Here is a 72,089-nt window from a genome sequence, read left to right as displayed (position 1 = left end):
AGAAATATATAGGAAAAATCTTTGAAAATCTTCTAAATAACCACTGGACCAGAAAAGCTGAAACTTATTTGAAAGCATTCTTGGGTAGCGTAGATTCTAAATTGCACAAATCATGACCCCCGGGGATTGGGCGGGGCCACAATGGGGAATCAAAGTTTTACATAGAAATATATAGGAAAAATCTTTTAAAATCTTCTTCTCAAGAACCACTGGGCCAGAAAAGCTGAAACTTATGTGAAAGCATCCTTGGGTATTGTATATTCTAAATTGTACAAATCATGACCCCTGGGAGTTGGGAGGGGCCACAATAGGAAATAAAAGTTTTACATAGGAATATATATGGGAAAAATCTTTGAAAATCTTATTCTTAATAACCACTAGGCCAGAACAGCTGAAACTTATGTGAAAGCATCCTTGGGTAGTGTAGATTCTAAATTATTAAAATCATGACCACCGGGGATTGGGCGGGGCCACAATGGGGAATCAAAGTTTTACATAGAAATATATAGGAAAAATCTTTGAAAATCTTCTAAACAACCACTGGGCAAAAAAAACTGAAACTTATGTGAAAGCATTCTTGGGTAGTGTAGATTCTAAATTGTTCAAATCATGACCTCCGGGGGAAGGGCGGGGCCACAATGGGGAATCAAAGTTTTACTTAGAAATATATAGGAAAAATCTTTGAAAATCTTCTTCTCAAGAACCACTGGGCCAAAAAAACTTATGTGAAAGCATTCTTGGGTAGTGTAGATTCTAAATTGTTCAAATCATAACCCCCGTTGATTGGGCGAGGCCACAATGGGGAATCAAAGTTTTACATAGAAATATATAGGAAAAATCTTTAAAGAACCACTGGGCCAGAAAAGCTGAAACTTATGTGGAAGCATCCTGGGGTAGTGTAATTGCAAATTGTCTTAATTATGATCAGTGGGGTAGGGTGGGGTCACAATATGTATTACAAGGGGAAATCTAGTAAAGAACAGAATGGTCAAAGCTTCTCAGGTGAGCGATGTGGCCCATGGGCCTCTTGTTTGAATGTGGTGTTATAAATGTTTATTGGAACTGATTATCAGGAAAAAGGATGGACAAATTATGATTTATTTTTTATCTTTCAGGTATAAAAGAAAACTACAGGAAATGCTGGATGAAGATGAGGAAATTCAGACTAAGAAGAGAAAGAAAATAAGTGAAGTAAGCTATGAAAGTTTTGTATAATTGAGGATTTCTAGTTTAATTTCTCTAGAATGGCTCAACGAACTTAATTTCACTTGAGATGTTTCCAATTATCTACTATAATTGTAAAGATTAATTATAAGATAAAATCTCTGTGTTTGGCTTAGATTCAGATATTTACTATAAAATAGGCAATATAAGAGGCCTGCGTGGTAATATTTTTGTTTTCAAAATCTTTTCAAAAGCAAGAATCCAACATGTACCGATCATTTGATATGTGAAAATTCAAATATACAAGTATACATTTGGTAAAAATTGGACAGAGATTGTGGTTATAGAATTCACTTTCATTTTTAGCACACCTGAGCCGAAGGCTCAAGTGAGCTTTTCTGATCACATTGTCTCCGTCGTCCGTCCGTCCGTCCGTCTGTCCGTCCGTAAACTTTTCACATTTTCGACTTCTTCTCAAGAACCATTGGGCCAATTTTGACCAAACTTGGTACAAAGCATCCTTGGGTAAATGGGAATTTAAATTGTTAAAATGAAGGGACATATCCCCTCGCAAGGGGAGATAATCAAGAAAAGACAAAAATAGGGTTGGGTCTTTAAAAAATCTTCTTCTGAAGAACCACTGGGCCAGAAAAGCTGAAACTTATGTGGAAGCATCCTGGGGGTAATGTAGATTCTAAATTGTTCAAATCATAACCCCCGGGGATTGGGCGGGGCCACAATGGGGAATCAAAGTTTTACATAGAAATATATAGGAAAAATCTTTGAAAATCTTCTTCTCAAGAACCACTGGGCCAGAAAAGCTGAAACTTATGTGGAAGCATCCTGGGGTAGTGTAGATTCTAAATTGTTCAAATCATAACCCCCGGGGATTGGGCGGGGCCACAATGGGGAATCAAAGTTTTACATAGAAATATATAGGAAAAATCTTTGAAAATCTTCTTCTCAAGAACCACTGGGCCAGAAAAGCTGAAACTTATGTGGAAGCATCTTTGGATAGTGTAGATTCTAAATTGTTCAAATTATAACCCCCGGGGATTGGGCGGGGCCACAATGGGGAATCAAAGTTTTACATAGAAATATATAGGAAAAATCTTTGAAAATCTTCTTCTCAAGAACCCCTGGGCCAGAAAAGCTGAAACTTATGTGGAAGCATCTTTGGATCGTGTAGATTCTAAATTGTTCAAATCATGACCCCCGAGGATTGGGCGGGGCCACAATGGGGAATCAAAGTTTTACATAGAAATATATAGGAACCATCTTTGAAAATCTTCTTCTCAAGAACCACTGGGCCAAAAAAGCTGAAACTTATGTGGAAGCATCTTTGGATAGTGTAGATTCTAAATTGTTCAAATCATGACCCCCGGGGATTGGGCGGGGCCACAATGGGGAATCAAAGTTTTACAAAGAAATATATAGGAGACATCTTTGAAAATCTTCTTCTCAAGAACCACTGGGCCAGAAAAGCTGAAACTTATGTGGAAGCATCCTGGGATAGTGAAGATTTTAAATTATACAAATCATAACCCCCGGGGATTGGGCAGGGCCACAATGGGGAATCAAAGTTTTACATAGAAATATATATACAAACAATCTTTGAAAATCTTCTTCTCAAGAACCACTGGGCCAGAAAAGCTGAAACTTATGTGGAAGCATCTTTGGATCGTGTAGATTCTAAATTGTTCAAATCATGACCCCCGGGGATTGGGCGGGGCCACAATGGGGAATCAAAGTTTTACATAGAAATATATAGGAAAAATCTTTGAAAATCTTCTTCTTAATAGCAACTGGGCCAGAAAAGCTGAAACTTATATTGAAGCATCCTGGGGTAGTGTAGATTTCAAATTGTCTAAATTATGATCAGTGGGGTAGGGTGGGGTCACAATATGTATTACAAGGGGTAAATCTAGTAAAGGACAGAATTGTCAAAGCTTCTCAGGTGAGCGATATGGCCCATGGGCCTCTTGTTTATTTTTGTCCTGTTTTATTTAAGGAACAGAGAAAGAGAGATGAAGAACTACTGTCATGATATACTGCTCCTACATTGGAAGCTGTGTGAATTTATTTTTAGCAATGAGCCCTGCAGTACATCAGTGTTCAAATCTGTGCAAACACACGAATCTCAGTTTCTGAGGGAGATGCATTTTTAAGGTTCAAAGAAGAATATGTGTTTTGTTTTAGTGAGAAAAGTGTTAAAAGTGTACCTTTGTTTTGACATATATGTGCATTGTATAAAGAAATTGTTAAATGATATTAAAAATTGCTTTAAAAGCAATGATCCTAGACATCCTGATGCAATTTCATATCAGATTGTTCAGTAGAATAAGAAAGTTTATTGAATGAAAGGAGAAGCAAGAGCACTTACATGTACAGCCTTTACAGAATAAGTTTTCTCAATGCATAATGAGTGATCCATTCACTGAAGATACAAATATTGGCTTTCATTTAATTGCCTAACATATTAGTCAATCATACAGAAGTAATGATTAGAAAGGGGGACCTTCATTCTTACGACTTTCACAGTATATTGATCTGGATAGCATTTCTATAAAAAGTGCTCTTGCATAATTTGATTGCATTATAAAGGTTTAATGATTTGGAATACTTTGCAGAATTTTGTTTTATTGAATAAACCAAGGAATTTTGGCTGAATTCAGTAAAAGTTTGACTTTGCTAAGAATTGTGAAACCATGGTACTTTTGCAATTAAAAAAAAATAGAACAATGTGCATACGATTGATTAGCCTCAATTAACGGAGAATGCTTTTGATTACAAGGAAATAAATTCCTGATCCATGCAGGTTAATCGCTCGGACATAGATAACGGATTTCCTATTTAATAAAAAAAACATCAAGGTTGCATAGGGAGATCTCCGGGTTGTATTTCTTTTACCCTTTGGCCTCATATTAAAGTAGCTACAATAATGTAGCACACTCCCTCTTTTTTTTTGGGGGGGGGGGTGGCGTGGGGCTAGCCCTCTCTCAAAAATATCAGATTTAAAAAAAAATGGAGAGGGCTGCATTATTGCAGTTAGGAATAAAGTAAATCCTCGTACATCCTTGGTCAATTGAACACGGATAATTTAAAGTTCAAACCCTCCTGGGTATGATTAAATGTAGTTTTAATTGTGAATGATCGTATTTTTATATTTTAGTGTTACTTACACAAAATGTCATGTGCCTTAAAATAGACTACACCGTATAAACTAACCAGAATGTGAAAAATAAAACAGGGAATTTTAAAAGCTATTTATAGGTTGAACGAGACTATCTCTTTTGCAGAAAACGAAACTAGATCCGTAAAATTTGCGAGTAAGTAGATGTTTTCGTGAATACATTAACCTAAATCCTCTCTCACTGGCCTTCCGATGAAAATTATTGAAAAAAAAAAAATAAATGTGATATCTATGGTTAGTAGCGAGTGAGAAATATGTATAGATTCCCTGTGTATAACGTTCTTAATTGTCCGGAGAATCTGACATCTATAGAAGAATCGGCTTCGAAAATAAACTGTACAAACACGAACTTTTACTACTGCATTCCTAACTACCAGAAGTCGTCCCATGTAGAGTTCTGCTATGATCGGGAACCTTCGCTTTTCGAAAGTGGTAAGTTCTATGTTCACTTCTAATCTTAAATCCAGTAGCACATTGGAAAGGTCTTTCAGTATTAGCATCAAGAAATTCGTTGTATATTGAAACAGGTTTGGAACCTCTTGTAAGAAGAAGAGACATAGCCAAACTTTTAACAATGTTTAAAATCCACAACAACCTAGCTCCTGATTACCTAAAAACATTGTACCGAATTAAGACACAATTGTATTTTAAATAATGATCTGTATAGATGTAAAATCATAAGTAATCCAAATTGTTCTTGTGGTATGAAAGAGGATAGTCATCATTTTTTCTTTGTTTGTAGAAAAAATTTTGAACCTAGACGCCTAATGATGAATACTTGTAACTCAAAATGTAAAAAATGATTAATGTGCATTAATTGCTATGGGGAGATGATTCCTTATCTTCACAGGAAAATGAAAAAAAAATGGTATTGTTCAAAGATTTATTGCAGGAATTTTGGAACTTGTGTCCAATCCCTTTGACATTTCGTCAATAAAATATGTTCAAAAAAAAAAAAAACAAAACAAAACAAAACATTGGACATACATATGTATACATATACCGGTAATAGAAAATAATTTTTATTAAAAAAGTAGCATTTTGGATCCATGTTTTCATTAAAACCAATTGCTGTTTATATATACTGGTAAAAACAAGTGGTAGCGATACTAATCAGATAGAGTTTGTCGACATTGATATAATGTAATCATTTTATGCAACAGAAAAAGGAAAACATCTGAAATACACCCTAAAAATTAACGTACATAGATGGAAAATACAAGATTCCAATATTACAAAAACTTTCGGTTGAGACCGGAAAATCTTTTTATAACTTTTGTTTGGAGCTTTAAATGTTTTGCAGAGGATAATATTTCAATTAATAATATTTACATCCATTGAATATTATTAAGAAAACCCTGGCGTTTATCAATCAGTTGTAAACGCCACTAAAATACCACATGCATAGAATGAATTTAGACCAGTGGCTCTACTTTCAAAGGTACAAGGATATTTATATTTTATAGTACGATTTTTTTTCTTCTTGATTACTAGTATTTATTTATTTAATGCGTTCTTTGATTGTTTAATTGGGAATTAATTAGTTACATTCTTTTTGATACCTTTGACAGCTGATTTTCCAATAAAAATGGAACTCTCTTTACTTACCTTGGCATCGGTCTTTTGCAAAATCATTTTGTTAAAACGTTCTGATGAATTGAATTGAATTGAACATATTTTATTGACAAAGTCAAAAGGATCGGACACAAGTTCAGAAACTTAGATAGTCCTCTCCTAATATAACATTTTGTGAAATTGCCAAAGTAAAACAAACATATATACATATGGTCTACTACATACACTGTATACATTGTAGCAATAGAAAGGAATAAATTCTTTAAATATACAAAAATAATTTGAGATGGTGAGAAAAAAACTTATTTGGAAAAACGACCACATTCATTTAAGAAAGTTTGAATAGTCTTAAAAAGTTCAGCATTTTGTTCGAAAGTTAAAGAATCATCACCCCATAGTATTAAATGTACATCTATAATATGTAAGTAATTTAATGACAATAGCTTATTCATTAAGGAATTTCTTGCTTTTACATAATGTTTACAAACAAAAAACAGATAATATGTATCTTCTAGTAGTCCACAAGAACAATTAGGACTGGTTATTAGGTTACAGCGATATAAATCAGACTTTGAAATACAATTGTGTCTTAATCTTGTATGAATTATGTTCAAAAACCTTTTTCCATAAGAAAAATATTTCTGAGGTTTTACATTACTATTTTGAAGATAGTTTTTGAAAATTTTAATAGAAGTTGCCTCCCTTGTTTTTAGACTAAGGGAATTCCACTTTCTAACAGTATCGGGTATAAATGATTTATTGTAGAGTTCTAATCTGTATTTTTGCAAACAATAATTTAAAGAATTCCGGGTAGTGTATCCTGAAATATTGCCTCTTGTATCAGGTACTAAGTTTTGCAAGTAAATAGGGACTAAATTATTGTGCATTTTATACATTGTTATTAGTTTTGCCCTATTTCTTCTATATTCCAGTGGTTCCCAGCCTGTTTCCAAATATAATGAATTTCTTGAAGCAATAATTGTAAGCCCAGTAACTATTCTTGCAGCATATAATTGTACTTTTTCAAGATTCTCAATGTCTGTTTTTGTGCATCCAGACCAAACTTCAACAGCATATTCAAGTTGTGGTCTAATAAAAGATATATACATTTGGGACAGAATATCTTTTGACACAGTGAATTTTAATTTTTTAAGAAGCCTTAATTTTTTTGTATGCTTTCTTTATAATGGTATCAATATGATCAGACCATCCTAAGTTAGACGACAGAAGTATCCCAAGATGTTTGTGTTCCGTAATATATTCCAATTGGCAATTGTCAAAAAATAATTTAGGAAAATGCTGTATATTTTTCAAACTAAAAAATACTGCTTTGGTTTTCTGTGGATTGAATTTCAATAACCATTTCTTTGACCAGTCATCTAGTATTCTAAGATCGTGGTTAAGATTTTGTTCAATATGATTAATATTATCTGAACATTGTTGTAAAGAATTATCATCAGCAAATAGTCTACAAAGAGATATCATATTTTCAGCCACATCATTTACATACAATAAAAATAATAGGGGACCAAGTACTGAGCCCTGAGGAACTCCAGCTTTTACTTGTCCTACTGAGGAAAAATGATTTCTATACATGACTTGTTGGGTTCTTTTGCTTAAATAACTATCAAAACAATCTATCACCATTAATTCCATACATTTTTAATTTGTAAATTAAGCCTTTATGCCAGACCCTATCAAATGCCTTTGATAAATCACAAAACACCAAACAACAGAATTTACCTTCATCAGCACTTTTTACTATAGAATGGTATGTTTCTAAGAGTTGATATACTGTGGAATGACCTGGTAAAAAACCTGCCTGGTATTTATAAAATATATTATGTGAATGCAAGAAATTGTAAACATGCTTAAAAATTATTCTTTCAAAGATTTTGCTTATACAACTCAGCAAAGAAACTGGTCTATAGTTTGAAGTGATGGAAGGGTCATCTTTCTTAAAAAGTGGAAGAACATGTGCTAGTTTCCAGCAGTCTGGAAATGTTTTTAGTGATAGGGATTTGTTGAATAGCATACACAAAGGTTTTGAGATAGTTTCTTTGCAAGATTTTAACATTTTATGGCTGATGCAATCATGACCAACGGCTTTATTGACAGGAATAATAGAAATTATATCAATGATTTCTTGCTCTTGTATTTCAATGTGTGGAAAATTATCCGTACATCTTGACACTATATTTGGGAGCTCTTGATTACTGTCATCTAACTCTGTAATTGATGTGAAATATTTATTTAATAGTTCTATTTTTTTCTATGTCTGAAAATGCAAAACTTTCAGTGCCATTGTTGTCTGTAAACTGAATAGGTGGAATTTCATTTGTTGGTTTAATGTGAAAAGTATCTTTCAGTAACTTCCAGTATAGTTTTTGATTGTTCAGACTAGCATCCTTAAGATGAGAATCTATGTTGTCATAATAGTTTTTAATAGCATATTTTTTCATATTATTAAACTTATTCCTTTCTTTGCGAAAGTTTTCCTTATCAGATTCTCTTTTTGTTTTTTGTGCTATTTTTCTTAGTCTATTGCGAATACGCAAGGTTTTCTTTAGAAGAGAGTCCATCCATGGTTTATCATTTGGCCTTATAGTAACAGTTTTTTCAGGTATGCATTGATGAATAATAGAGTTAAATTTTTCTGTGAAGTTTGTTGTAGCAGTATTAATGTTTTCTGTATCATCAATAAGGCTATTCCAGTCGCATTTTACAATAGAATCATTAAGGAGTTCTAAATCTGCTTGTTTATAGTTCCAAATTTTACGTTTATATGCCACATTTACATTTGTATTCTGGTGAATATATAAGTTGCTTTATGATCACTAACTGTATTACTAACTTGTAATGTTCCAGAATCATGTACATGTATATTGTCACTAATAATGATAGGATCTATAAGTGTTTCTGTATCGCAAGTTATTCTTGTAGGTTCGTGTATAATATTTGTTAACCTACAGCTATTCATAATTGTATGAATCTCATGTGAGTTGTTAACTTTTAAAAAATCAACGTTAAGATCACCAAGTACAACAATATTGTTAGAGATATCACAAGCCTTTTCAAATGACCAAGATATTTTTTGCCAAAAGACACCATTAGTGTGTGGTGGACGATAAATACAACATATAAGTAGTTTTCCCTTTACTTGTGGTATTTCTATCCAAATGTGATCTGTATCAACGGGTTCTAAATCTTCTCTTCGACTAGCCTTAATTAAATTTGAAACATAAATCATTACACCACCACCAATTCTGATTGTACCAACAACTACTCTGAATTTGACACCAAAAAGATGCTTTAGTTTCTGATTAACAATATCTATGTGGTTTTTGGAGACCAGGTATTCCAACAATCTTATGGAATTCCAATGGGTGCCATGTGCCTCATTATTAGCAGATTTTTTTTTGTATTCATATGAAGCAGAATTTGTGCAAAATCTTGTGAGTGAAAAGAAGAAAACACTTGCTGTGGCCTTCAACTTGACATTTAATTATATCCATGACGTATTGTCAATTAACAATGGTTATTTCCATTCTTATGTCGATACGATATATCCTGATGAGCTTGAGAAAAAAAAGGTACAAACGAGTCTGAAACATTTCTTTAATATTTGGATATTTTACTTGAAAAAAAAAACCCGTTAATGTTAATCTTACAACCAAGCTCTATGATAAACGTGATAACTTTAACTACCTTCAACTTCCCTTGCATATGTAGCAACATACATTTTCCATCTGGATACGGAGTTTATATATCTCAACTGATATGATGCACAAGAGCATACGTATGCACAATTTCTAAAAACGAGGTAAATTATTGACAAGCAAGTTAGTTGATAAAACAAGAATATCAGCAGTTTCGTGTATTATAATGCCATTATTTTGTAAGTTCTAGGTATGATACACTTGTACAATGACCTGTCTAGCAAATACAAATTACCAAAGAGTCAAATGCTGACTGAAGTTTTTCAAACTTATGTTTCTCCATTATATTTATACTCTGAATTAACGACGGATTTTCCCGTTATTTCCTGATCATGTCAAGGAGCAAACGGCGGGCAGGGGATGTTCACTCTTTCATGGCACTTAATCACACCTGTGTTATGGGGTTTGCTCGGCTCCTATTTAGTATTGCTGTATGGACTTTTGATCTTTAAAACGGTTCATTATCTCCATATGTTTCATTACAGCTAATGCATATTTCCTTAATAAGTAATATGGATATTCAATAAGTAAAAAAATGAACATTTCTTTATCTCGAACTGAATGGAACCCCATATAAATGTTGCAAATACTAAGAAACAAAATGCACCTATCTTCAACTCGAAATAAAACAGGCCCACACCAATTCAACTTATAGGATAACGTCATGCACAACTACCAATAAAATTGCAAAATACCCCATTTCTGATTTCTAAACTCATGAAAGAAGTTACACAGGTAAAAATAATCAAATACTCATAAAATCAACAATGTATTGATTTTTTGTTGTCTAGGAAATTGTTTGCAGTTGGCAGGAGCTGGATATTTGAATCAAGACAGCTGCACACTGTTCACTTCCGGATGCCCAACTGAGCATTTTCCCGGAAATTCAATATACAAGTGTACGTAAACTATACACTTAGAGAAATCATTTTGAATTTTAATAGAGCAAACTAGTTATACAATATACTCAGCGAAATATAAAATATAAGACAACAAGAACAACTCAGCACGTGTTGGCGTATAATATGAGTATGAGTATCGTTCACCTCTACGAAACGAAATCTCATGTGTAGCTAAAGCTTATCATTGAAGTAAATACTAAGAATGCATTAGAGAAAGTGGATTAATCGTTATTTGAACTTTTTTTCAGTTGAAGAATGCCAAAATATCGATACCATACATCGTTGTTACCGTGCAGATCCAAACTGTACAGAATCAACGAGGTATACAGTGTCCTTTTTTCCTCAATATTCCTGGGTTCATGTATTTAATTATTTTTTTGTACGAGTATTTATAAGAGTTGCATACGTCCTTTTAATTAATCCTTTATATCTTCTCTTTTACACAAAGTACATTTTAGATGTCCTCCTTTTATATCTACATATATTTTTTTCTTTCTTCTTTTCTTTTCTTGTTTTATTGCATTAACAGATTTTTTGATCAAAGAAATGAAGTCTTCATTTCATATTTCAGTTTGACGACGATACAGCCGTCATTTGTCACGCAAGGTGTTTCAACGTCACATTCCGTATCAACATATCACTATGACGTAAATTCCACGTACACAACTGACGACTTGACGAAGAACACAGAGGCCGATCTCTACGTAATCATAGTCGTAGTTTTTATATTTCTAGTCATGGCTGTTGGCGGTTTTGCGTTTTTTATAAGGCGCCGGAGAAGAAAACAAACTGCGAAAATAACTCAGGGCACTGCCTTCGAACTACCGTTGCTGCATTCACATGTGAATAGTAGTGTAACAACAAAAGGACCCAGTAGCAGCCAATTAGGTGAGATTTTTTTTTACACAAAAAAGATTGATTTCAACTCAGGAAAAGTAGAGCATAGACTTGCCTATCTTAGATTTTTATAGTCACAATGGATTCATATATTACTGCATAAAAAATATAAACTTGGAAGACAGACAAAATTAATGTCTATATTTTCTGAAGCAAATTGCACTAGAAAATTGATAAAAATTTGCATTAAGCATAAAAATTAGAAATTTGACATGTGACCTTCTATAACCTATATGTACTACATAACACTACATCAATGCACATAATTTGCAAAAAGAATGATAATGACGAATTATCACGTCGTTCTGAGAGATATCATAAACAGAGACAAATAAGTAGCTTAATTAGCCCCCATTGTCTTTTTTTGACATGTTGGCTGAGGACGGAGGTTATATGAATGGAGTATATCAAATAACAAAAGTGTAATTCTGTGAATTAGAATTTTAATTTTTACTGTTTTTGTTTATAGAGCTGGAGACATAAGGCTAGATTTAGAATTTTTTTAAGGACTGACATTTTTTTTTATCAATGTGCTACTCTTTTGTTACTTCATCTTTGATAACACAAGATTGTTTCTTTTCTTTTACATTTATTTAGTCATCGCAATTAGGCAATGTATGAATGGACTGTATATATTCATACCATGGAACTCGAATTTATCAAATATTATGTGGACCAAAAATGAATCAGCCATTGATATATCTAACGGAGAGAAATATAAAACTGGAAAAGACAGCACGCCCATGCTGATTATCAATGGTGCGACCTCGGAGGATAGTGGAAAATACTCATGTATGGGAACGTCGTTAGGACATTCTGTCGTGAGCAGGCCTATTCATATAGGTAAGTTACATGTACTAGAATACTGCATGTATTTCATAAAATGTCTAAATTTGAAACTGATATGGTAGATAATTGCATTTATGATAAGATTATAATTATATATTTCCGTGAGGAAATGTATGATTTAAATACAGGTGACTTATAGGCCCAAAGAGCCGGGTGTAATGTTTCAATCTTTATATTTGAGATATATTATAATATTTTGTTGTATTACACAAGTCACTATAATAAATATATTATTATTATAATTAAAAATGCTTAGCTATTTAACCGCGCGTACATCCTTTCTTTTCGAGAACTTTATTTTTCGAGAGTTACAGTGGCGGATCCAGAGGGGGGGTTACGGGGGTTGCACCCCCCCCCTTTGGATTTGCAAAAGAGAAATAAGAAAGTTCCAATTTTTTTGTTGTGTTTCTATTATAGAAAATGTAAGGTGAAAGGCTAATGTTGTAATATATAAAGAAATGCAGTTGTAAAAACAAAATAAAACCCCATAGGATTTTCAGGTTCGGGAATTTATTTTCCTTTCTTCAAAAACTTTCTGGTAATGTATAAAAGTACTTTTTCCCAGATTGATCAACGTCCCACTTTCAAAAACTATACTCCACCCTGTATCGATATTCTATTGAGTTATTTAACTATATGTATATGTACAACGTACGTTTAAGTGTTTTCGCCTTCAACCCCCCTTTTGAAAAATACTTCAACCCCCCCCCCCTTTGAAAAATTTCTGGATCCGCGCCTGAGTTACCTGTGTCTGTCTGCTCTCGAAAATGTCATTAACGCGTATATTTGTACTTCTAAGAATTATATGCAACAAAAGCTATGGCTTGTTAAAAGCTTGTCTCATTAATAAGTATCAAATAGCTATCTCTCAAAAATTTACAGGTTTCCGGAAAATAAAATGATTTACAGCAGTTTGACAAAACGTCACTGACTTTAACTGGAGTAATATCTTCTTGTCTTTGAAATGTTTAGAGAGGGAAGTATGGCAAAGGAGAAAGTAAAAGGTCTTTCTGATCAGATTTAATCAACTGTCAAATTTGTAAACGAAAACTCCCAATCTATTTTTTTTTTCATTTCAGACTTAATAAAAGAGTTACCATCAAATTAAATTGTCATCAAAATTTAAATATATTTTTGTTGTTTAGGAATAACTCCTGTACGCCTCAAAAGTCCTTCAGCCGTTAATGTTGGGGAACCTTTATCAAACCATTGGGATTGGCTGTATTTGAAACCAGACACAACTTCTGAATCTGCGACTAGTGACCTTGACCTCTACACCGTCATGATCCCAGAACCCCATGTACAGGATCAAGATTGTACTCACCTTAAGGGACAAGAAGAACGACAAGAATATGGTTAACTTTTACAAATAGTCAAATATATAGCAAAAAATAAAACATGTCTACAAAAATTTGTCCTATGCATTAACAAAAAGATATTTGGCTACTGACTAAACACTTACTAGTTAGTTGAAAACGACAATAACGAATTGTAATAAATAAGAAATTGTAGTATGTCTAAAAATTGTCTTACAGATTTGTTTAGCAGGATAGGTTTCAACTCAATCAAAAGGTACCTCCATTTCTGGCTTCTCTTCTGCGAAGGAGGCTGCGTGGATCTGGAAAACAAGGATCACTCGGAGATCCTGAAGGACTTGTACGCCTTCACCAAAGGTCCAGATGCAGAACCTATCCCAGATAATATAAAATCTGACTGCTCCACATATGATAGCATGATTTGTACGGGGACCCAGTTGTCATTTACCTCTGATGAAGTTGAGAGACAGAGTCTCTGGGCTTATATTCAACACGGTTATCTTGTTCAGAAAAACATTCATTTCCTTCTGGATAAGGCACCAGTTGACCTGATCGCAAAGTACTGCAGGACATCTGGGTATCTTGGTTCTCAAGAAGAATGGTGTATTTGTCTCTCTAGCATTTTTACCGAGAAACTCATTGTAAAACTAGACTTGGGTATAATCACACATCCCACTATTACAGATACCAATATCCATCCATTAGTGAGCCGAATATGTAAGTACATTTAGCGGATAGAACCTATGGAAAAAAAATTGGTAAAAATCACATAAAATTTTCTAGGAACAAAGTTGTTTTGGAATGAAAATGTGATGATTTGAGATCAATTTCTGTTCGTTTTCTCCACCTTCTTTCCTTCAATCCAAATATAGTTAGCATTGATTGTTCGTTTTAAGTGAAAATCCCCGAGGAAATTCTTAGATGGGAATATAACCAGCGCCTGAAGTTCTTGGAAAGCATACGTGAAGAAAGCATTGAAATGTTCAGGGGAAGAGCGATGATAGTTGGGTGTGTGGGGGCAGGTAAAACGACCTTCCTAAGAAGGCTTCAATCCAAATGGACTTTAGAGGACCTATACACCACTGAGTCAACTGTAGGGCTCGAAGTTCATCATAATATGTTCCAAATTGAGGATAATGAAGACCACAAATGGCTAAAAGGTTGACATATACTTCAATCTATCAACATTTCACTTAAAACTCTTAATGGTTTACCATTGTCTCCAAATGATGCTAATTTTCCTTTGTATTGTATATTCCGTTTTATGCTATCACTGTTTTAAGACATTTTTTACATGTTTTACATTAACTCTGTTTTTTTTATCATGTTACTACTTACTAGTATCATATACTTCATCGACACAAATTGCTGTGTAGGCATGTATTGTAAAGAAAGTATCAGGGTTAATTATTTTTACAGAAGTACCACAGGGAATGTCTGGCGATGTTGAAAGACACATAAAGAAAAGAGAGAAACTGATCAGTGTAACTGACTTTGGCGGTCAGTGTTCATATTATGCCTGTCATCAAGTCTACCTTACAAGACGTGCATTCTATATTCTTGTAATAGACATGTCAAAACGTTTGGAAGAAAAGGTTGACTCCACTCGATTGGACGCAAATGGGTCCATATATGAAGATTGGACATACAAAGGTTAAGACTATTTTCTATTCATAAAAATACGTTGTATTTATATTGTGACATTGGATGAAGGAAACCAAAATATAATTAAGTGCCATTTATTTCATTCATGAGGCATATTTCTTATAAATTTCATAAAGATATAGTTGTAATAAAAGATTATAGAAACTTATAACTGTGTAGATAAACATACAGGGCTAACAAATTTTGAGTGGGAGTTTTTGTCTTGTGTAGGTTTTCTAAAAGCAAACAGAAATATTAAAAACGCAGAATTATTTTTAGAATACTTCCTCTACTGGATGCAGTCTATCAACACTTACTGTGATGATATAACGCCTGTAATATTGGTTGCAACGCACAAAGATAAAGTCAGTAAAGAAGTAAGAACAAGAAATATAATGAGATCAATCATCTACATCAAACATGCCACTAGTGTATTTTCCCTTTCAATAAACCACTTTAAAGTACTCTAATATTTAAATACTACATCGTACGTTTTAAATCTTCTGCAATTAAAATTTATTGAGTGATGTAAAATCAGATCGAACATTGACATTTTCACATAATTAATGGGTAATGTAAGGTTTATGAACGGAATCAAATAGTTCGATCGACTAGGAACACTTGTTACATGTAATAAAAAAAAATGAAAATATGTTGTTCGTAACCTTACTTCTGTTTGCAGAAGTCTGTGTTCGCTCTGATCAATATTTTTATTGTTTGATTGGGTAGCATGATAATTGTGTGTTTTTTCTTACTTCATCGCTCTTTTCAGGGCAAGACAGAATGTTTTTATGACAAATTAATGGAATGCTTACCAAGAGACTCCGAATTAAAACGACACCTCTCACAGAAACGATACTTTGAGATTCAACTTCCACCTCTAGAAGAAAATGAAACAAAAGTTATAGGAAACGCCATTGTAGAAGTCGCTACCCAACAAACTCACTGGGGAGAAAGAGTTCCTGCCAAGTGGGCTATGTTTGAAATATCCCTGTCAGAATTGAAAACAGAAAAAAAGATAATGAGCATTGAAGAACTTAAACAAAACATTAGAATCGAACTTCCTGAAAAAGATGAAGACTTGCGCATCATGCTGTCTTTCTTTCACGAGATTGGAACAATTCTGTTTTTCAACGAGGAAGGGTTAAATAAAATGGTTATTCTGGATGTTCAGTGGTTTGTTGATGCTTTTAAGAACATAATAACCGACCCAACACAAGTTAAAGACGCATCTCCAACCGTCGGCGACTGGATGCTCTTCAACCAGACAGGCCAATTGGGGGATCGGCTTCTGGATGAAATGTGGTCAAACCACAAATACAAATGCTTTGCTGAACACAAAAGTACAATTCTACTATTTATGCAAAGGCTAGGTCTAATAGTGATGGGGAAAGAAGAACGCAAGGAACTAATATACCAACCGCCTTTCTGCGTAAAACAAGAGGAGACAGGAGACAAACCAAGACAAATATACCACTATGTACCTTGTATGAACAAGGAGAGTAGATCGGATGCCTATGACAAGATACTTAGCAATTGCACAAACAAAACGTCCACTTTGGTTTTCCGATTCAAGACATTCTTGCCTCATTTCTTTTTCTACCGACTTGTTGTCCATTGTATGACAAGATGGCAGACTCTGGTTCAAGATGATGTACCTTTAGTTTGCAAAGATGCAGTTTTTCTTAAAAACGAAGATGAAGATCATGTTCTCGTTCTTGGTGTTTGTAAGCCATCCATCCAGCTTCAGGTTGTTTGCCGTGAGGGTAACCTTGATGGTAATATTACCCTAAAAATACGCCAAGACATTGAAAGCATGATGAAATCTCTCACGACGACATTTCACAAACAAGTGGAATATACTATTGGTTATTTCTGTCAAGAAAAAGAATTCTGCGCAGATGTTGAACATTTCTTCATATCTGAACATGAGCTTCTTCAACTAAAAAAGGACACAGTCTGTTGTAGTAAACACGCTAAAGAAAATCACAAGATTCACAGAAAAGAACTTCTCAAGTTTTGGAGAAAGGTTTGTAATTTTTCGTTAGAAAGAAAATGTTCGTATCGAAATCTGTTCCATGAAATGATTCATTCTTGACACTTGCAAAGCTTTTCCTGCTGTGTGAAGTGCATGTCTATAATGACCATGTATTAAGGTATAATGTCAAAAAGAAATTGATATTGAAAACAATTAACAATGGATGTCTGTTGTTTTTGTAGTCGGCTTTGAAAGAAATCGGTTGCACGTGTTTTCCAAAACGTAAAGATGTTAACAAGGTAATTTTTTTAGATTAAAAGCCTTAAATCACATATATAGGGTAAATAAAGTATGTTTTATTGTAAACGATAAAGATATTATTTAAAGCACATGTTTCCTGAATATGAAAATGAATTGTGATAGTCTAAAAATATTTATGTTTTCAAAAAGCCTAATCTTTGTTTGTGTTTAATTCACTGTAGACCCGCTTTTGGTATTTTTAATACAAATTACAATTTTTAGCTTACCTGTGCTGAACGTTGAATGAGCTTTTCTGATCGAAGATCGTTCATTGACGTCGTCGTCGTTGCGAGTTTTTCACATCGTCATTCTTTCCAGACCCAATGTGCCAATTCCAAGCAGAATTTGCCCAGGGTGTCCTGGGTTAACGGAATTCAGGGTTTATTGTTAAAAAAACATATTGTTGCAGGCAAGAATTCATTTTTATTTTCACAGGGATATATTGGGGAAAATCGGCCGACAAGTTAATCAAACGAGCTTTGTGACCCATGGTTAGTTTTCCTTTTTCAGACACCTATTTTACACCAGGAAGTGTCCAAAATACAAACAACAACCTCAGAAATGGACGCAGAAAGGAGACGTTTAATTTGAAGAAACTTGAAAGGTTAAACACAGTATTTTAACGAACACTTCAGAGCCCCCCCCCCCCCCCTCGTCCTTTTTCCTTTAATGAATTTAGAATTGAAACTGTATTAGATTTACAGTATAAGAGAACTTGAATCAGAGTGTCTCAAATGTGTGCTTAAGGGGGGCGGCTGGAGTTTATTGTTTGAAAACTACAAAAGGGAAACTCTTAATTTTTATACCATATATAACTTACGTTGACTTTAGTGTACATGCCAAGTTTGGGGAAAATCTACCTTCCTGATATTTTAAGAGACCGTCTTAAAATACAGGTACATAGATGATTATATAGGAAAATGCCAATTCTGGCACTTTAAATCAAATTATACTAATACTTCCATAGACTTTTTTTAAAATCTTTTATATTTGATGAAGAATACTATATTGTACATTATATTTTTAAGAAATACAAAATTTTACCATCATGCTTCCATACGGGGCATCTCAAAATGCCAAGAATTAACGAATTTTCTTCTTTTCTTTTTTAGAGTACTGCTTGATATGATGGACACAGAGGATTTATTGCAAAACATAATAAAAATAATAGAAACATTCTCAAATTTTTATGATTTAAGTTTCAAGAGCGTATGTTTATTACTTTTCCTTAATAACATTTTTATAACCCCTTTCTTTGAGAGTTTCAGTTTATTATAATGTCAAAAAAAAAAACTCTGTTACGTCGCAACCTACCTATCAATAGCAAAATCGGTTAAAAATAGTTATATAAAATTGTAATTATATTTTAGACCTTTTATTTCTTAACTTTGTTTAATTTTGTTAATTAAGCGAAAAAATTTTGCTTGAAAACCGTAAAAGTGCTTTATTTTTGCTCTAAAGCGCGAACTATTGCGAAATAAAAAACACAATCGGCCCGCTTTAATTTACGATGTTTAACAAAATCAACAGATCATAAATAATGTATACTAGGGTTGTCGAAAAAAAATCATAATTGGGTAAATGCCTAATTTTCTTGGTAACATCCGCGATTACAAACGTGTACAATAATATCTCGTGGACCATGATAAAGTAAATATATATGTATATAAAAAATAAGATTGGGCCATGCACATTATCGTCGAAAATATATGACTGCGATTTTAATAAATGTATTAATTTCAAACTATAAAACCCAAACTTTTCTAACTTTGATTTTTATACCTTATATTTTGGGTTATAACTAGTATAATAAAAACGATTCCTTTTGACAAGAATGGTATTGTTTATGAACTTTTTGGAAAACCCTTCCATCATTACTTTAATTATAAGAAAATCATGAATTTGTTTTCTTTGTTCACTTGTATTTTATATACTTTAGAATCTTTGCTTTAAACATGATATTTTGCTCAACTTTAAGTGCGTTTTGCTATTATGTCGGCGTTGACTTGCTTTTGATTTCTTCTCTTTGATTTTACGTATTTTTTCATAAGATGTTTTATTCATAATCATTTACAATATATTTGATGTTGATCTCTTAGGTTTTTTTATGTTGTTTAAAGATATTTCTGAAGAGTACACTGTTTTGTTATATTTATAGATATTATTGGGATTTTTAAAAATATATTTGACCCCTTGGTTTTTGTCATTTGATACTGTTTATAAATATTATTTTTCATAAGTAGACAGTGCTATTGGTTTAGTTGTTTTACTAAATACTAGTGGTTATTTAAATAAACTTTATTGATAAAAAGTAAATTCTATTTGCTGACAAAAGTCCGGAAATCCATCCTTACTCACATTATCAATTAATGCCTGAGGTCGATAATTTGAATAGAACATTTTTGTAATATAGCGGCCCATGGTGACCCATGGCCAATATCGTCCTTTTACCCATACTCGTAGGGATTGTTACTCTTCAAAAGAACCTGATCCGATTCTGTTGTCAGATGTGAAACGAAATTTAGGCTTATTTTCTTATGAGAACGAGGTGGTTGGGGGTCGGGGATGTTATCGCAGTAGTAAAAACGATATTTAGGTTCATTGAAACGAGTCTTCTTTGTTTTCAACAAATATTTTAGCTAACTAGCAGTTATCTGACAAGACAAGAACATTAACATAAGAGTTATGAAAAATTTACATCTTGAAGCGAAAAGTTGTGTTAAAAGCGGAAGTGCTATAGATAAAACATACTTGTTGATAAAATAAACGATTATCTAATGGGTACTGTCCACGTGCATCAGGCATACAAAATAAATAAATAATTGAAGCGTGTGCTCCTAGCTTGTCACGATCGGGAATTAACAGAAAAATCCGTCGTCAATTCAATGTATAAATAATGGACTAACAATTAGTATGAAAAACGTCAGTCAGCATTTGGCTCCATAATAAATTGTATTTGATGACAAGGTCATTGTACAAATGTATCGACTATAGAACTTACAAAATGATGGCTTTAAACGAGACCGCTGATATTCTTGTTTCATCAACTTGTGAGTCAATAATTTACCTCGTCTAAGAAATTGTTCATGTATAGTGCATGCTCTTGCGTATCGAATCATCTGAGATATATAAAATCTATATGCAAATGATGAAGGTATGATACTGCATGTTAAGTAAGAAAATGTTACACAGGTAAAAGTGGGTCGCATGAAATTCATATGAAATTCGCATGAATATCATGCGAATTCTTCGCACGAAAAGGAGACGAAAAGGACCACGCATGATATTCGCATGAAAATATCATGCGATTTTGACATGAAATTCGCACGAATATCATACTGTTATGGGTCAGAATAACCCTAAATGCCAGCAAAGATCAATCACACAGTTTAAACTTAACAATAATTTATTTACAGTAATATACAAATCATTAAGTACAAACTTAGCAAAAATCTAAAAATACATACATCAGAGTGTCCGTTGCTGCACACAATGTCCCAGTGAAATTATATCCCAGTAATACCTCAGTGATGCTTGTACGACAATTGTATCTATGCATCGAATTGACAGGATATTTATACAGTAATATAAATCTAGAATATTCTAGAAGTTGTAAGTACATGATATTACTGGAAAGTTCTGGACATACACAAAGTTCAAGAATGTTCTAGAAAAAATGACTAAACATATGGACCACTCTGGAATGTTCAAGAAACTTAATGTTACTAATAATATACATGATGAAATAATACAAATACAACACACCTCACAACACCTCCCCCCTTAAAAGTTTGATTGTCAATGAAAACTTACATTGTTAAAATGAGATATATGTACATTAATACAAAATCATATATGTTCACGATACTCTGGACAAGGCATCTGCAATAACATTGTCTTTGCCTTTGATATGCTTAATTGTTATGTTGTATTCTTGTAACAACAAACTCCATCTAGTCAGTCTTTGATTCTTGTTTGACAATTTATGCAAAAATGTCAGGGGGTTGTGATCCGTATATACAAGAATTGGATGCAAAGTAACATTCAGATAAACATCAAAATGCTGTAAGGCTAACAACAAAGCAAGGCATTCCTTTTCAATGGTGGAATACTTTTGTTGACATTTTGTAAGTTTCTTTGAAAAATAAGAAACAACTCTATCTACCTTATCACTATGTTCTTGAAACAAAGCTGCCCCGATTCCAACATCACTAGCGTCAACAGTAAGCTTAAATTGCTTAGCAAAATCTGGAGTTGATAGAACTGGATTGCTCATAAGGACAGATTTGATTTTATGAAATGATTTTTCACAGTCCTTTGTCCATTCAAAGTTAACCCTCTTTTGTAAAAGATCTGTAAGTGGACTAACTACTGAGGAAAAATTTGGACAAAATTTTCTGTAAAACCCAGCCATGCCCAAAAACCTCATTAACTCTTTCTTGTTTGTAGGAATCGGGAACTTTGCAATAGCTTCCACTTTAGCCATAATGGGTGTAACATAACCTTGACCTACTTTATGACCTAAATACTCTACATAGGCATGACAAAATTCGCTCTTCTCAAGGTTCACAGTTAAGTTTGCTTTAGCTAGAATGTCAAACAAAGCACGCATGATTCGGATATGTTCGTCCCATGTGTCGCTGTATATGATGACATCATCAATGTAGGCCTCGCATCCCTCAAGGTCTTGAAGAAGGGAGTGAATCATCCTTTGGAATGTAGCTGGTGCATTTTTCATGCCAAAAGGCATTACTTTATACTGGTAAAGTCCATCTGGTGTAGCAAAAGCAGATATTTCTTTTGCTCGTTCTGTTAACGGTACTTGCCAGTAGCCTTTCAACAGGTCAAATTTACTGACAAATTTCGCGTTTCCAATTTTGTCAATACAGTCATCGATTCTAGGTATTGGATATGAATCAGTTTTGGTAACAGAATTCACCTTTCTAAAGTCTGTACATAATCGGTAGGTACCGTCCTGTTTTGGTACAAGAATACATGGTGAGCTCCAGTTACTTTTACTAGGTTCAACAATGTCATTGTCCAACATGTACTGCACTTCCCTTCTTAGGTACTGCAATTTTATTGGATTAAGACGGTACGGATGTTGTTTGATAGGCAGAGCGTCACCCACTATGACATCATGACAAGCTGCATTAGTTTTCTTTGGAACATCCGAAAAGATGTGATGATACTCACTCATCAAGTTTTTAACTTGTTCCTTTTGGTGAATGTTCAAATGTCCAAGTTTGGCATCCAAATTAGCCAAAACTTCTGAGTTTTTCAAACGAACACTCTGATTACAATCTTTCTCATTCATTTCTACACTCATATCACTTTCAATACAATTTTGAACAGTCTTAGCATTGGCTAAAGTGGAAACTGGTTTTACAGAATTTCGGTCACACCTTTCAAAATACTCTTTTAACATGTTAATGTGACAAACCCGTTTCTCTTTACGTCGACCTGGTGTCTTAACTACATAGTTTACATCACTAATCTTGCTTTCAATTTCATAAGGGCCATAAAATTTGGCCTGTAAAGGATGACCAGGAATAGGTAAAAATACAAGAACCTTATCGCCTGGCTTAAACACCCTATTTCTGGCATCTTTGTCATACCACATTTTCATTTTCATCTGAGAACTCTTCAAATTTTCTTGTGCTAATTTACAAGCATTGTAAAGTTTTTCTTTGAAATCAGACACATAATCTAAAAGATTAAGATCACTAGTCTCAGTCAGCCACTTTTCCTTCAACAATTTCAAAGGACCTCTAACTGTATGACCGAACACCAATTCAAAAGGACTGAACCCAAGAGACTCCTGGACTGCTTCTCTTGCAGCAAACAGCACAAGATGAACCCCTTCATCCCAGTCTTTTTCATACTGGTAACAATAGGTCTTCAGCATTGTTTTTAGGGTTTGATGAAAACGTTCTAGCGCTCCCTGGGACTCAGGATGATAAGCAGTTGATCGATACTGCCTAATACCCAACTCATGCATGACTTGCTGGAACAACCCCGACATAAAATTTGAGCCTTGATCCGACTGAATTGCCTTGGGTGCTCCTACAAAACTGAAAAACTTGGTAAGGGCCTTAACTATGCTCTTTGCCTTTATATTCCTTAGAGGTATGGCTTCAGGAAATCGAGTGGATGTACACATAATGGTAAGTAAATACTGGTTTCCAGATCTAGTCCTAGGCAAAGGTCCTACACAATCCACCAACACTCGACTAAACGGTTCTTCAAAAGCTGGAATGGGTTGGAGAGGAGTAGATGGTATCTTCTGATTTGGTTTACCTACCATCTGACAGACATGACACGACTTACAAAACTCAGAAACATCCTTCCTTAGCTTAGGCCAATAAAAATGACTCAAAATCCTATTATAAGTCTTATTGATACCTAAATGACCAGCCATAGGGGTATCGTGAGCTAAACTCATGACATCTTGACGATAAACAGCTGGAACCACTATCTGGTGAACAACAAGCCACACATCATCTGGGGAAGCGTCAGGTGGTCGCCATTTTCGCATAAGGATGCCATCTTTCATATAGAAGCATTCTCCAACTTTAGTAGCCTCTTCTGGTGGAAGTGCCCTCTTACTAAGTTGAATGATATCTGGGTCTTTATGTTGTTCAGAGAGTAGACGTTCTCGGCTGAGGATGTCCTTGCCTTGGCTAACTAATGGATGCAACTCATCATCCTCACCACCAAATTTTGATAAAGGTTCCTTCATCACCGACTTCTCGATATTGTGTGGTTCCATGTTTGTTTGAGTGCCATCAAGGTCAGATAAGAAAGTGTCATTCAAATCAATATCAACAGAGGAATTCGTCTCGTCAAAGGCTTGAGTATGGTCTGCCTCCATTTCTCGTCTTCTGGCCATCGCTCTAGTAACAGCACAGGCTGGATAAATGTCATCATCTTTATCATCGCACATAACATCTGGAGTGATTTTCTCACAAACTATAGGATCTGGTACAACTTTTCCACCAGCTAAATCGTTGCCTAGCAACAAAGAAATGCCTGGAACGGGAAGAGTAGGTCGAACACCTACGATAACAGGTCCAGTAACTAAATCTGACTTCAAACTAATTCTATGCAGGGGAACATCAATGACGCCTAGCTCCACACCCTGTAATAAAACTGACCCACCAGTAGAAGTCTGCTCAGACAAAGGAAGCACGCCCTCTAACAATAATGTCTGTGCAGCACCAGTATCTCTCAAAATCTGGACAGGTTTTATTTCGCTAGAGTCACCGAGTGAAACAAATCCCTGAGACATAAAGGGCTTATAATCCTCCATAGAATCAATAGAACTGGACTGTGAACCCTGGACATCAGGAGTGTCAGAACAAATCGAACCTAAGGTTTCTCTATCACCTCTAACTGCAGCACAAGCATGTGGCTGAGTTTTATCAAAGTCATTTTTTCTCTTAAGTTTAAAGCATTCACTGATCAGATGACCTTTTTTCTTACAATAACTACAAGTAGGAAGCGACCCTATTCCAGAAGATCCTTCAAAACGTCCTGGACCGGACTTAGAACCACCTTGGGATGGAGACTGGGAACTTGTGAAAGACTGAGACCCTGAACCACTCTTTTTATATGTGTCTGAACTGGTAGAATTACTGCTAGTCTGAGATCTTGATACAAAATTCTTTTTATGAGACAGAGCGTAAGTATCAGATATGACTGCTGCCTCTTCAAGAGTTTTCACATTCTTATCTTCTAAATGTGTTTTCAAATCTTGAGAAACACATTCCTTAAACTCTTCTACCAGGATGACTTGGCGCAAATTAGCAAAAGTTTTATCAAGTTTCTTAGATCTAAACCAGTGATCAAATAAATCTTCTTTCTCTCGTGAAAATTCAACAAATGTTTGGTTACCAAACTTTCTATACTTTCTGAACTTTTGTCTATACGCTTCAGGTACTAATTCATATGCTTTTAATATTGCTGCTTTGACCTTCTCATAGTCTAAACTTTCAGCTACCCCTAGTGCAGAGTATACCTCAGCTGCTTTGCCAACCAGTACACTTTGTAACATTGTTGACCAAACGTGTTGTGGCCATTTAAGATTTTCTGCGACTTTCTCGAATTGGGGAAAATATTTGTCTACAGATTTTTCTTGAAATTTCGGAACTAACCTAATATTTTTTGCTGCGTCAAATTCATTCTTGACAAATGACGGTTCTGGTTGGTGCTGCAATCTTAATTTCTCTAACTCAAAGTGCTCTTGTCTTTCTAATTTGTCTAATTCAAATTTCCGTTCACGCTCTCGTTCTTCTCTCTCTCTTTCTCGCTCTTCTCTTTCAAATCGCATTTTCTCTAACTCTAATTGAAACTGATATTCTGTCATTTTGTAAGAGCCTAATTCTGATTTAACCGTATATTCTGGAAGATCGTATTTTTCAAAAATGTTTTCATCTACTAGTTTGTTTGCAACCTTAATTCTAATGTCTTGCTTTTTCTGAGAGGATTTAACATCTAACCCAAAATGCAAACCTAATGCGATCAAGTCATCCTTTTTTAACGTATCAAAAACCTGAACACTTGGCGAACTAAGAAAGTTTGTGACCGAAAATACCATGTTGATTTTTGCTGGCTTATAGTCAAATTTAACAATTTAATTAACAAAATTCTGACAATGAAATGCAAAAGTGCAAGAAATTCTTTATCCCGGACGAGCCCCCAATTCTGTTATGGGTCAGAATAACCCTAAATGCCAGCAAAGATCAATCACACAGTTTAAACTTAACAATAATTTATTTACAGTAATATACAAATCATTAAGTACAAACTTAGCAAAAATCTAAAAATACATACATCAGAGTGTCCGTTGCTGCACACAATGTCCCAGTGAAATTATATCCCAGTAATACCTCAGTGATGCTTGTACGACAATTGTATCTATGCATCGAATTGACAGGATATTTATACAGTAATATAAATCTAGAATATTCTAGAAGTTGTAAGTACATGATATTACTGGAAAGTTCTGGACATACACAAAGTTCAAGAATGTTCTAGAAAAAATGACTAAACATATGGACCACTCTGGAATGTTCAAGAAACTTAATGTTACTAATAATATACATGATGAAATAATACAAATACAACACACCTCACAACACATACGAATAAAAATTCGCATGAAATTCATATGAATATTTTTGCTACTTTCTTTACAGATTTTCATATGAATTTCATGCGAATTTCATGTGAATATCATAATATATTCATATCAAATCCATGTGATGTACTCAGTATATATTTTTCCTAGTATATTGGACTTTCAATTCTTTTAATCCATTTGATGAAAAGTATTAGGAAATTCTAATACTTAGATCTGTATATGAATTTGTACAACTAATCATCAAGGTTTCACTGTTACTGATATTCAAAAAAAATGCAATAAGTACAATCTCAAAATCTGGTCCAGCAAATGACTTAATGAGCTTTATCTCAATCTTAACTTGAAACTGCTTAATTTGAACACATGCAGATTTTGAAGAAGCACCACTATGATTATCCAAGTTATTCTTTTGATGAACAAACAACTGGACACACTCTGTTTCTTAATCTTCTTTATTGAATACTTCAATTTTTTTGACAATTCTTTGTTCAAAGGCCACCCATCTGTCTGGAGATTGTTTCATCTGCAAGAGAAAATACCATTGTAAAGAATATACTGGGTACCGGTAAAGAAATACAGTCATGAATTTTACAACTGCATTTCCAAAGTCAATATTTCCATATTTATCAAGATAACGTACATAAAATATGAACAAATGTAGATATAGCAATCTCAAATCATCCCTAAGTTCAATTTGGTAAAAGGTTGAACTTATAATGCCTGCATTTTAAATGATCTTTAAAAAATTAAAAATCATACATCATAAATTATAATTAATTCAAAATCATAAATTATAATTAAAAGAATATAATGTTTCTTAAGTTTAAAATTATTGACAAAAAATGAAAATAATTCTCCTGCAAATGACTTTAAACTTAAAAATAATCTTATGTCAGGTTTCAAATAAACCTTGAGATAATTGTCTCTGTTTCATTGACCTATATCTGATGATGCAATTTGTATCTGTTGCAAGGGAATAAAAGCAAAATTTACCTACCACTGCATCTATGTTCCTTCTGAACACATGCCAGAAGTCAATAGCTCAGTGGTAGGTGCATGGATTTTTTATGAACAAGTGTGTCCATCAGCGAAAGCTCTCTGTAAAGCAAAGAACAGAAATAAATCTAGAAATATGGTCATGAAATTTATCATATTTCTTTTTCTTTTTATGAAATAAAATAACAAGTTCAACTTTTTAAAGGATTAATAAGATTGAATCTTTGTAATTATTTAAATGGTCATGAAAAGATAATTATGCACTAATTTTGCCTCCATTATCCAAGATTATTGAGTTATAATATTTTTTTGTTCCACTGTTTGTCCTGATCTTTCTGTCTATTTGTCTGCAAAAACTTTAACCTTATCCATTACTTATGAGTGGATGGGGCTATGGCTTCATATTCCTCAGGTGTATTTCTTGTGACAAGAACTTTTTTGGGGTACTATAAAATTTGACCTCTTGACCTTGATATTAGGGTTTGATCCACTTTTACCAAAAAAAAAAAAAAAAAAAAAAAAAATCCTCGAACTTTAACCTAGGCTATAATTTTGAAAAGTCAGTGCTATCAATCTGATACTTCACATTATTTTGTAATCATTGTGACAAGACCCTTCAATGAGTTTTCTTTTTTTGCCTTTTGGTCTTGACCTAAGAGTTTGACCCACTTTTAAAAACTATAATCTAGGCCATAACTTTTTAACAGTTAATACTAAAATTCACAAGTTTATACCTTATGACAAAACCTTTCTTCAGATGCTGACAATTTTGACCTTGACCTTTAAGTTTGGCTTGCATTTCAGAAACTCCAGTCCTCACTTTAAGATGTCATATAGGCATATATAAAGGCGTAAACATAGGATAAAATAATATATGTATCCATTAAGTTTATTTGCTGAGTACTTAGGAGCAGAAAAGATGACTGTCAAAGAATTACTGCATTTTTAATATGTCTACCATAACATCAGAACCTACTACCCAGGGGCAACATAATGTACAATTTTGGAAATGGTACTCTTACTCATTATAACTATATACATGTACTTAGTTTGTTTGCATTCTATAAAAAAGCACTTTAACCATGCAAAATTTGGTTGATAATGGTTCAGTCAGTAATGGATAATTTGTTACTGATGACACACAACTACTGATGAAAAGAGAAGCAATAGGTCTAAAACAAATAATAAATTGACACTTGCATCCCTCGAGTGTCCATATCAATGAAATTAAATTTCAATCTTTACCAATGCAAGGGTCACCTTGAAGTTGGTCTTCTCCTCTGAATCGGATGGTGATAACCAGAAATTGCCGAGAAATCAGGTATACCCCTGCAGTTGAGCCTTTATTGGCATTTACTCCACATTCTTCTCTTGTGTCACTAGCTGAAATGTATCATATTATTGAGATTCTCTCAAAGTTAAGAACTTTTTATAAGCTGGTATTTTTACAATTGTACTTTTTTTTTATAAAATGCATTTAAAGTTTCAATCAACAATGCATGAAAATGAAAAATTTTACGACAAATTTTGACCAAAACAAGATATGTTTGTGAAACACTGATGCCCCCGTATGATATTAACATAGCAAAGATTAACCTTTTCTTAAATGCAAATTTAATTAATAGGTACCAAAAGTAGCATATTCTCACTGGAAAGCAATTGTGAAATTGGAAAGCAGGCCATTATTAAAGTTTTTTTTCAATAAGTACAAAAATCTCCAAGGTCAAGGTCTAAAGGCAAAGTTACTAATTGGTATCCAATGAAAGGTCTTGCCACATAGAATTACTTATGTAGGGTATGGAAGCCCTAGCCCTAACCTTTCAGAAGTTATGGCCAAGGTTAATTTTCTTTTAAAAGTAGGTCAAACTCCATGGTCAAGGCCAAAGGTCAAAGTTCTTGTTATTAAATAAAAGGTCTTGTCACAAGAATTAAATATGTAAAATATGAAAGCACTAGCCCTAACCCTTTGAAAGTTATGGTCAAGGCTTGTTTTTTAAAGTAGGTCAAACTCAAAGGGCAAGGTCAAAGTGCTTGGTATCCATTGAAGAGTCTTCTCACAAGGATTACATATATGAAGTATGAAAGCCCTATCCCTTACCGTTCAAATGTTATGGCCAAGGTTCAAGTTTTTCACAGGTACAGAAATCTGCAAGGTCAAGGTCAAGGTTGTTGGTATCCAATGAAAGGTCTTTCAATGAAAAATACACATGTGATGTATAAATGTCCTGGTGTCTACTGTTCAAAAGATATGGCCAAAGTAAAAGTTTAAAATTTTCATGTAAAAGTGGGTCAAACTCCAAGGTCAAGGTCAAAAGGTCAAATTTGGTGGTACCCAAAGAAAGGTCTTGTCACAAGGAATACACATGTGAAATATGAAAGTCATGGCTCCAATAAATCAAAAGTTATGGGCAATGTTAAAGTTTTAGCGGACAAACAGACAGACAAACGGACATGACAAAAACTATATACTCTACCCCGACACTTTGTTTACGGGGGCATAAAAAGGGCTAACTTAAGCTTCTGGCTTAGGTGAGAAAAATTCAATGAAATATTCCCAGCTTAGTCATAATTGTAAAAATTTTAAACAAGAGGCGCAGGGGCCACATCGCTCACCTGACCATATCAGCTAGGAAAACACACAAATCAGATCAGAATTGAAAAGTTTACTGAAAGGGTGTGGTGGTGGGATGGAGAAGAAATTTGACACCCCATCATTTCCCTCCCTACCCCAAAGGGTACTCATGATTTGAACAAATTTATATCTGCAATACATGAGGATGCTTACATGTCAATATGACTGTGTACATAGCTTTTCAACTTTCCTGGTAAAGTGTTTCTTGAGAAAGATTTTTAAAAATTTTCCTATTTATTTCTATATAAAACTTTGCTTTCCCATTGTGGCCCCGTCCTATCCCCGGAGGACATGATTTGAACAATTTAGAATTTACACTACACTTGGTACAGTTTTTCTTGAGAAGATTTTTAAAGAATTTTTTTATATATTTCTATAGAAAACTTTGATTGGCCATTGTGGCCCCGCCCTACTCCTGGGGGTCAAGATTTGAATAAACTTGAATCTACACTACCTGAGGATGCTTCGCTGTAAGTTTCATCTTTCCTGGCACAGTGGTTCTTGAGAAGAAGATTTTTAAATCATACCATCAAATTTTCACTATATCTGAATTATCTCTCCTTAAATATGGCATGGCCCTTCATTTGAACTAACTTGAATCCCCTTCACCTAAAGATACTTTGTGCCAAGTGTGGTTGAATTTGGCCCAGTGGTTCTTGAGAAGAAGTTGAAAATGTGAAAAGTTAATGACAACAAGGACGACGACAGACAGACAATGGACAAATTTTGATCAGAAAAGCTCACTTGAGCCTTCGGCTCAGGTGATCTAACAAAAATATTATGAAATACTTACATGTACTTTTGACAAATCAGGAAAATTTAGGAGTTAGGACTACTCTGGTACTTGAATTCTGATCCTTGTGATGACAAGTAACTGTGCCTATACAGAGAAACTCAAAAATGTCAGATACTGTAGGTTCAATAACATTTAGGTCATTATCTCTTTGTCACTTTATTTAAAACATGTATTATATAAATTAACGAAGATTATATACATGTATTTACATTAAAGAAATGCAAGATAAGCAAAAATAAGCTGAATGGTTAAGGTTTTGCTACATGTATACTTCTAATAACAAAATTGTTATACATGTAATAACAAACAATGTATACCACAGGCTCTGCAAAAAATATTTCTCTCTTAGATTTTTTTTTACCTGTTTACATGTATCATATTTATAATCTTTGAGAAGCTATCAGTGTGGTATAATGGAGTGTCATGCATAGATCTGCTTATTACCAGGCACCAGCAAATTATACCTGTAAGTATAGAATACAACATTTAATACATATTTTTCAATCTAATAAATATTTTGTAAATATATGTACAGTACGAATCATTTTAGGGAAGTAAATAGGACTTTCTGTCTTGCATTTTAGATGTAAGTAAGTCTCTTTATATCTGCATATATTTTGGAATGCACACAGACCCTGTACTAGTGGACAGGACAGTGGGGTATTTTTTTTTGTTGAGGGGTTGAAGGATTTTTTCAAAGGGGGGGGGGGGTATAATATACTGTACATTTTACACCTGCATGTAGTTAAATAATTCAATAGGATAACGGGTGGGGTATGGTTTTTAAAGGAGGAGGTTGATAAAACTAGGAAAAAATATTTGTATGGATTACCTGAAAAGTTTTTGAAAAAGAAAGGAAAATATTGATCTCAGAACCTGAGAATCCTATCCTACTACATTAGCTTTTCACTGAACATTTTCTATGGTAAAAACACAAACAAACAAAAATTTGGAACTTTCTTCTTATTCCTTCTTTTTTTTCTTTTTTTTTTTTGCAAATCCAAAAGGGAGGGTTGCAATTTACCACCGTAGTTAAAATAATCTCAAGCCCTCACCGGGTACGTAGGACATTAATTTTTATCATTTAAACGATAGAACATCAACATTCTATCTACACCCCCCCCCCCCCCCCCCCCAAATGCTACGTGTGTTATTTGATTGCTGCAGTTTAATTTTATATACTAGATCGATCCCGGTGCAACAGGAATTAAAAACACACTAAAACATTAGGCCTATCAATAGGCCTTTTCAATAATATTGTAAGAAAAGCAGAGAACCTGTACTAGGCCCATCTTTCATTTTCAACACATAACGTTATGCGTTACCATAGATAATGTTAGATCCACTTGAATCTCATATCTGTTATTAAGCTGTCAACAAATATTCCCAAATAAAGTTATTACATCCATCTCATATAAAAAGAAGATGAGAATCTTACAAACTTACAGAAAATATGGAGTTGAAAACATTCTGCTCTTTCTTTCTGCTTTCCAAGTCGCATGATGATGTAATTTGTGACGTACGGCATTCCATAAAAAAGCTAGCTTTGGTTCCATAAAGTAAATTTATATCACTTAGTCATCTGCGTTCGTATATGAAGCGGAGATGCATTTTTAAGATAAAAATTTGAACGACTAATATTACAAAGATTAAGGTATTTCCCGAATCTTGGATGAATACGAAACCGATTAGCCAGGTTCTACTTGCACTTCCTGTTACAGAAAAAAAATCCGAGTCAGCAAGAGCTCCTTTCTATTGTTTGTTCTAGACTTTCCTTTTGGCTGATTGTGATATACTTCTTTGAAACAATGGTAAATATGTATGCTTTGTTAATTTTTTGTCATATTTTGTGGTTATAATGCACATTTTTATTGATAATTCAACTTGCAACGAAATCTTTCAGAGTAAATTCGGATTGCGTTCTCATTTCAGGTTCTACGTCTGTACGTAACGCAGTCAGGTGAATCGAGTGGTCCTTTTTATGCTTAGTGACATCTATTTGAAATTTTGAGTAAGTAATTTAAGGTTATTTTTATTTAAACTAATTGTCATTACAAGTTTCTACATATGTGTCAGAACACAACACACCGACAGTGTGTTTTGTTCTGACACATGTGTAGAGACATGTAAACACAACTTTTATAGACCAATTAAGTGTATCCCGTAAAATAATTTAGACATAGGTCAAACAAAAGGTTCAATCTTCTAGGGGATTAATTTGAGGTCCATGCAAAAAAAGTGTAACTATATATTGCATTTGATTTATTCACAGTTGAGGTATTCTAATTATTCTATGCAGATTTTAAAAAATCAATCTTTTCAGTATTTTACTGTTGTCTGTAATATATTAAAAAGTCACCAATTACATGTTTATTGTCATCCAATTGGAATATCACAATTAAAATGAAACTTTTTATCTCATTTATGGTTCAATAGCAGCCCGATATATAGAGTCGCTAGGTCAATAACACACTGTATGGTGTCTGACACATCCCTTTAAAGTCTAATATGCAGTTATGAATGTGCTAAACACATGGTCTTCTGTTTCGCTCTAAACATATAGTACCATTTAACATACTCAGTAATTCAAGTTGCCAAAACATGGACTTTTCAAGTGATATCATTGAATTTATTGTATTTAATGTCATCCTAATCTAGGAATTGGTCCCTTTGACCTAAACAATTGGAATATTAGTATGGGTAATAGTATTTTATAATAATTAATATAATAATTAATTAATTAATAAATAAATAATCTTTGTAGGAAACACTTGTCAGGACACAAGACTGAAAGAAAGACGTACTGAAAAACTGCCTGTAAACACAGCAATCATTAAAGTCAATGGATTACCCAGGAACATCCAAGCAATATGATATCAGAGACTGGCAATTTTACCACTCAATGTGGCAGGAAAACCTAAATAAATATTGAATGTTCAATTTCCTTGATCCTTGCTTTTTTTCTTGATAAATAAATATCGCAAAATATTTATACGAATTTCGCACGATTTTTACACGAAAAACGGATTAATTGGAATTCGCATAAATATCATGCGAAATTTCAGTCACATGAAAATCGCATGAATTTCGCATAAATATTGTATGAGGACATTCGCATGAAATTCGCATGTGGAACTTTTCGCATGGTTTTTATATGATTTTCGCACGAAATTCATGCGAAAAGGCAATCGCATGAAAATCATGCGAGCCACTTTTCCCTGTGTAGCATATTTTAAGCATACTACGCTGTTCCTGTTTTATTAATTTATATAATTAACAGGCTTTTGATAAAGGGATAAATGAATGTGTATGCAATCAGAATTTTCTTATTTTGGAAGTAGATTCTTCATGTTTCAGGTAATGTCTCACAATATTGAAAAACATTAAGAAAGTATAAATTAATAATTTTATTAATCCGAAATATACATGATTTTTTAAAAGGTCGATAAATATATCTGATATCAGTTTAATGCCCTCTATCCTTCAGTGATGTTCTTTATGCTCTTTAGATCTACTGCCAAACGACTTAGCTTGTTGTTTTTTTTTTTTTTGTTAAAAGATGACAAAAACAAATAACAGCGTTTAGAAGTGAAATACTAGTATATCATTTATCAAAGTAATAGACGAAAGAAGTAAAACATTTTCAAAATGGGTCTCAGAAAAAGGAAACTCATATATAAAGTATTACACATCTTAGTCAAAATATAGCACAATCTGACCTTCTGCACAATAATGACATTGTAACATGATGTACATAGAAAAAAGGGGGACATTAACAGACTAAGATACGAATTCAAACCCTGTAATCTTTCACAAGGTACAATATTCATGTACTTCAAGCTGACCCTTTAGTACATCATAGGATTAAAAAAGATACAAAATTGCTGCTGCCTGTCATCAATAAAGGGGTAAAAAAAACCCAGCCACAATGTTTATTGCATGGATGATGTTTCTGTAAAGATTGAGGTAGCACATAATGATTTATAATCATACTCAAAAGTATTGTAAAATTCAAAAAGGGGGATAGACGTCACGTTTTTATTAACTCATATAAGCAATTTACAATGTAATTAAATTTTGCAATATCTCATTTGTTTTGTTTTCTCCAAGGGGGCCATTCTTCATATTGCATATTTAACTTTTATTATGTTTTGTGCGGACGAACCTTCAGCATTATTTAAAACAGAGGGCAAAAATATTGATAAAAAACAAAATATTGTTAATTCTTTACAAATATGTTTTATTTTCACTTATAGTGACAAGTAATATCAATTCAACTATCCTGTAAAAAAAGAATATCATGATGTGATGAAAAGGTTTTCAAAATCTGCTATTTTAAAAAAAAACTAAAAGCATCATTTATCTATATATTGTAGACATAATCATAATAATTACCCATATGTCTGTATAAATTATATCCATGTGTCATGTCATGGTCATGTAATTATATATAAAAAATACACTGCTCATGACTGTTACATACTCTTCTGACTAAAGAAAACGTGTGAATTTGAATCTTCCTGTTTTGAACCCGTAATATGATCTACTAGATTTGTTTTATTATGACATTTAATATAGCATGCAAAAAGTTATCATTTATTTCGCAACAAAAGGGTTAATCTTCCCTTTTTTTCCTTTGTCTTTTGGCAATCTGATTACCTGATTAGCAACCAGGTGCTTTACAGGTCACTGGACAGGCGTCCATTCCACCATGATTTGATGGATCACAGAAAAAGGCCTTATATTGCTGACACCGGCCTGGATTTTTCTCCAAACACGCTACTACAAAGGCATACAAACATACCATCTTAACCAATGGATATTTTTATCAGTTTTGCTTAATCTCAAATGAATATTTCATCGTAGGTATCATAATTTTAAGTGCATGCACCTATATGCATTGAGCTTCCTTTGAAAAAAATTAATACGTTATAACTAGGACATCTACTTGATGTAGTGGTTCTGGTAGAAACCAACACATATTGGCACCTGTTTGAATGAAAGATTGATAGTGTGTTGTTAACGTCCAAGTCTCAATTTTTTCACTCATAATAGAGCAGATCAAATATGCTTGTTGAAAAACAAACATGTTATTTTAATTGCTGTTTTATGAAGGAGATATTGGCCTGTATTTCAGTGAAGCAATACCTGTTGATGTAGTCGGTGTTGTTACGTGGAGAGAGATTCCATCTCCTGCTGAAGTAGAAGTAAATATATAGTGTATATAAATATCTTATTAAAAGTTTTTCTTCTTTCATTATCCCTTTAAGAAGACGTTTTAAAAAATATATATTCTATAATTTGCTTAAAACAGGCATCGTTATGTTTTTAAATCTGCTGACCTGATGATGAACATCCAGGTGTTTTACAGGTCATTGGACACACATCTATTCCACCAGGGTTTGAAGGATCACAGAAAAAGTCCTTATATTGCTGGCAATGATTGTGGTTTTTATCTACACACCCTGCCACAATGGCAATTAAAATATCATAGACAATGATATATATTAATATATTATTAACCTCGAATATATAAAAGATTAATATTCATTTGCAAGATGTTCAGCACTTTTCAAATATCTTGTAATGTATCATTTTTTTTGGGGGGGGGGGGGTAGACGTTTTTTTAACTTTCCAATGAATCTGTATACAAATCTATGCATCCATCATCCAAGAATAATAACCGTTTATATATCTGTTAACAATATTTGATTTCACGACATAATGCATCTTTCGTTGTATAAAATGTAACTTTTTCAGCTTTTATTGCCTACAAACTGCATTAACGTTTTCTTTATGATATAAATGATTAATATTCATTTGCAAGATTTCATCATGTTCAGCACTTTTCAATTATCTTGTAATATATCATTTTTTGGGTGGAGACGTTTTTTTAACTTTCCAATGAATCTGTATACGAACAAATCTATGCATCCATCATGATCCAAGAATAATAACCGTTTATATATCTGTTAATAATATTTGACTGCCGTCATGAGAAAAGGGCCCTTATCTTTTGACGTCACAATGCTCATAAAACGACGTCAAAGTCGCGGTATTGTAAACACGGAAGTAATTTTTGTCTGCATTTTGTTTTGTAAACAAGAAATAAAATTGAAATTCAAAGTGTAATAACAAAAATTTGCAGCTTGATGCGGACATTTTTAATAGGTATATGATATTATTACTATTTAGTATGTAAATTTATTAATAATTTTGTTTAATTAAGTATTTAACTTGATGTCGATATATGGGACATTGGACATGCACATTGCGGCTAGCTTTGGAACAGCGATTAAAACATGTCTATGCCTTACTAAATTAAAGTTGCTACATATTTGTTTTCTGAACAATTTACAAATACATGCTTAAATTGATTCATGTTAAGAAGTCTCAATGTTAAAAGGTATATTCCATATACATGTATATTTTTATCAGAGAGAGAGAGAAAGAAAGAGCGAGAGATCTATTTACATACCATTCTTATAAGCGCTACCTTTTTTTGAAAAATATATACCATAATTTAAAACGTATTTAGCCATTTTAATTTTAATCCATAGTTAATCATGCTGATGTATCCCGATAGCCAGCCTTCGGTGAACTGTCGATTTTAAACTGTGTTTAAAAAAAGGGGGGGAGGTAAGAAGACAATCCAAAAAAGAAATTCCGAATAAAAAGATTGGTTAAAGTTACAGCTAAGAAACATAATCCCTCTTTGATTTAATAAAGATACTGATAACATGGGAGATCCAAACCTTCTACATCAACAATAAATATTTTTTTTTACTAAATTAACAGTAATAGAATATGCTAAGGGGAAAAATATGGAGGATTGGGATGCCACGAAAATTTTACTAAAATAAATTTTGTTTCAAAAACTTATTTAAAATGATCAAGTAAATACATTCGAATTGTATGGCAGAAATGTATGTGACAAATGGTTTTGGGTGTAACTTCCCAAAGTTATGAAAATGTTTAAAATCTTTAAAACTTTAATGAGCGTGAAATATATCTCTCTGTCTATTGATTTCATGATATGAAATAAATAAATCACGTTTTGTTTGAAATCTTCAACTCTGATACATGTATCAAAATACCACGCATATCTCAACGTTGAAATCGAGATAAGACTTTATGTCATAATCCTAACATCTAAGAAAGGAATTCTAAATAGACAAACTCAAATTTTTCTGCTTTTAAAGAAAATATTGGTCATACAGTCGCACGCATCCTCCAACCTCAACACACACATACACACGTTGCAGCATAGTCAAATTCGTGCGCTATAGGGCAAAAGAATAAGGCAGAGTATTATGTTTGATTAAGAAAATTTGGTACTGAAAGAAGACTGAACCTAACCTCCCCTCCCCAACGGCGAAATTCGAGTTTCGACAACCCCCTTTTTTGGTTGGGTAGTTTTTTTTATTAGGTAATTTTTTTTTTTTTTGTGGCTGAACCTCCCTTTTTTTCAAACGAGTTGTGTGGGGACAGGGAAAGATACGAGTCAAGGGTTTTTTCTTTTTTAAATTTGATATGTTTGGCATGTTCTGAAGTAATAACTAGGGTTTGCCTAAATATTTTCAGCGAAAGAGAGTAAAATTAGAGCAGAAAATTATTTACTTTATTAACAGAACCGCCTCATACATAAAAGCAAATAACGTATGTTGGACGTAATAGTTCATTATTGGATAAGACAATTGCATCGAAATGTGAAAAGCTTAGAGGATAAGTTAACTAGCCATTGTCACGGAGGAAAATGAATAGATGATCGTTCGTTACCGTAAAAAATTTTGGTTTGCTTGTCAAGGAAAATTTGGTTGTTGAAAGTGCCCACAACTGAAAAAAATATCCCCCCAACTGAAATGGCTTCTGTCCTCTACAAAAATTTGTATATGTATTTGTATGACAAAATTTGTCATATACAAATTTTAATTGATAAATTCAAATTTTTGTAGAGGACACATCCATATACTAGTATTCATTCAGTTTCAAATAGATTTCGTCAAAATTTTAATGGACCTGTAATTTCGCACAGAAAAGTCAAGCACCTCTTAGTGTACATATAATGAAAAGAGACAAGAACAGCACAATTCGCCATCTCTTTGATAAAATTATACAGTATTAAACATAAATCATTTTTTTAGATCATAGTAGCGGTCCTTGTAAGAAATATAGAAATGTTGTGTTCAAGTGAAACAGGGTACAGGTGCCACAAAATAGAAAAAGGTTAATGTGGAGAAATATCTGTAACCGATTTTAATTGTGATTTACTTTTTAATAAAGTAAGAAGTTAAATGCGGTTTCAATTTGAGGTATAAATTCAAAGAAAGTTTTATTTTAAGGCACGGTATATAAATGATCATAAGACAATCCTTTATTTGCCTATTTACTTTGTTTCTACTCCATAACTAAGACAGGCGAAGAAAATGAATTGTATAAACATGATAAACAATAGAAACTTAGAGCTTTAAACAATTGAAATTAAATATTCAAAAACGTAACAAAAAAAAAAAAAAAAAAAAAACTTAAATCCGCTTGCACGGAAGAAGGGAACGTATACATGTGTATTTTTTTTAAATTGATGTTTTTAAACACAAGTTTACATATTATCTTGGCGTATCTGAATTTATTTCTCAATTGAAGTTTTCGGTGATACAGGAAATACATGTTTTTTTGTTTTGTTTTTTTTTTATCGTAACAGTTATAGGGAATAAGGTTATGTGCGTGTGTTTTGGTGAGGGAATGCTGTCTCATAAGTTTTTTTTTTTTTTAAATATCGTGATCGATGTGCTTTTTGCGAGGGGTGCTCCGTTTTGCGCGCGGTGTCCTTCTGCATGGTTTTCTCTTTATCAATATACCGGGTATTTCTTTTAATCTTTAAGTGTTACAAGTGCTTTGTATATTTTATAAATTGAATTAGATTATTTTATACAAAAGAACAATTTGTATGGATTTTAGACAAATATTATTTCCCTACTGATTATGTTATACACCGTTCCTAGATTCTGTCTAGACCCACACCCCATTTAAGAAATTACTAGATCTGCTCTAAAATAGCATGAAAATAGTAATAACGTACGAAATACCTTAGGAATAGTTACATACTAGTCGATTTGAAGAAAAAAGTACTTTCTCCAGTTTTTAATTCTCAAAACGATTGAGGTTATATGTATTTAAATAACATGTAATTTTATTTTAAGGTTTTTTGAAAATTGAATTAAACGCAGTCGACGTCATTACGTTTTCAGTGAGTAACGTCAAAGTTGTTTTTGGAGTTCCTCACTAAAATGCTCATAAAATACCTTAAAAATGAGATATTTTCAAAATTTATGTATATTTGCATTCAGAAAGAGTCCGGCTATCAAAATTTACCAAAAAGTCAATTTGTAAAAATTTGACCTTAAGGGCCCTTTTCTCGTGACGGCAGTCATTTGATTTAACGACATAATGCATCTTTCATTGTATAAAATGTAACTTATTCGGCTTTTATTGCCTACAAACTGCATTAACGTTTTCTTTATGATGAAGAATTCAAAACTGCATTGCGATCAGTAATTTGTTTATATATTGCTGTTTGGGTTTTAGTAACGACATGCATTTAAAAGTAAGGTTTGATGCAGTGCAGAACTATTTAACAGTGTTAAGAAGAAATGATTTAATTTTGTAGTAATTTGAAGAACTAATAAATTATGTGACGTCATAGAAAACATTTTCCGCATAAATTTTGCCACGCCTCCATAGTGTATCCTTAACTGTGTAGCGTATATTTAGACAAAAGCAATACCTGCTGTGGTAGTTGTTCCTGCTACAAGATAAGAAATTCCACCTCCAGCTAAAATAGAAGTAAACTTAAATAAAATTATTTCTGTAGAGATTTTTAAACAAGTTTTCGTTTTTCGTGAAAAGAAGTAAGAACTACGCACGCTAACTCTAAATTCCGCCCACATTTTATAACCATTTAATTCAATATTGATGACAATTTGGAGATAAAGTCATTGCTTAATATAAAGAACAGTTCAATGGTAATTGATTAATTATTTTCATATCAGTGCTAAATTGCATTATATCCCAAATTCCAGCTCATGAAATAAGTGGGGTAGACGATATTTCCCTCTAAAATCGGGCAATAAATCATCACCATATGTTGAAATATTATTTGATGTGAATAAATGTTTCTTGATTTTTTAAAAAATATATCATGCATATAAAATTAAGCATATATACTAGTAAAATACAATCTTTTTGTTGTAAAGCACCTCGAAATAGCAGAAAAAATAAGCATTTTTGTCGTTTTTTGTACATGGAGTCTAAAGCATTACCATGATAATAAAAGAGGTATTATTATTGAATCTTTCATGGTCGAACGAGATTTAATATATGTAACGAGTCAGCATAAGTGGCATGGTCCTGATAACACATCTAAGGCACCAATAGAACTAGACATCCATGAAAGATCACGCTATTATCCAAAAGAACAAGGAAGATTTTATTGACTCGTGTGGAATAATAGATGATCCCCATCTTAACCATTCAGATCATCTTCCGAGATTTCTGAATATGGGGCCACAATAGGGAATTGAAGTTTTACATAGAAAAATTATGGAAAAAAACTTTTTAAAAAATCTTCTTAAGAACCACTGGACCAGAAAAGCTGAAACTTGAATGGAAGCATCCGTTTGTAGTGTACTAGAATTTAAATTATCCAAATTATGACCCATGTGGTAGGGTTGGGTCACAATATGTATTACAAGGGGGAATTGGTAAAGAGCAGTATGGTCAAAGTTACTCAGGTGAGTGATGTGGCCCATGTGATTCTTGTTAGTCCCCATACTAATTATCCTGAGTTAAAACTGCATGTTTAATTTTATCACAATTTGCCTTCCAAATAAATTCAAAAATGTCTTTGCAGAATGATGAGACTATATCCCCTTTTGGGACAGGGAGTGATATGAACAAATGATAAATTTTCATCATGCAACACATAGAAAGTGGCACGGGAAATTAAACTTTCCAACCCAAACAGGGGATATTTATCTTGCCAACCCTTACACGTGACTGCGGTTTTTAGGAAACCAGGGGATAAAGTCAAATTAAAGCCTACTTTTATTTCAAATGAAGAAATACTTGCAATTGTAATTGTAAGCTTTTGTTAAGAAGAAATCAACAAACCAATACCTGTAGTGCTAATTGCTGTTGTAACAGGCTGAAGCATTCCGCTCTCACCTAAAAAGAATTTATACAATGAAGGATACCGAAATAATGAACAGTATGCAATATCGAAGACCATAAAACAATACAAAATAGGATCAGAACAAACACGGACCTCAGAAACATCAGAAATGGGATCAGGTGCCATTAAGGAGTGAGCATCCGCCGTGTGCTTCTAGTCATAATCGGGAAATAAAAGATATATGTCTTCAATTCACTTTATAAATAATGGACTAACAACTAGTTTAATATGAAAAAGTCACTCAGCATTTGACTCAATGATAAATTGTATTTGCTGACAAGGTCATTATATCGACCATAAATTTACGAATGAGGGATATGGAGATAACTAACAGTATTCAATATCAAAGTCCTTTGCTCTGCTCATGTTTTTTGTAATGTTTTAAGGACTTTGATATTGAATACTGTTAGTTATCTCCATATCTGGAGAATAAGGAAATGTAATTTTTGAAATATATGAAAATAGTAAATATTCGTAGTTTTATATATAAAGTGACACCCATAAAACTCAATAAAGAGAGTATGATTTACTTCAGAATAATCTGAAAATGACAAAAACTTAACAGATAAATGGAAAAAACAAGTTTACACTGGTGAAAATATAAAATAAATTCAAACATTTCTCTGATCTGATTAGTACAGTTCATGAAATGAATTGACAGTTCCTTGTAAAGCACTTCACCCTATCGATAAAATGCCTATACGTACCACATGTATGACACGTCCTTGGACAAAACAACCTCCTGTTTACTAGATCCTGGCAGAAAGTAGGATCCACCAAACCACTCCTGCAGGACGTATCGTCATAGTCTTGACAAATGACCAATGGTGGCGGAACCAACAATTGATACTGGTTAACAACTGTAGAGATTAAAGCACATTTTAGAGACGTTATAAAAGATGCAGCTCAAAAATACTTGAAAGATTTTACATGAAATAAATTGCTTGTTAAAATGTAAAAATTGTCTAAACCTTATTTTGCATGGAGGATAAACATGATAAACATGTGTACAGTATTAAATTAAAAAGAAAGAAAGAAATGGAAGGATTCCTACATTTGATAATCATCAAAAGTGCATTTACATTTATTTTAAATATAGGTCAAGGAGAAGTAGAGTCCATTTTCTCTAAGACAACTCGAAAAGAGTGGAAACAAAATCTTAAACATAAATAATAAAAAAAAAACTCTTTAAGAGGCAAACGTGTACATGCATATATCATGCTCCATTTTCTTTTTTAAAAATTGATTCATTTGAAAAAAAATTATAATCAAATAGTTAAATAAGTTTATCAATTGTTTTTTTTTTTTGGGGGGGGGGGGGTGGGGGGGATATGGCTAAAAATGATACATTCCATGATTCCTTAATTCCACTACCATACGAATAAAAAAATAGGCATTACATCTTTCCTATATGCAAAATAATATTTTAAGGGGGCCGACTATAGTTTTATTGTGTGAAAACTACAATAGCGAAACTCTTCATTTTTATGCCATATAAAACTTACATAAACTTCAGTGTACATGCAAAGTTTGGGGGAAATCTACCGTCTAGGTATTTATGAGGGACCGTCTCAAAATACAGGTACATTTACTCTAGGATTATATAGGAAAATGCCAATTTTTAGTACTTTAAAGCAAATTATACAAATACTACAATAGACATTTTTGTTCAAACTATAATATTTGATGAGTAATACTATATTATACAATATATGTAAGAAACACAAAATTCTACCGCCTTGTTACCAGAGGGGGCATCTCAAAATGCAAAAAATTAGCAAATTTTACTATTTTTATACAGTATTACAAAATATGACGTACACAATGGATTCACATGAAAACGTGATAAAAATATTGGCAAATATTCTCAAATTTCTATGTTTTAAATTTCAAGAGCGTATGTTTATTACTTTTTCTTTAATAATATTTTTTATTTTCCCTTTCTTTAAGAGCTACAGATTATCATAACATCAAAAACACACTGCAATGACCTCAACATACCTATCAATTGCAAAATCGGTTAAAAAATCAGTTGTATCAAATTGTAATTACATTTTATATCTATAATTTCTTCATTTTGTGTAATTTTAATAATCATGCGAAAAAAGTTGCATCAAATAGTACATACGCCTCATTTTACTATGATGCGCGAAATATTGCGCAATGGAAACTATAGTCGGTGCCCTTAAATGCAGATTAAAGAAGTGGAAAATGCAGGTAAAATAGCTAAAAGAGCAAGAGCCATCTTATGCATAAAATGGCCCTGTACTTATATCAATTAATTAACTATCACCCTCTTTCCATTTTCATATATCAAAATAAATTAGACACTTGGTGCTTTCATGCTCTATAATGAAATTTCGTTTTGAGAATTTAAATATTTGAAAACAGGCTTTGAGAAATTGCAATGTTCTTGAAATTTGCAGAAAATATGCTTATTTGACTACCTTCAGCAAAGAATTAAAATATGAGCACAGCCCACGATCCAAAAAATAAAACATGTTTTTTGATCTTCAGAAATAGGCCTTTCATTATGTATTGGCATATTTTGGATCAGAGGTTGTGCTCTATATGAAATATTGAAAAAGTGCTTCAACTTTAGGTCATTTTAAAAGGAATTTACAGAATATGAGGAAAATGACGCATTTTATGACGTCATAATGCATTGACTAGATGTGAAATTACGTCACAATTAATAGATACGTGGTCACCAACAGTCCAAGTGATAAATACTGCATTTGCAACCTAAACTGAGCAGTTTTGATTTTTCAGAAATTCTCAGGGCCAAATAAGGCCCAAAGTGGCTCTACCTCTTTCAGTTGTTTTTCACGGTTATTTTTAAACATTTTTGTATACAGAATCGTATTGAATAGGGGTTTGAGACAATGGAAACATAAAGCACAACATCAAATTGACATGTTGGGTAAGCTATATACATTTTTGAAATACGTGTATTGCAATTGTGATCTTTTTTAAGAGTATAAAACTTTCCCTGACTAAATTAAATGCGATAATCAGATCATATACTGCAGTTTTTGATGCAGATATTGCTCATTCAAAAAGAATGTAACATATAACAATCATTACTACATGTACGAATTCAGTGCAACTGAGAGGGGTGGTATATTTTTGTATTTGACCGTTAGAAGACCTTGCGCGCAATTTATATGAAATACTTACTTTAGTTCAACGTTATATTATACTTTCATATACTAGTAAATTATACGTTGAGCATGTTTAATATAAAATTTCATAAAGATTAAAATAATATGCGGCTAAATTTATACATAATAAGGTAAATTGCAGAGTTTTACTCCACAGATATAAAGTTAAGTTATGAATTATTCATCTTTAAGAAAACACTCAAAGTTTAACTTTTTTTCTGTAAACCACAGCTGTAAAAACGACCTATCATGATGTTAATTGCTCACATGATTGACACTTAAATAGGGTAACGATTCTGATTGCAGAATTGATTGTTTGCTGTTTTACGACCCAATCGAAAGTGTTTCACTCATGTAGAAACGTCATATACATGTATTGCAACGAATGGCTACAGATTACGAATTTTACTCGGCACTCAGTGATATTGAACCGTGAGGACTCTTACCATTCTAATGTGCTCTGTGAAACGGTGCCTCGGATTTTAAGCAGGAAGGACCCAAAATAAAGTCAAATGCACCTTTCCATCATAGAGTGAGCGTTCTACCGACTGAACTACCGTTAAAGGTACTTGGACACAGATTTTAAATTAATATTTTCTCTATAATATTAGGACGTATATATTTTATTAGCATTTCAAACAAAAATTTTATTAAAAATCTTATATTTAAAAGTTAATAAAACTTTTAATTTTTTGGCCGGTTTGATTGACACATCCTTGCACGTCCATAAATTTAAGTTTAACTCTTAACACTAAAAGTTGGCAATTTTGTTGTGTATAAATGAAAAATATTTATACTATAATAAATAAAATTTAGAGTAGACATGTTCTAAAGCAAAACAAACACACAATATATTTTCAGTCCGTGCAGTTGTGGTGAGCGGACTTTGACGATTGAACGCACCCGGTGAATCGTAAACATCAACAATAATAGAGCATTTACAAAAACTGTGTACATAGCACGAGTTTGATCGATTTGCTAAACTCTGTACACAATAGAATGATGATACTTGTGAAGGAGTTTTGCTTTCTAACATTTTTACTCTGAATAAAATTATTTTTCTGAATTAAAGTTTTGATATTTCTCATTAATAAACAACAAGATTGCTACTTTTCCTAAGGATTAAGAATAAAGTTACAATTGGTGTAATTGCAAAGATGTGTCAATCAAACCTGTCCAAAATTTTTAATAACTTTTAATTAAAATAAGATTCTAAATTAATTTTTGTGTGAAATGCTATTGAAATATATAATTCGTCGTGATATTATAGAGAAAATATTTACTTCAAATCTGTGTCCAAGTACCTTTAATGTTGGTAAGCAAATACTAGTATGAGAATGTCTATAATCACTTTACCATCAAGTGAGTTAAAGTTGAAATAATAAAAGAAAAATCTATTATATCACCTAATTGCCATTTAAGTTAGACTCAGGTTATAAAGTATTATTACATGTTGCATAGCTTACGGTGTCTTTCTGTACAGAGGTCACGATTACAGTTTTCACCAGTACAGCATTTGGCGCAATATTTACGGTCTGCAGGTGACGCCATTCTATAGCGGTGTAAGAACGATAACTCGTTGTCTCGCTTTCCAAGAACTCCCACCTGAGATCCCGAGGAAGTGGTGGCAAGACAACTCTGTAATTCAATATTCAGTACTTCAGATTCCTTAGATTTCGTGTATAATTATTAGCTTAATGACCCGTGACGTAAACTGGGTAGCTAGTCTGGAATTGACGGTTGATCAAGAGATTTTTACATATATTTCAGCACAAATAAAACGAAAAACCTAGTCATTTTTTTTCCAGTGGTGCCTCTAGCAAAAAATTTTTTTTACACATATTAAGGAATCTATGGTACTTTTAATGTCATATCCCTGTACGTATATACACAGAGTATCCTACGTTTAATTACAATCTCTGTATTCACATGTACAGTGTAACAAACTTGAACAATCACAAGTTCATTCAATTACACTCAAATGAAAATCACTGATTAAGAAATCTAAAATAATGTTAAATATCAAGGTTTCGGTACAGAAACATGTCACTTGTATAATACTGTTGAAAATAAATTTAGTTCTAATAATATTATCACAGAAGAGTAATTAACAGTAGAACAGCATTTTTTTTTATAAGATTGAATATGAAAAAGAAAATTAAAATGGCAATAGACAGTTACTGAATACTCTGTAAAGTATCAGAACATCAGAAATACAGTTTTAGATAATTCAGCTTAAATTACAATTGTTTTTGCATTCATAATTATGTAATAATGGGGTAAATTGGATACCAGTGTAACAATATTATTGACCAGTATGCCAAATACAATGTTTAACGCTTGCAGTACTTACGACGATCTGTTATACTGATGTTCTATATATAACACATTTGTAAACAGTGCAGATACTGTAAAAACACACCCATGAACTGACGGGACGCGAGACTTTCAAAAGATTTGCTTTGAAATAAAACATTACTATACTAAAGGTTCAGCGCTGTGTACTTTTCATACATTAACACTTTTACAAGTTCATTATTGGGGGGAAAGATAAGAATAGCAAATAAAGGCATATATAAAATACTGTAATTCTCAGGTTCTTATGTACTTACTGACTTTGGTGTACAGCCCATTCTGAATCTTTTTTCCTGGTTTAGGTAAATGTGTTCTGTATAGCAAATCTTTAAAGAAAACGACAGGACAAATGTAAAATAGCAGTTCCTTCTGTAGAATATAACAAGATGTGTTTGTGAAACACTATGCGCCCGGCGGCAACAAAGTTAAAAAACATATTTTTAGCATATAGGTCACAGTCAAGGTCACAAGTTCAATGATCTTGGTGTCATTTGAAAGATCTTATATAGTGCAGTATGCATACCAAATGTGAAGTCTCTATCTTTCATTGTCCAAAAGTTATGATGATTGTTTTTAAGGTTTTTTTTAGCTTATAGGACACAGTCAAGGCCACAAGGTCATTGACTTTGGTGTCATTTGAAAGAGTTTTATTAGTGGAGTATTCATACCAAATATGAAGTCTCTATCTTTTATGGTTCAAAAGTTATGATGAATGTTCAAAAAAGCTATTTTTAGCATATAGGACACAGTCAAAGTCACAAGGTCATTGACCTTGGTGTCATTTGAAAGAACTTAATTAGTGGAGTATGCATACCAAATATAAAGTCTCTATCTTTTATGGTTCAAAAGTTATAGCGAAGGTTAAAGTTTGCAGAAAAAACTATTTTTAGCATATAGGTCACAGGCAAGGTCACAAGGTCATTGACCTTGGTGTCATTTGAAAGAGCTTACTTAGTGAAGTATGCGTACCAAATATGAAGTCTCAACCATTCAGGGTTCAAAAGTTATAGCGAAGATTAAAGTTTGCAGACAAACAGACAAACAGATAAACAGACAAACAGACAGACAGACAGACAGGAAAAAAACAATATACGCATTGGATCTTTCGATCCAGGCGCATACTTATATTTTTGGCAACATCCATGAATAAACTTTGTAGTTTGTGATGTCAATGCATTTCCAAATATGCATTTAAAAAGGTGAGAAATAATGCTTTCAATTGTATTTGTTTGAATTGTTTGACATGTAGATTCTTCCTGTTTATGTCAAATTTAAAAGAAACTACAGAAGCCAAATTAAGATATGTCACTCGTCAGCATTTAGAAAAGTTCACGCAGAACCTCTTAATTCAAAGCTATTTATTAAAACTCCATTTTTATACGATATATATTTAATTTCAACAATGTTAAAGTTTTAACATTCAACTAAAAAGCTGCCTAAAAAGCTACAAAGAGGCAAGATGTACGAAGGATTATTTCTTGTGGTGGAAGGATATCTAGCAGATAATTCTGCAAATCTGCAGATGTATTAAATTCAATATCTTGAAACTTTAGCCTCACATACTTTTACTCGAGAATATTTTCCATTAAGATATTGCTAGGAATATTTAATTTAGGTCCTAATTTATATTTTTAAAACAAGTTGTACACCTGCAATCAACAAATTATTTATTGGTATTCATTAGTTTCAGACATATTTAAACAAAACGTTTCATAAAACAGGCTACAACAATTCTTATAATAGTTAGTTTCTGAATATTTCCATGGCTACTGAATCAATATTTTTTCTTTTAGATCCTTCAAACGGTTACTAGTTTTGGTCAAATTATGGTACATTTATGAAGATTCAATTTAATTATATTTTTTAGCTGTATAAAGTGACGTCTTTTTCGGCGTTTTGTGTTGCATTGGTAAAATTGGTAATTTAAAACCAATCGTTGATTATGAAGATTAAGAAGTCTAACATAAATAACACGCTTCCTCTGTGGTTATCATTTCAGATGTGGAGAACCCTGCAGCTCCTAAACTTCCTGTCAAACCGTTTTATAGAAAACACTTACTTGATCTTCATTGCATTGTAGAGAGATATTGCAATCTTCTGGATTAATGACGTGATCACAGCGGAGACACCGTTGCTTTAATACTACAAGTAGAATGTGGCAGGATGAGTGACGTCATCACAGATGAGACCCCGTTTCAAATCTATAAGTGGATTCTTAATAATACATCATTAAAAATGTTATTAAAAGTTATTTGCAGGGTCTTATTATTTCAAAGAACAAATTCAACAACTATCTGCATCCTAAACAATTCGTTGCTTTTTGCACAACATTAATGTCAGTCTATTTGCATAATTTTCCAATAAGAAAGCAAATCTTTTATATGATTTTTACAAAGTCCGCGTGCATATGGAGCTATTGCAATTTAACTATTTCAATATCCGACTTAAATTGATAAAGTAAAGTTGACTTACGTATTGGATTATCGCAAAGCTGAAGATTACAGTAGTTGCCATCACAACACTGATCACAGGTCTTTATAACATCATGCCCTGCTATGACAGGACCGCTCCTCGACAAAGTGTTCGATTTGTCTTGCTTAAAAGACCGATGTACTCCACATTCCTTGTACATGAACAGTATTTAATTGCATCAGGAGTAGGTCAGATTATTAATAAAAAATTAAAAATCATATTTTGATTGTAAAACAATATGTGTTTGTGAAACACTATGCGCCAGGCGGCAACTAAGTTCTAAAAAAGATATTTTTAGCATATAAGTCACAGTCAAGATCACAAGGTGATTGACCTTGGTGTCATTTTAAAGCACTTGTTTAGTAAAATACGCATTCCAAATATGAAGTCTCTATCTTTCATGGTTCAAAAGTTATGGCGAAGGTTAAAGTTTGCTGAAAAAATATTTTTTCCATATAGGCCTCAGTCAAGGTTACAAGGTCATTGACCTTAGTTTCATTTGAAAGAGCTTAAAAGGTACTCAGCTATGTTAAGGACCGATATGGAAAATGTGACCTTTGCACCGTTTTAATATGTACTACTTCTTTTAAAAAAATTTAACAACGCAACTGAATACTTGTAGAAAATGTAATATTGCTATCAATAATGGATAGGACTGGGCTGTAGTTATTACCAGTTATATCGCACGTATCAGCTGTTTGTCACGTGACTTGTATAAAAATAAAATTGTTAAGATGAATGTAGGAAATGGGGATAGAGCAAGGGCATACGCTTGTTTTTCAAGAAAAAAATTGGTACACATTAAAAGAGGTTTATTTCCTCTACCCAAAAAGTGCTGGGAGCTAGTCAGTGCTGTTTGCGAAGTACTTAAAATGTTGCTGAAAATGCTTATAATAGCTAAAAATTCACACTTCGCTTAAATTCTGTTATAAATAAAATAAATGTTATGCAGACCAGGATCAGCTCCCAGCACTTTTCAAAATACATGTATACACTATACAAGCAATAAATATTCCAAATTTCAGCTCAAACAAAATAGTCTATGCCCTTGCACTTTTGATGTAAATCACGAATACGCTTATCGTATCAGCGATATTCTCAACATTCCTTATCCCTGTGCAGCTTCAATGCTACTAGATAAATTCATATTCTATACACATTGTATTTAATATATTATTTTCTTTTAGTTTTAATGATTAGGTCTAAAAATTAGCAATGGTATCATAATTATTTAAGCATTCTTGTAATTATTAAACCAGTGAATCTAGTCCTCTGGATCACCTGTAATGCGTCATGTCAAGGCTGATGACGTCATATTTGACGAAAGGCTTTCTTCTATTACTCGACTGTATTGCTATCAAGCATTGCAATTTTACAAGATTTTATAAATATTCGATAAAATAAATAAATTCAGGTTGTTATTTACGCATGATCATGTCGTTAATTAATTTTTGTGGCTTGTTAAATTTCAATGACGTCACAATTAAACTTCCAATACGATGTACAAGGAATGTGAACTCTGACCTTCCTTAACATAGCTGAGTAGGGTAAGCATATCAAATATGAAGTGTCTATCTTTCAATGTTCAAAAGTTATGGCGTAGGGTAAAGTTTGAGACAAAAAAACAAACAATCAAACAGTTAGACAGGACAAAAACAATATACGCCACGGATCTATCGATCCGGGCGCATAAAAGATATTGTACTATATGTGTTGTAAGCATATCTTATATTAAATATAAGCATAATTCTTAAGGTAAAACATAAGTCCACTTATGAATTTTGAATACCATTTATTACTATTTTATTTTCATTTGATAAACCAGTATATCCGACTTTCTTACCTTAATTTTTCATCAATTATATGTGGAAAATATCTACTGAAGGATTATTGTAGCTGGCAATTTAAATTGGAATTTAACAGGAAGTTATCTAATTTCTTCCAAAATATTCATTTTGGACAAAGACCAAATTTTCATTAAACAACAAAACTCGATTGGGATTTTTAATGTTATACGTATATCTTTTTTTGCAGATGGGAAAAGTAGCTTTATCATCAAAGTACTGAAAGTACTTACAGCTATTGTTGCACAACCGGATGAGAAATATTCCAGACCATCTAGAGTTATAAACTTTCTCCCAACACATTTCTAAAATAAAGAAAGAAATGAAAACATTTTTCGTTAAACTCATTTAATGTAGAAAAAATGATATAAAATAAGTATTTTAAAGCTGTTTTATGTATATTATTTTAAAACTGCTTATCTTATTAATATTCATGAAAGGCTTAACTATTTGACGTAGCTTTTTAGCTTTAACTTGAATAATAGGTTATTTTAAAAACTTTTATTAAAAAGAACGTATGATAAAAGTAAGGAAATGCCTCGACAACATTTTGTAAAAATTCATTTTGATTTCCTTACTGGTTAAAAATATTTTTTTTTTTGTACCATTTTAAAGAATTCTTTTATTATATCGTAAAACACTATACCATTTTATAATATGGTTCATATTTTTTCATTGACTTGCAAAAAAAAAACTCAGTAATTTTTTTGAGGGGATAAATGTGTATAACAACTCACCTCTTTGGGCCCGCATTGGACGATATGAGTGCAGTCTCTCTGATGTGCGACTTGTAAACAGGAATAACAGAGAGGTCCAACAGCTACAGTATATAAATAATTTATTACATAAGCATGGGGTTGGTATTCAAGAGCCTTTCATCGTGTTCCTCAATATTTCCCAAAGGCACACCGTGAAATTTTTATTCATCATTAATCATCATTTTAATTTTAGCTGTAATACACTTCGAATTAAAAACACACCACAAAACTAGAACGTCAGATGAAAACAGTTTTTATGAAAAAAAATGTATACAAAGTTCTTTTTTATACAGCTGTAACGTTTTCAACGCCTGCGTTTATTGAAACAAACACTTTAATTTTTGATATACTTGTATTGAAGTATAAATTCACTAAAAAGCATTTTGTTTAGAAAACTTAATCAGTCTCTTGGTTTATATCATTAGTATTTTATGTGGGTAAAATTTATCAGAAGAGATAAGCACGAACAGAAAAGTGTAAAACCAAATCTTAAATACACTTACGTTGTGCGTTAGGGTCTGCTACAAATCCTTGTACATTGCCAATCATCAAGATCAATACCATCATGACAGAGAACTCCTCCAACAAAAATACACCTGTCAACGAAATTCATATGCAACACCTCCCTTTTCATGCTTTTGAATTGCAAAAAGCTTAAAGAATAGAGCTCAAGCCAATAAGTTCATTTAACAATACAAATTTTGAAGCAGAGCAAACATGGACCTCCAAAACATCACATGTGTGATCAAATGCCATGGAGGAGTGATGTGTGCTCTTTGTCATAATCGGGAAATATGCGTCGACTATTCAGTGTGTAAATATTTGTTTATCAACTAGTAGAAAAACGTCAGTCAAAATTGAGCAACTTTGATAAAATGTGCTGATATGGAATAAAACTAATGATCATTTCTCAATTTAATGAATAATATTTTATGAAAAGTATAAATAAATCACTAGATAACAAATTTTGTCTTTGTAGTTTTCAAGAGAATAATTCAGCATATATATGATACATGTATGTATCTACTAAACTGTCATAATTATAATAAGACATGATAGGCCTTTGCATTACAAAATAAATATTTTTATATTTACATTGTCTATGTTATGTACAATTAGGTCAATTATGTATTAAAAGTAGGATTTCTATTTATATCTATCAAATATTATTCTCAAATTTTACCGACATATTGAAACTTTCAATAAATCACATATATATCTACGATTTAATTACCTGCAGCAAGCGATCAAAAACCTTATTGTGCTTCTAACGCTACTACTATCGAAAATGTTCTATTTGCACCCTATGTAAACGGAAAAAGTCCAATAATATTAATTTTGTTCTATCTATTATAACCTGAACAGTTCATTTGTGTGAGTAAACATGGACAAAATTATATCGTACCGTGCATTCTAATAGAAAGTCCCAAACCCGCCATTCTGATAATGCCTGACATTCTTTGATACGTGACCTTTTAATCGTCTCTTTGCCCTGGATGAAAGAAAAACGAAACATACTCTTTCAATAATAAATGAATGCAACAGATTTATTTTATAGCATTACATCATGGGATCTTGTGGGTACCTGGCCTGATTATTTTCTTCCATGCAATTCAGATGGAAACATGAGAATCTCTCAGCCAAGTTTTCTCTCTCTCATCATAATACCCGAGAAATCGTTTAGAAAATAACTCGTAGTCTACATGTAACCACTAAAATATGTTTTCTGCCTTAAAAAATAATTAAGAAACAAACTTTAAAACATCTACAGGCATTATAGACAACAAAAACATAATTATTCCAGTTCAATTTTTATCGCTTTCCTGTTTTATGCTTTGATCTTAAGTATCTCCTTCTAAAGTGAGCTCTTTTTTTCTTGACAATTAGAATATCGGGTAATTTTTGTAAGGGGGAATATAAAACATGTCGTAAAGCCTTCAAGATCAAATGTCTAAAAATAACACAAAATAGGAACAAAGCAAACACCACCTCCAAAATACAAAGGTGGGATCGATACCATGGATATGTGAGCATCCCTTGCTAACCAGTCACACCTGCCGTGTGCTCCTTGTCATGATCGGGAAATAACGGAAAAATATGTCGTTAATTCAGTGTATAAATAATGGACTAACAATAAGTATGAAAAACGTCAGTAAGCTTTTTACTCAATGATAAATTGTATTTGCTGACATGTTCATTGTATCGTCCATAGAACTAACGAAATGCAAACAACGTTAAACGAGATTGCTGATATTCCTGTTTCATCAACTTGTTTGTCAATTCAAATTTTCCATTAATTTCATCAGTTATTCCAATTGCTATTTGACATACTGTATAGCGGGTTAATTTCACTGGTTCTAATTTTCAGGGCTTACTCTCATCTGACACGATCGCAATTATTGAATTCATTAATTTGGTATATTATAAAAGCTACCTAACTTGTCTATATCTGTTTAATCTATACCATAGCTACATGTAAACTACATTAATCAGCATTATGTCTTTATTTAGCACACAGCAGGGTAGGTTTATATAAAACTGTTAGATGAAATAAATAATAGACGATTAATTGAAACAAGCGCATTTATCAAAGTTCCTTGACTATAAACGTCAAATGACTTTCCCATCAATCTGATTAAAATACAGATCTCTACATAGCGCAAAACGAAGAAAGATCAGATATTTATTTTAATTAATGAAATTGCTTTCCTATATGCTATGTAACTCCACGATTTTCAAAACCACGCCGCGAAAAACCAGTGGACGGTAATAAATGTGTAATGTAGGTCGACAAAAGAATATCCTCCCACATTCTAAAGATTCGATAGTTATTTGATCTTTTTTTAAAAAACTACAATGTCGATCAAAAACTAATATGCATGATAATGCAGAGAAGGTTATGGAGACAAAATAAGGTAACAAATACACTTGGTAACATTAGTTACACACAGATAATCAAAACCATGACAAACGTGTTTTTTTATTGATGAAACATATAGTGTTTGCTATTAAAACAGCTTTTTAACAAAGACAGGTTATATTCTGCTGATTTGAATTAGAGTAAAGAGTGATAATTGAAATAATTGAGTGACAAGTACTACACTTAATTATTGAAATAACTAGTGTTGGCAACGAGTACCTGGTTAACTGGTTAACCGTCGAACGATGCGAGTATCGGTTAGTAAAACTGCTATTCGGTTACTCTCATAAAAAATCTACATAGTTAATGCATATAAAATGATTGTTTTATAATTTATAAATGTTTATACTTACATATTTCCTAATTTTAAGTACCGTTAGACTTGATCTAATACATGGTTGTAGTGGATCAAATTGCTTTAATTAGTTTTCACAGTTTATATAATTGATAGCTTTGATTGCTTGGGGGTATACAACTTTTGAAGGCCTGAGTTATGATTACATCCTTTGATAATTTAACGAGATGCCGCCTCAGACAAATTAAGCTAGGAGTGTAACTGTATGAAAGAACAGTTGATTCAAAATCTCAACAAATTAACTATTAATTACGGAGTACGTAGATAATTATTATTTTCCATGATAGCGACATATTTCGGGGGCTGAAAAGGAAAGCATAAGGAAAGAAGTTGTGAGACGGTGATTGACGAGTGCCGATTGTAGTTTAAAATTTGTAGCTCTCAATCGGCAAGTGATGCCGTCTCAATATAAGTAGAAAATTCTCGAAAGGAACGCTAAACATGATACAATCATTCAATGAATTCTGTTCTTAATTTATTTGCAAATGCAACTGTGTTTTTAATTTATTTTGTCCATTTTTGCGAATTATTCTTGAAGAACAAATTCGAAAAATTACAATAGGAATTTGGTTCCTAAATATTTATTCGAATAATTCATAGATGCAATTCTAATAAGTTTTTTTTTGTCTTATTAACCTGATATCTTAATAATAATAATAATAATAATAATAATAATAATACTTTATTTATAGAAGGTAATCCGATTAGTGCGAGCACTAGTCTTCCTCGGGGCCTTCTTAAAAACACATATACAATGTTTTATACAATAATAAAGACAATAATCACAAACATGGAACAATAAGATATAAACACACATTATGTTACACTAGAATAAATTAAACACTTTCGTTTCATTATAAGTTCAGAGGAATGAAAACTTTTTTTTTTCATGAAGAACGTTTCATAAGTAAAAAATGTTCTACCCTACTTTTAAATATTGAAAGGGATTGGGAATTCCTTATACTAATAGGCAACTCATTCCATATAATAACCCCTGAATATTGCAAAGAATTTTTAAATAAATTAGTTTTAAATTTTGGTAAACGAAGTTCTGAATTTGTCTGTGAGCGTAGCGTGTATGATCCACAACTTTGAAATTCAAAAAAATCATGCATATAATCAGGAGACATACCATGGAATGTTTTGAACATCAGAATGCTTTTCTGTAAATATAGAAGTTCATGAACTGTTAACCAGCCTAATATGTTAAACAAGGGCATTGAAGGTGCATCGTATTTTTCATTTAAAATAATCCTAGCTGCTCGTTTTTGAAGTTTGTATATTCTATCGATGTGAGTTTGAGGAGAGTTACCCAAATAGATAGACAATATAAAATTGATGGTAAAATAAATGCGTTATAAAATAGCTTTCTAGTATGCAATGGAAGGAACTTCTTAATTTTTCGTAGAGTAAATAATTTATATGCAAGAGTTTTGCAAACTGCATCTACATGACTAGTAAATTGAAGATTATGATCAATGTGAACACCTAATAATTTCTCTGTTGTAACATTTTCAAGGGGTTGGCCAGGAAGTTGTAAATGAAGATTAGCGTTTTCTAATTTTGATTTCTTTTGATGTGTTCCCATTAACATACTCTTAGTTTTGTCCGTATTCAAAATCATCTGATTTTGTTGACACCAGTTTTGTATTTGAAAAAGGTCTTGATTCAGAGCTGCTTCAATATATGAAATATTGTTACCATGAAAATGCATTGTAGTGTCATCAGCAAACATATCAATATTACAATGTTCAACAGATAATGGTAAATCATTAATATATAACAGGAATAACAAAGGACCTAAAATAGATCCCTGTGGCACACCTGCTGTGACAGGCAGTGATTCAGATGTGTACGCACCAATTTTAACACTCTGCGTTCGATCATTTAAATATGATTCAAACCATTGAATCGATATAGGATCAAAGTTGTAGCATTTAAGTTTAGTAATAAGTATATCATGATTTACGACTTCAAAAGCTTTGCTAAAATCCAAATAAGTAATGCCAACGAAATTTCCTTGATCTATTGCATGCAGCAAATTATCAGTTAGTTTTGTGAGAGCTGTCTGGCAAGAGTGAAATTCTCTAAATCCAGATTGTGCTTTCATTAATAAATCATAGTGAGAAGTAAAGATTCGTATATTTTCTGCTACATGCTTCTCTAAGACTTTCGAAATAGTTGGTAAGATTGATATTGGTCTATAATTTCCTGGGTCTGATTTATCACCCTTTTTAAGTAGAGGAGTTACTTTTGCTATTTTTAACTGTGAAGGAAAGGATCCCTTGATTATGCTGGAATTTATTAAGTGTGTTAGAGGTTTGGATATTACACTAGCTGAAATTTTAAGTAATCTGGGTCCAATAAAGTCTATGCCAGCAGATTTGTTTATGTCAAGCCTATTTAACATATCAAATACTTTTGTTTCATTAATCAATGGAATTTCAAAAAAGTCTTGATCTCCAAGTTTTGTTTCCGTGTATCTTTTCAATTTTTCTGAATTAAAACTAGTCAATGAAAGATTATTTAACAATTTTCTTGGAATATGTGCAAAATGCTCATTAAAAGCATTTGAAATGTCTTTTAAATTATCAAATTCTAATCCATTATAAGTTATATTGGAAGGGGATGAATATTTATCTGATTTTGAGGAAAGCTGATTTAAATGACCCCACATTTCTTTTGATGTAGAACTATTTTCAATTACTGTCTTATAATATGTAGATTTTGCATCATTAATTAGAGAGGTGACCTTGTTTCTCCAAAATCTAAAATTGCCCATGTCTCCCTGTTTATGGAATTGATCTCTTTTAATCCTAGCCTCATTTATTTCTGGAGTTAACCATTTAGTGCGAATTTCTGATTTCACACGCTTTGTTTTAACTTTCGCATGATTATTAAGTACAGAATTGAAAATTGCATAAAAATATGTTAAAATTTCATCAGGATCATGCAGGAGAATTAATTCATCAAAATTTGCATTATTTAAATCATGCAAAAAATCATGTTCATTAAAGGTTTTAAAGTCACGGTATTGTATTTCAGTGTGTCTGCCTTTGCGTTGCATGCTGTTAGATCTTCGGGTAGCACATATTGGATAATGGTCAGACATTGCGACAGGGGGTACTGATATTTCACATATGTTAGCAGGGTGCGTAGTGTAGAAATGGTCAATGAGAGTTTTAGAGCTATTGGTAATTCTTGTTGGGGTGTTAATTAATTGTGTTAATCCCAAATCTACAATTGCAGATGACCAACTCTGCGGGGGGTCTTTGAGCATATCTAAATTGAAATCACCTGTAATAATCACTTCCTGATCGTCACAGCAGGTAGCGCACTGAACCTCTCTAACAAAATGGTCTACCCAGCAGGAGGGGGCAGATGGTGGACGGTAAACTGAACAATAAAGTATAGGTTTAGAATTCTTAAGATTAATTTCAAGCCACAATGTTTCTAAATTACTAATTTCTAAATCAGTTCGCCGTTTATATTTCAAATCATTTGAAATATATATAACTAGTCCACCACCCGCCTTTCCTTTTCTATCTTTTCTTTCAAAAGTATATCCATTTACATTTATAATACAATCACTAATATTTTCGTCAAGAAAAGTTTCACATAGAGAAAAAATGTCAACATTTTGTTGATCCTGTAAAAATAAGATTAATTCATCTAACTTCGGTAAAATGTGACAAACATTTAAATTTACAAAATGTAGACCTTTTTTTAAAAGGCCAACTTTTGAATCACACACATTTTGTTTGTTATGATTTTTTGGGGTGTCTGTTGTTGGAGAGGAATTGTAAAGTTTTCTTTGATTTTGGTTCAAAAGGATTTTCTGTTTAGATTTACATAGATCTGAATTTACAGATTTTAAGTTATAATTACTTGAGTTACCATTGAACAAAAGACAGGTGCAAATTGATTCATTACAATCAAAACAGACATTAATCAAAGGGTGAAAATAATTTTTGACATTGTTAATAATCGGACAGTAATTCGTATAATCGGCACAGCTTTCTTTGCCGCGATCCTACTTTGTGCAAAATTTCTGCTTGTGGCCATGTTCACCACAGTACCAACAAGTTACTTTGTTACCGTGTCGGCAGTTGCGCGAAGAATGACCTTGCTCTCCACAGTAGTAGCAGTTCTGCACAGTTGAGGAATTTTGATGTTTTAGAATTTTCACATGAGTACTGTAGAGCTTGAGAAGCGAAGCAGTGCCACGGTCGGACAAATGAATGCCATCTCTCCAAAAAGAAGGGGAATTCCAGTGTTTGAATGACTTATTCGATTCGATTAACACAGCACCGTACTCCTCACAAACATATCTAATGCACTTATTCACTTCGGTTACATCTGCATCCCGTCTTGGAATCACTTCCGATAGATACACTGCAATGCTAGGATTTCTTCTTTTTAAATCAGCAACTATTTCTGCAAAGTCGTTCTCAATGGCATCAATGTTACGGAAATTTGCAACATCATTTCCTCCAGCCTGAATAATAACATTTTGGATTGAGGACACATCAAACTTTTGTAGTTTTGAACGAATGATTAACACCGTGTGCAATACTGGCACCTCGATTTGTACTTACTCTCACACTTTGATCTAAGCCACGGGTTTTTATTCTTTGAAGAATTGAACTCCCGATGACAAGTGTAGATACCGGTATTTCATTATATTCTCTTGCAGGAGGCTGAGAATTTCTTGTGATGATGTTTTGTCTGTTAGAGGTCGATATATTTTGACTCTCTTTGGAGATGTGTGCATCTGTCTTTTTATTTGTCACTTTCTTCATGGACTGGGTGTTTTTCAACACAGGACTGAGACTGACATCTGCATCTGTTGAGGTACTGGAGGTTCTTTTCTCAACAGTAATTGTACACTGGGTATGCCTTGAAATCCCATTTGTTACAGAGAGTCCCTCAGTCATAGTTTCCTTCTGCTTCACTTTTTTCCCACAAGTTTGTGTAGAAGCATTAGAACGCGGCTTGGCTTCTTCTGCTTCCATTAGCTGCTTCTTCAAGATTTCAACTTCTTTGGTGAGCATTTTCACTGTCTCAGAAAGATGTTTTATGCTTTCTGCACTCTTACAATGGCCACCGCATCCTGTCGCAATATTTGATTCATTCAGTTTCTTAGAGGGCCGTGGGGTCGAGGTACAGTTCGGCTGGTCAACAATAATTTTGCACTCCGTTTCAGAGTCATTGTGGGTTATATCTGGTTGACAATTTATTTCTTTCAGAAAGTCGTTCCTGTACCATTCAAACGCTCTAGTCCCTTGAATGAGAATGGTATGTGTGCTACTGTAGATAGTTACAGTAACTGTATCACACACAGATTTGTAAATGCATCCATTCCTTTTATTATTACCATGAAATGAAAGCAATTTCTGAAGTTTTTAACACAAATTCATGCTTCTGGTCATCGTAGTTTACGGTGACACTTTCTGTGTTAAGCTTAACCTGAATAAAGTCTGGTAAATTCGCCGATGGGTTTAAGTCCAATTCATTATCATTTCCATTAAAAGATTGTGAAAATCCACTAAATGAGTTCAAAAATGATTTAAAAATACTAGAACTTCCACTCAGATCCATTATTCCATTATCAATTTGATTCATTCATAAAAAAGAAATAACTTACAAATACAAACTTCAAGATAGTAGAGTTATGTATACGTTCTTATTTACTCACGAGGAATATGGGATCATATTAAACACTCCATTATACAATGCAAAATAGGAGCAGTGTAAACACAGACCTCAAACAATAAGAGGTGGAATCAGGTGCCATAGAGAAGTGAGCGTCCCTATGCTGACCGGTCACACCCGCCGTGTGCTCCCTGTCTTGATCGGGAATAAACAAAAAAATCCATTGATAATCCAGTGCGTAAATTATGGTACAACCAATAAAATAAATTATTTTATTGTAATTTTTTCTCTTTCCAATGGTGTAAGATTTATTCTGTTATTTGCAGTATTAACGAAGTTATAAATGTTTTATTTACACCATACTCGTTTTTCAAGTCAGAAAAGTTGAAATGCGTATATTTCATGTAAGGTTTTTTTTTTAACAAAGACAGGTTATCATCTGCTGATTTGAATTAGAGTAAATAGTAGTAATTGAAATAATTGAATGGACAAGTCACTCTTTGCCATATCCTTAGGGATTGTATTTGTATAACCGTAATGATGTTTTGGTAGATCTGCATATTTAATACGCGGGAATTATTACCTATTCTACCACAATTATTTCCGAGATCAAAGAAATTCCGCGGAATTATTCTCCAATAAATCACGAAAGTCATAAAAAAAATATCAGATCAGAAACACGTTTCAAACCTGAACAATTCAAATGCATATATATTTGGCTGTAGATTGAATTAATTACTTGTTTAGACTACATCGATATGTCGTCTTTTGCCGTATAAACACTGTAAATTGCACCAAGCTGCTGATTAATGTCGTTTTTCTTTTAGCTAAGCGGGCTGCCTACACATTAAAACAACGTGATTTTAGTCTCAATAAAACAGTAAAACAGGAAAATGATTTTGTTATTGTATATTCTCATCCCCTTCAAAAAAGAGCATACAGTGTATATATAAGCATTTGCAAAATAAAGATATAAATATCGTAGAGAGTGACTATTCACAACCTTGTCTATATTAATAATAACGGAATCGAGGTCACAGATCGAAATCTAAACTAGAATTATAAGCAAAAAGAGACGATTCCAAACATATTTTTTTAACAAAGCAATATTAGTACAATTAAGTTGATGACGATTCTAAATCCTTGCAATACTGTTAATATCATTTAAACTTAAACAGGTTAAGAATGCTGAAATGCGACCAAGCTCAATTATTCAGGGTCTTTGTGTGATTAAATATTCTATGATTAAACATTTTCTAAAAAATGTAATGGACAAGAAATAAAACAAGTCACATATAGAGGGGAAATATTAAACTAGAAATGTTATTAATACGACCGTGTAAATATGCCAACAAAATGAAATGAAAGTAACCAATGTGCTAAAATACATAGAAAAAAATAGAAATATAAAAGTTGTATCAGAATATCTTAAACTTGAGTTACAGTGTGCACACTACTTACCCTAATTTTGGAGGAGCAATTTTATCCCAACGTCACAATAAATGAGACTTTAACACGTGTATTGTCACCGGAAGAAATTAATATGATCAGTTCTTTCTATAAGACACTTAGAATAAACCGTGATAATTTTTATCAATGAACCTAAAATGACCTGTAAGTCTACATGTTTCATATCTCGCCTCTTCCCAATGACCTCTATTTTGTTAATGGATCAATGATTCCATTTTATGATATTTTCCAACAACAAAAAAGAAATGGTACCGTGTAATCTAAATGTCTCGTTTGAAACAGATCAAAGAGCTCAAAGGCTATTAATCGTTTTTTAAATAAATTCAAAAGTAGTGGAATGTTTAATATTCTTTTAAGAAATATAAAGAATAAACTGGTCATGAAAAGTATCTCGTTATATGTAATTCTATTCAAGAAGAAAAAAACATAGTAGTCAAAACAGGTTCCAGGATTCACAATGTGGTCCAGAACGGAGAGCATTCATCTAGTGAACGCTGCCAATCCGAGACTCTTTTTTCTGTTGGTTGCATTCATAGATTTTAAGAAAACTAAAACAAATCTAATTAATTGAAGCGTAACGAATAGTCTTCTTGATTGAATGTGAATACTCTCGTATCACGTATATAATTTCATAAATGATATTTCGATGCCATGAATAACAAGGACTTTTATTTGGTTATCCAGCACTTTTCTTAAATTTGTTTGCAAACCTGAAGTATATTACAAAATTATTCATTTCCTCAAATATAGAAGTGACATGCTGTGCGAGATATACTCACCGTGTCCACCGCATAATGAATCTAAAGGTCACCAAAAATCACACAAATTGTTCGATTTGCGTACATCAAGGAAATTCCACCTCTACAGGAACCAATTGTAAAAAAAAAACGAAGCTGAACTCGTCAATTACAGCCATTATGAATGTACGATTTTTTTCATTCCAGCTCATTTATTATTACTTATACTTGTATGTAATAATTATGTGATAGGGTTCTTGGAATAAAAGACCACATCGTTCCATGGTTTAGATGATTTTATTAACAATAGCAATGGTAGTAGTAGTATAGCTCAAGTATCAGTAGACCCTGTAATAACATTAACAATTATTAGACAAGATAAAAATGTACATTTCACTCTAATATAATATATGTCAATTATTCACTTTTTTATTTGCAGAAATTTAAAATTAATTAATTAAAAATAAGTCGTACAATATTAAGTTCTCATCAAATAGCGTGATCAATATTGTGATAAACCGTACTTGGATCTTTAACGCTTTTTTTTTCATCTGATTTTCATTATTATTTACTGCTAATTGTGGTCAGGATAAGTTTGAAATCTATACAGCGAAAATGATTATTTTTTTTTTACAAATAAATAAACATGCATTTCCCAATGCTTACATAAATATTTAGTCGACAAATATACATGAACACGACATGATTTTCGGGAGTTTTGATTATCTGTGTTTATCTCTTGAGCATATTTTTAATTAATTAATAATTTCTGCAAATAAAAAAAAAATAAATAATTGGCAAGTTCATTTTTAAAGATTCACAGACATTGAATCAATTGAAACATACGGATATAATTTGTAATTCAAGTCATTCCATGCTGCCATTTTTTTTTCAATCGTATCCCCCTTTCTGCATATTCAGTAATCCAATTCAATCAAATTATACGACCCACATACATGTACATCTTCTTATAGAACGAAAAAATTCCGTTTTCTTAGGTTGGAGAATTACCTTAGAAATAATTATTTCTAATCTAAAATATTAAGTCTTATTTGTTTAGAAACAGAAATATCAATTTCCGTTTTTCTTTTTCAAAGTCTATGAAATAATATTGAAATTCTTTAAATCTTAAATTAGTATTAAGCTGTATTTCGTTTTGAAAATATCGATTCCTAAATATTTTGAACTACTTTGAGTGAAGAATCGTTCGTTTGCGTTAGCAATCGTGTAAGATCGTGTAACGTATAGAATTGTGTGCGTGAAAGATCGTTCGTGTAACAAGTTTAATCGTGCGTTAATAGTGGGAAATCGTTCGCGCAACGTGATCGTTCGTGTAAGTTGTCAACAATAACGTTGCAGCCACTAATAAAATATATAAAAATATTATTTTCATTAAATTTATGTTTCATTTTATGCTTAAGCAAATTTGAAACAAAAACAAAGCACAAATAGTTATATTTTTATCAGATACAAAAAAGACACACACTCATACCCGGTGCACTAAAACGAAAACCCATGACGTTACCCGGCGTTAATACATATAAATTTTCTCAACACAGTCAACCTGTAATTCAATGCATTTCTTATGTGGTTGTCACAAGTCACCAAAAATGTGTACAAACTGCTCAGATTTCGTATGTAAAATAATATTAAACACTTCTTGTCTCAGATCCTGCAAATCATCAAACCCTTGTCCTCTTAAAAACGACTTTATTTAAAGAAATACGGTAAAGCCACGTTACGCAATTCAATTTTACAGCGCTGCAATCTCGGAATGATGGGCTTCCTTCACGCATGTCAACCTGTAAACTCTTCCTTCCGTCCGACAATATTATTATCCATTTAAATTCTTAAGAACGACTTTCTTTACTATATTTTCCCAACTGTTTACAGCATTTGTGGGTCTCTTTTGGTGCTTTTTGTAAAGCATGTTCTTGAAGGAAAATCACCGAATTATTGAAAACACTTTGCCCTCAACTTCTCTGATATATCTTTTAATTTGGAATAGAAAAGAATCACCTTGTCCTTCGAGAATACAATGATTTTTTTAAGAAAACAGTATTTCAAGAACATGAGCATACATTTGAATATATATTTCTTGATTTAAAAACCCAATAAATATATGTGTATTATTCCTTATGATACCGTAAAGCGGGTTATTTTAGCTGGGTGCTAATTTTGGCTTATTTTGGCGTTTTGATTATCATCCGCTAAAATTGTAATCGCTAAAATTGTCAAGACTCTTTTTAGTGTCCATCTGCAAAGAGCTGAAACCCTACGTCCGCTAAAATTAATTACGCCAAAAATATTCCCATACCTTTGAGTAGGCAAAACGCCAAATTTTACACCCGCCAAAAATATGTATTGAGCTTACTGTACGCATGTAAACTTTATTGATATGGAATTTTGCAATGAATATGAATAGCAGTCAGCCAATCTTTATAACATTTGTTTCTTAATAAATCCTCAACTGGGCGAGTAATATAATGTGTACTAACTAAAGGCAAATCTAAAAATAAATTTGCTTTCAAAATGAAATATGCTGAAACACTGATTTAGAAAGAATTTCAAATTTTTGTTCTCAAAAATATATTCTGATCGCAAGATTTTCATTTTAATACAATATTCAAAATTGCACATAATTAATTGAATTCCCTACTTTAGTACTGTTCAAAATATTTTCAATTGACAAAATTTCATTTTTTTCAATACGCATTGCAAACTTAATTATTACTCACTATTTTTAGTGCGATTTTTCGTATACTCCACAAAAATCTCTGTCGACAGATGAACACACCCAATGTGGGTTGTGGATCCTTTTACAGTAAAAGCAGCAGTATTTCAGAATTTCTTGATCCCCGCCGTTACAAACTTGTACACTTCGTTGTAGATATTCACACTGGCTTGTAGGTATTGGGTCTAAGCAGTCTGAAAGATGACAGAAGATATAGAAGTAGATATTACAAATAACATGGTATTACAGTAATTTTTGAATGAAATGTTTTTTGATAGTCCCTCAGACTACTATTAACTATATTCAGATATAAAGGATCTCGGTTAAAAGGGATGATATATGGCGATAACGAAAAGAATTCGACTTAACAAAGTCCAATTAAAAATTACATTTTGGAATCAGCGCAAACACGGGCCTTCAAAAACATCAGAGATGGGATCATGTCCCATGGAGGAGTGAGCATCCCCTGTCGACCAGTCTTTGTAAAACTCATGGTAGTCCCAAAGACTACCGTATGAGTTTGAACGAGTTTTACTGTAATCAATGTACGCAGATTTTCAGAGAAATGATTCAGATGTGAAAAACTATATGAAGTAAATTCGTAGGAATCTTTCATTCAATTATATTATATGTTTTGGGACCCATATCAACCCTTACACATGCATATTTTTAATTCCTTCAAATTCAAAGATTACAATTAGGAATGAATAAATTTTCAAATCGATTTTCAATTAGCAAAGGAAATTCTCCTTGTCAGTATTATGAATTTTAGAAATTGTTCGAAATGGGTGAAAATATAAAACCATACCTGTTGGTGCATTTGCTGAAAAGAAAATGCCGTATAAAGTTGCTAGTATATATCTAAAGGGTGTGACCTATACTTTTTTTGGTCGATCAATATACATATTTGATATATGATTATATAAAGGATCACAAAAGCTTCTTCTTTAATTTTTTTAATGTGTGTTTATTTTGGCAAAATAGGTCTTAAATTAGGAGAAAAAATAAAATACATTCTTGATAATAGATATCAGTAATAAATTCATATCCTTGTGCAAATATTATGTTATTCAAGATTACCACTACCTGATGTTGGAATCAAAGTTGTAGTACCATCGTCAGCTAAGAAAAAAAATGTTTCATTAAAATGTGCTCTAATAATATAAACTTTTGTACAAACACGTGTTTTCTGACTAATTTATCATTACATCTGTTCAGATTTAACGATTAAACGATTGCAATATTTTCACCCGAGTGAAAGAAAGGCTAAACGAAAATCAGAAATTTTTATAAACCTTTTTACTTCTTAATAGCACGTCGATTTTTGAAACTAAAAAAAACAAGGAGAAGTTTTTTTTTTATTTTTTGAAAAGTAGGCCTAGCATAAATGGAGTATCTGGACATCCGGGCTTTTTACAGATCACTGGACAAACATCGACTCCCTCGGGACCAGAGGGATCGCAGAAAAAGTGGCTGTACCGCAGGCACTGAGCGGGGTTTCTCTCAACACATGGTCGATCTACATGAAAAAATACAAATATCACAAATGTGAAAAAGTTAAAATTATTAACTACAAAGTATGACTGCACTTAACACCGTGTTTTGGGTCTTTTTAAGTCGCTTCTGTTTCTTTTAAAACTTAAATTATTTACTACAGAAATATGCCAATTTGACACCTTTTTTAAATGTTAAAAATAATTTTAGACTGTAATGCAATAATTAATTTCATGTTTTTTGTCATTACGGTTTTCCAAAAACAGAGATTTTACACTTACCTGCCCTTGATTAAACATTATGTATGTATGAGAGGTGGAGCTAACATCGTAAGAATGGATCAAAAATTAGACTGGACGAGTAACAATGACATGCATTAAAAAAATATGAGATCTCTTTTTTCATCTTGCTATTTATTCTGTGTGGCACCTGTACATTATTTACAAAAGTTTAAAAAGTATGAGACAATAATCCATGTAAGTAAATTTATTTCTTTACGTTTTTACTTCGGTATTCTCCGTGAAACTTCGTATCTTAAGAAACAGGTTTTTCATGCAAGAGCGATTTAGCGCTCACTATAAATACTTTTACCGGGGAATGTTAGATTAATGCGACGTTCGTTACAAAGAATCGCAGGTTGTTTTGTGTCTTTGGTTTTCCCTGCCCTCCCAGCCCTTGCATTGTTTATCGTGTAAAATTTATTACATGTAGTTTGATTTGTATGTTTTGAATAAAAATGCGATTTGTAACGAACGCAACAATCCTACAGTATATGCTTTTTCTTTGTTTTTTCAATAAATTAGTCAAGAAAATATTTATTTGCGGAGGAGTGAAACGAGGGAGAAAATAAAGAATATTTTAAATCGATTGCTGACTATTTTACGTGTTCGAGCAGTGTCCTAGTTGTCATAAAACATGCTATCAATAAGTCACATGACGGAATTTAGTATTCACAAATTATCACGAGGTGAATTACAATATTCAACGTGTCACAGCCCTAGATAACAACAAAGAAAACATGTGTAAGAAGAAGCAGTTTTTTTCCTTTTTAACTAGCGCATGTTTGTCTATTAATGTCTTTTTCATATAACATTATTTATGCAAATATACAATTAATGTTAAAAGGAGAACAATAGACAAACATGCGCTAACTGTGTAAAAAGTCATTAAAAAAATGGGCGTCCTCATTATCGTACGGTGATAGAAATTGTGATGATTCCCGGGCCGCCTTAGAAAACAAATTCGTAGACCGTAATTACATACTTTTATTTATTGTAATTAAGTATAAAGTTGCAGATTAGATGTTGATTATTTCTGCAAATGAAAGGAAAATGTCTGTTTTGAAAGTTTATTTTGACGCAAATTTTGCATACCCCTAAGTGCAGTCATCCCTTATATTATAATTATTATTTTTGTTTAGATTTGTGCAATCCTTATTATGTTACAAGCATTTAGATAGAGTTTTTCGAAAACAGTTAGAAATTGTATTCCTTTTTTTCATTTTTATAATTAAATATCGAGTTTAATTAAGAAAAAAAATTACATTTTATTTTTTACTGGTAAAATTAAGGTGTAAATTAGATTATAGATGACCCTGATATGCCCATTGAAGTGCAGTTTTAATTTTCTTTCTAATTCGAAATGTCGATTATGAAAAAAAAAAATCAAACTACACTTTTAATGATAATATATTTTCAACCTGTTGTATTTAGTACGTATATTGGAATCGTTTAATTTTCCAAAAATAGTTTACATTTCAATTACACGAAGTTTGAAGATGGTACAATTCTTGGGTCTTACCTTGTAAATGGTGTATCGCGTCAAGAAATCCATGAACAAAGCCATTCATACAGATTACTAACACAATCATTAAGAAAACTTTCATCGCACTCATATCTTTGAAAAGATATATTTTTTTACAATATAATCAGTAGATTATATTGTAAATTACACATATGATTGATAAATTGATCCATTTATTTTTTTTTAAAGAAAAAGAATATGTGTATTATAAATGTCCCTTAAACAACATTTAAAAAAGCTCTATATTCGATACAGTTGTCAATAAACACACTCAATCATAAAATAGAATATTGACGTTTTTTCATACGAATTGTTGGACCATTTTTTACACACTGTATTCTGCGATTTTCCACTTGTCCTATTATTATGAGGAGCACATGTCTACTGAGTCCAGACAACAGACGAAACATAGATAACGAACAGTATTAAAGCTCAAAAGTACATAAAACAATACAGCTTAGTAGCAGTGCAAACACGGACCTTCAAAACATAAGAGGACTGGGATTAGGTGCCATGGAGAAGTGAGTATCCCTGTAGACCGGTCACACCAGACAACACATGCCTCCTATACTCCTCAATGGCACTTATTCCTAATTTTGATGACTTTAGAGGTCCATGTTCGCTCTTCTCCCTGTTTGTAACGTTTCAAGGAATTTTGAACCTAAATACTCTTCGTTATCTTCAAATTTCATGATGAATAAAAAACATGTTTACATAAATTATTAGTAGGAGGGCTTTGAAACCGGTTAATTTCCAAGTGATGCAAGTGCAGGCTAACATAAGTTAAATTTACACTGAAATTTTTCTGTTAAGGATAGATGATACAAACAATTATTTTCTTTGGAGGAGACTTAATATCATGCCACAAGTTGAGAAAAGTTAAGATTTCTTAGAATTTTTTCTAAAAAAGGTCAAAAAAAGGATAAGACACTTTATTGTTTACATAAATTGTGAAGTGAATTAAGGACAGATGATACAAACAATTTTTTTCTTTGGAAGATATTTAATATCATGTCACAAGTTCAAAAAAGTGAATAACTCTTAGAATTTTTTCTCCAAAGAACTAGAAAATGAAATAGACTTGGAAAATATTAGTCATATTTCAATAAAATAACAAATATTGACAAAACACACTCATTAAAGGTTTACAGATGAAAACAAATTTTAGAATGTGTTAAATTGGTGCTAAAAGTGTAATACAAACTTTAGAAAAGTATACCAAGCCAGGTGAATTTTATCAGGACAAGCAAAATGGTAAAATTTAGCCTATATGATATGGCTAAATCATGTCATTTTGTTTTTCCTCATAAACTTCACCCGGCTTGGTATATTTTTCTTAAGTTTATATTACACTTTTAGCACCAAGATAACATAAATTATTCTAAAATTTGTTTTCATCTGTAAACCTTTACCGAAGTAATTTGTCTATATTTCATTTTTCATTGAAATATTACTAATATTTTCCAGGTCTATTTCATTTTCCAGTTCTTTGGAGAAAAAATTCTAAGAGTTATTCACTTTTTTGAACTTGTGACATGATATTAAATATCTTCCAAAGAAAAAAATTGTTTGTATCATCTGTCCTTAATTCACTTCACAATTTATGTAAACAATAAAGTGTCTTATCCTTTTTTTGACCAGTTTATCCGTCCATCCTGATCACTTCCATATGTTTTCCAGGTACTTGGAATACTACAGTAGAAGTGGAAAACATTCCGGTGTTTTCAATTTCCTATGTTCGAAATTAAAGATTTTTGGGGGAAGATAAAGCCAACATGAATATCGCCAATATGCATTCATTTATTTATACACTTTGGTTTACACTCTGTACTTTCTGTTTGTAACAGGAAAATATTGACTAAGTAAAATGCACTAAAAGCACTAGGTCAGGACAATGGTGAGTGAGTGATCACTGGCAGTTTAACTAAAATTAGTTGTTAGATCTGCTCGCATACTCGCTACTCTAACATCTAATAGCATCTCATTGTGGGT

The 72,089-nt window shown here is 32.5% G+C and overlaps 2 protein-coding genes, 1 long non-coding RNA gene and 1 pseudogene across 5 annotated transcripts; 2 read left to right on the top strand and 2 right to left on the bottom strand.

The window, feature by feature from the left end:
• The window catches only part of LOC134255023 (cyclin-H-like), a 26,363-nt pseudogene extending 23,122 nt beyond the window's left edge, over positions 1-3,241 (top strand).
• Positions 3,242-4,596: 1,355 nt separating this feature from the next.
• Positions 4,597-18,175, top strand: LOC134255019 (uncharacterized). Its single transcript, XM_062737549.1, has 13 exons — positions 4,597-4,789; positions 10,443-10,550; positions 10,802-10,874; positions 11,125-11,441; positions 12,048-12,293; positions 13,445-13,654; positions 13,835-14,332; positions 14,512-14,775; positions 15,035-15,268; positions 15,539-15,636; positions 16,032-17,288; positions 17,480-17,536; positions 18,048-18,175. The coding sequence occupies exons 1-13, from the start codon at positions 4,612-4,614 to the stop codon at positions 18,126-18,128; spliced, it is 3,621 nt and encodes a 1,206-aa protein (XP_062593533.1). The 5' UTR covers positions 4,597-4,611; the 3' UTR covers positions 18,129-18,175.
• An 8,553-nt stretch (positions 18,176-26,728) lies between these two features.
• Positions 26,729-31,548, bottom strand: LOC134255020 (uncharacterized). 3 transcript variants are annotated; one of them, XR_009989428.1, is made up of 5 exons: positions 31,468-31,548; positions 31,104-31,190; positions 28,924-29,061; positions 27,676-27,780; positions 26,729-27,205 (listed from the first exon to the last, which is right to left on the bottom strand). It is a non-coding gene; the product is annotated as an uncharacterized LOC134255020 (long non-coding RNA). The 3 variants fall into 3 exon arrangements; XR_009989430.1 differs by having other exon boundaries at positions 31,110-31,190; XR_009989429.1 differs by lacking the exon at positions 27,676-27,780.
• Positions 31,549-35,769: 4,221 nt separating this feature from the next.
• On the bottom strand, positions 35,770-54,372 carry LOC134255022 (uncharacterized). The gene is made up of 12 exons (XM_062737551.1): positions 54,335-54,372; positions 53,433-53,525; positions 52,909-52,991; positions 52,405-52,476; positions 50,328-50,478; positions 49,915-49,997; positions 48,113-48,181; positions 46,967-47,138; positions 43,044-43,196; positions 42,282-42,329; positions 40,891-40,938; positions 35,770-35,888 (listed from the first exon to the last, which is right to left on the bottom strand). Exons 1-12 carry the CDS (start codon positions 54,366-54,368, stop codon positions 35,770-35,772), a joined length of 1,125 nt encoding a protein of 374 aa, XP_062593535.1. The 5' UTR covers positions 54,369-54,372.
• Between the last annotated feature and the right edge of the window lie 17,717 nt (positions 54,373-72,089).

Source organism: Saccostrea cucullata, unplaced genomic scaffold, assembly GCF_032062105.1.
Source record: "Saccostrea cucullata isolate Sc308-1 unplaced genomic scaffold, CSIRO_AGI_Scuc_v1 ctg6407, whole genome shotgun sequence".
Taxonomy (NCBI): domain Eukaryota; kingdom Metazoa; phylum Mollusca; class Bivalvia; order Ostreida; family Ostreidae; genus Saccostrea; species Saccostrea cuccullata.
Note: the sequence above shows the minus strand (reverse complement) of the source record. Positions and strands in the feature narration are given on the sequence as shown.

Coding starts and splice junctions, on each gene's coding strand:
- LOC134255019 (XM_062737549.1), top strand. CDS start 4,612: ATGTATAGATTCCCTGTGTATAACGTTCTTAATTGTCCGGAGAATCTG. Junction 4,790..10,442: donor ACCTTCGCTTTTCGAAAGTG/GTAAGTTCTATG, acceptor TTTGTTGTCTAG/GAAATTGTTTGCAGTTGGCA. Junction 14,776..15,034: donor AGACCACAAATGGCTAAAAG/GTTGACATATAC, acceptor TTATTTTTACAG/AAGTACCACAGGGAATGTCT.
- LOC134255022 (XM_062737551.1), bottom strand. CDS start 54,368: ATGGCGGGTTTGGGACTTTCTATTAGAATGCACG. Junction 52,477..52,908: donor TCCAATGCGGGCCCAAAGAG/GTGAGTTGTTAT, acceptor TCTTTATTTTAG/AAATGTGTTGGGAGAAAGTT. Junction 35,889..40,890: donor AGGAACAACTACCACAGCAG/GTATTGCTTTTG, acceptor ATGCCTTTGTAG/TAGCGTGTTTGGAGAAAAAT.